The sequence below is a fragment of the Pezoporus occidentalis genome, unplaced genomic scaffold, assembly GCF_034315485.1.
Source record: "Pezoporus occidentalis ecotype Australia unplaced genomic scaffold, CSIRO_AGI_Poc_V1 ctg345, whole genome shotgun sequence".
NCBI classification, from domain to species: domain Eukaryota; kingdom Metazoa; phylum Chordata; class Aves; order Psittaciformes; family Psittacidae; genus Pezoporus; species Pezoporus occidentalis.
The window spans coordinates 16,893-85,233 of NW_026915429.1; the positions used below are offsets into that span (position 1 = coordinate 16,893).

The following is a 68,341-nucleotide window of genomic DNA, read 5'->3' on the forward strand; positions in this document are numbered from 1 at the left end:
TGGGGATGCAGCTGCATGGGGATTCACCTATATGGGGATGCACCTATGTGGGGATGCACCTATGTGGGGATGCTCCTACATGGGGATGCAGCTACATGGGGATGCAGATGTATGGGGATGCAGATGTACGGGGATGCAGATGTATGGGGATGCACCTACGTGGGGATGCACTTACAAGGGGATGCACCTATATGGGGCTTCACCTCCATGGGGATGAGTCCCATCCTTCCCCACTCTGTTCCATGGGCTGGGGGTTACTGCACCCTATGGAAGACCCTTCCCACCACCTCCTCACAACACCTCCATGCACCCCCTGGGCCTTACACGCATCACACGCAGAGGTGGCTGTGTGGTACCCCCCTCCCCTGCCCACACACCCAGGTCAATGTGACCCCCTAGTGATGCTCGGGGCGCAGTGGGACAAGGACAGCGGCTGCTGCCCGCTGGTGCTGGGGCTCCAGCTGTGTCCTGGCCCTTCTCCTCCTTGGTCGGTGGCCAAGCCCTGCTCGGTGCCAGCTCCCCGGGGCCCATGTGTGTGCCCAACAGCCAGGAATTGGCTCTTCCAGCAGCTCCAGCCCGTGCCAAGAGAGCCAGGAGGCACAGCTGGCGAGGGAATACCCCTGTGTGAGTGCGGCGGGGCCGGCAGCAGCTCCACGTGGACGAAATCCCACATGGATCCGCAGGACACGGAGCCTGGAGCCGCGGGGATGGGCTGAGGACCGGGATGCTCCGTGCACACCGGGATCAGGTTGGAAAAGAGCTTCCAGCTCTGCAAATCCAGGCGTGCCCCAGCAATGCCAAGGGCACCACTGAGCCATGGCACTGAGGGGTCCAGACCAGGGCAAAGAGTGGGATTGGGGGAGAAGGATGAAGTGCTGCAAGTAGCATCCTGCAAACAGAGCCCGTGGTCCTTCCTCACCTGTATATATAGGGCCTGTATATGTGCTGCCCAGGACTGCGATGGGGCAGGTCCATCTTCCACCCCACACCAGCTAGGGAGAGGTTGGGATAGGTCCCATGCCAAGGAGGGAATGGGACTGGGAATGTCTGGATGTTGGGAAGGGCAAGGCTGCTTCTCGTGAGGACCCACATTGAGCTATGGATGGATGAGCAAACGGCCTTCAGGTGGGGTCCGTTATGTAGCCCTAATGAGCAATTAACATGCCCTTGTTAAAACCTGCCCCTTCCCACACCATGAGATTGGAGGATGCTCTTCCTATTGGGAGAAGGGGCCAAGGAAGCTGGAGCTGGAGCTCCTCCATCATCTCCAATGGCTGCGTGAGCCCTGATTTGGGATGCAGAGATGGCTCCAGATGCACCTTGGGCTGTTAAAGCTTTGCTTTAACTCCATCCTGTGGGTCCATGTGGAGGCCAGAGCCGGCAGCAGAGCCAGCCCCATCCCTGGGGAGCTGCCCAAAGCCCAGGATCCCTCTTTTAGGGACAGAAGAAGGAAGAAGCCATTGGGGACCACGCAAGGAGAAGGGCAACCATCAGAGCTGAAAGGGCCAACTGAGAGCAACCTCCTGCATGCTCCTCCCTGTGCAGGTGTGGAAGACCCCAAGAGAGGGATGCTCCATCCCATGCAAAGCATCCCCATGATAGAGGTTTGGGCTTGGTCAACGGCGCTGGCGTCCATGGAAGACCTCGCATGGGGCAAGCCACAGTTGGGAGCAGCTCTTCCCTGTGCGTGGGTCCTGCCTCCAAGCTGTCCTGGTTTCCAGAGCAGGGAGGGGGTGTCCGGAGCTTGGGAATTGCTGAGCCTGGGGAAAGCTTGGATTTAGAGCTGTAATTCTGCTCTTGGGGGTAAGCTCATAACCCCGAGAGCCGCTGAGCTCCGCAACGTGCCCAGCTCGGGAACCCTCCAGCCTTTTCCCACTAAGCCGCAGTGTCCGGCTGTTCATTCCCCACTTAATCGTCTTTGTCCCCTTGGGAACATCAGATTTGGGCAATGAGCTTCCTGGGCCCATAGGAGTGGGGTCCCAATGGGATCAATGTGGTGGCACCGTGCTTGATGCGCCAGGATGCAGCTTGTCTGCAGCAGGGCTTAAACTGGGCTTGGCCAAAGCCCTTGGGGCAACCAAGCCATCACCTGCACGTCTGCACCTTCAGGATCAGCCTCTTCTTTCCATGATTCCAAACTCCTGGACACGGATGCGTGAGCGGGTAACTCCTATGGATGGGGCATCCCCATCCCTGCAGCATCCCGCATCTTCCAGTGCATCCAACCAGCATGCCACCAAACAATGCTGCAGCACAGGGCATGGATCCTAAAGGCGTGCAGGACCATGGGCTCCGTTCGGAGGATGCCACCCGCAGCCCTTCCTCCTTTGTCCCCCAATCCCACTCTTTGTCCTGCTCTGGAAGCCTCAAGGATCACGTTTGGCTCGTGCGGGATGCTCCCGTGACGTCCCTTTGGATGGATTCTGGTGCTCCAGCAGGAAGGGATTGGGAAATCCCGGGCCAACAGCAGAGCCTGTGGGGATGGAGCTGCTCATCCTGGAGCGATGGGCAGGGGCAGGCACCGGGAACACCATCACCCCCTTCCCTGGGAGACACGGGAGAGGGCGGCAGTGATTGAGCACCCCAGCCCCACACACACACAGAGCTCGGGAGGGGGGGTGTGTATAGGGGGTGTATAGGGGGGGATTTATCTCTCCTAATACAAGTTCAGCTTAATCCCCAGCAGATAAACCAACAGCGGGGAGATTTGGAGCTATTGACGGAGCCTTGCTGCCGGGGTGAGATTAGAGCTGGGCTTAACGGCGCGGCCGGAGGGCTCCAGGGTGCTTTAATCGGAATTTGAACAGGAATAATCCCATCTTTAAACTCATCCCGTGGCCAATCCTTTCCCCCCCCCCCCCCGGCCCTAAGAAAGAGGAGGAAGAGCTCCTCCCAGGGTGGTTTCCAGCCCAAATGGTCCAGGAGATGGGAGTCAAGGGCTGGATTGGGCCGTGCGCCCATGGGATGCTCAAGGCAGCAGCGGTGCTGTGGGTACCTGGATGATGGGGGGCACTGGGACGTCACCGAGAGGCAGGGATGGGCACTGGAAAGGGCACTGTGGGGCCAGGAGCAGCCCAGCCCTGAGGACCGGCCCCACTTAGGAGCAATTCCGTCCCCAAAAGGGGGATCCAGCTTGGAACAGGCTTCCCAAGGGGAGTGATGGAGTCAGCATCCCTGGAAGGGGTCCCAAAGCGTGTAGCTGAGGCCCTCAGGGCCATGGGATCCCAAGGGCAGCACTGGGATGTGGGCAGGATGGAGCCCAGCACTGGGTTGTGGGCAGGATGGAGCCCAACAGCAGCACTGGGCTGTGGGCAGGATGGAGCCCAATGGCAGCACTGGGCTGTGAGCAGGATGGAGCCCAGCACTTGGCTGTGGGCAGGATGGAGCCCAACAGCAGCACTGGGATGTGGGCAGGATGGAGCCCAGCACTGGGCTGTGGGCAGGATGGAGCCCAGCACTGGGCTGTGGGCAGGATGGAGCCCGACAGCAGCACTGGGCTGTGGGCAGGATGGAGCCCAGCACTGAGCTGTGGGCAGGATGGAGCCCAGCACCGGGCTGTGGACAGGATGGAGCCCAGCACCGGGCTGTGGGCAGGATGGAGCCCAGCACTGAGCTGTGGGCAGGATGGAGCCCAGCACCGCGCTGTGGGCAGGATGGAGCCCAGCACCGGGCTGTGGGCAGGATGGAGCCCAGCACTGAGCTGTGGGCAGGATGGAGCCCAGCACCGCGCTGTGGGCAGGATGGAGCCCAACAGCAGCACCGCGCTGTGGGCAGGATGGAGCCCAGCACTTGGCTATGGGCAGGATGGAGCCCAACAGCAGCACTGGGATTTGGGCAGGATGGAGCCCAGCACTGAGCTATGGGCAGGATGGAGCCCAGCACCGCGCTGTGGGCAGGATGGAGCCCAGCCGCAACCCCACGTGAACCCCAGACCCAAACCACCCCAGGCCTGACCCCCGGGAGCGTCGCTGGCAGCTGGGCTGGGATCCAGCCTGGAGCAGGGGTTAATGAGGCAGCGGGGCCGGGAGCCGCCGCGGCAGCGGCCGTTATTCCATATGGACACGGTGCCGGGGGGGGATCGGCACGTGCCGGCGTCCTGCCTCGTGTCGGGGGGTCCTGAGCCCCCTCTCCAGTTGCCACAAGTAACACAAGATGCAGGGTGAGGTCATTGGTGCCCCAGTCTGGAGCTGGTCCCTCCCTGCATCCCTCTTGCATCCCTTCAGCATCTCTCCCCACATCCCTCTTGCACCCCTCTTGCATCCCCCCTTTATCCCCCCCAACATCCCTCCTGCATCCCTTCAGCATCTCTCCCCACATCCCTCTTGCACCCCTCTTGCATCCCCCCTTTATCCCCCCCAACATCCCTCCTGCATCCCTTCAGCATCTCTCCCCACATCCCTCTTGCACCCCTCTTGCATCCCCCCTTTATCCCCCCCAACATCCCTCCTGCATCCCTTCAGCATCTCTCCCCACATCCCTCTTGCACCCTTTTTGCATCCCTCCCCTTAACCCTCCTGCATCCATCCTTCATCCCCCCCCATCCCTCCCTCATCCCCCTTCCATCCCTTCAGAATCCCCCCCCATCAGTCTTGCACCCCTCTTTCATCCCTTCCTTTACTTCTCCTGCATCCCTCCTGCATCCCTCTTGCATCCCTTCAGCATCCCTCCCCACATCCCCTTGCACCCCTTTTGCATCCCTCCCATTACCCCTCCTGCATCCCTCCGCTTACCCCTCCTGCATCCATCCCACATCCCTCCCATTACCCCTCCTGCATCCATCCCGCATCCCTCCCACATCCCCTTAGCATCCTTTCAGCATTCCTCCCATTACCCCTTAGCATCCCTCCCGCATCCCCTTAGCATCCTTTCAGCATCCCTCCCGCACCCCAGACATGCCCTCGTACCACCAACCCAACACCACTGGGGTAACCCAGGACCCCATCTTGTCACTTAGGGGGCCCAAGCACCCCTCAACGCTGTGCCCATGGCGTGGGGCTGGGGCTGGACCGCAGCTGGGTCCGGCCGTTGAGCCGAGGTGACGGCCGTTTGCTCCCGAGCTCCGGGGGACGGCCGGGAAGCCGCTGGGCCCCTTCCCCGCCTCCCTGTGCTGCCCATGGGGCCGCGGAGCAGCCAACTGCTCCCGGCGAGGCTGGCGCAGGCTGATCCCATCCATCAGGGGGGTAATGAGCTATGAAAGTGGGGATTCAATTAAGGGGGATTGCGACGGAGGCAAGAGCCAGACGGAGAAAGGAGCCGGGCTTCCCTCTGAAAGGGTCCATCTGTGCCGCCGGCTCCCCCTTTGTGCTGCCTCAAAGAGCCCGAGCAGCACAAAAGAGGCTGCATCCCGCTGCGTGATGCGCTGGGAAGGGAGGAGGAGGAGGAGGAGGAGGAGGAGGAGGGGGGAAACTGAGGCAGGGAGTGATGCTCAGAGCACCCATGGCAGGGTTTGGGCTTGGGGCCCGCGGGGCTGGCTGCAGAGCTCGGGTGCCGGTGTAATCCCGATGGAGTGAGGGTGGGAAAGACCTTTAGGGTCATCAAAAGAGGCCATTAAAGCGTCCCGGATGTGGGATCACGGTGGATAAAGGAGGGTTTGTGGCATCTTCCCCTCTGCATCCTCATCCTCTTAGCAAAGGCAGAGCTGGGTTTCTCCTACCAGATGTGGCCAGAGTCCCATCGGGGTAGTTAGGGCCGTATCGCTTACGGAGGGGATTAGAGCCACGCTCCCCGAGGCCTCTGGGATTAGGATCTAATGCAGCAGGCTCTGCCTTCCGGGGCCTCGGATGGAGCTGTGACCTCCTCATCCTCCCTCTGCAGAGGTTCTGATGGTGGTGGTGGTACCCAGGGCCTGGGCTGTGCCAGGGGGAAATCCTGGAGGGATCCCTTCAGAAACCCCAGCTACTTCCAAGGGTGAGACCCAGTGGGTGAGCTGGGGTAAAGAGCTGCATCCTGCCTGCATCCCTCCAGCATCCCTCACACATCCCTCTTGTACCTCTCCTGCATCCCTGTTGCATCCTTCCTTCACCCCACTTGCATCCCTCCTGCATCCCTTCAGCATCCCTCACACATCCCTGTTGCATCCTTCCTGCATCCCACCAGCATCCCTCACACATCCCTGTTGCATCCTTCCTGCATCCCACTTGCATCCCTCCTGCATCCCTTCAGCATCCCTCCCACATCCCACTTGCATCCCTCCTGCATCCCTTCAGCATCCCTCCCACATCCCTGTTGCGCTCCTCCTGCATCCCTCCCGCATCCCTCTTGCATCCCTCCTGCATCCCTTCAGCATCCACAGGCCACAAAGATGCTGTGAGGGCTGGAGCAGCTCTGCTCTGGAGCCAGGCTGAGAGAGCTGGGCTGGGTCAGCCTGGAGAAGAGAAGGCTCCTGAAGGGGAGCCCTTGGAGCAGCTCCAGTGCCTCAAGGGGCTGCAGGAAACCTGGAGAGGGTCTTGGGACAAGGGCCTGTAGGGATGGGACAAGGGGAATGGCTTGAACCTGCCTGAGGGGAGCTGGGACACTGGCACACACCAGGGGGGACACAAGGGAACCCATTGCACCCATCCTGGGGCCAGCTCAGGGCATGCCCCAACCTCCCCTCCACCCAAAGAGTGTGGGGCAGCATCCCTATGACCCCCCCCCATAGCTCAGCTGTGACAGAGACCCCCAGGCAGCCCCATGGAGGGAGGACCAGGGCTGAGCACGGGGATGCGCTCAGGTGGGGGATGCGCTGGCACAACGTGTCCCTGTGTGTGTGTGTGTGTGTGTCCCCCTCGAGATCCAGCCTTGTCCCCATCAGACACGGAGCTGGGGGGCCCCGGGGGCCCCGCGCTGGCAGCAGATGGCTGGAGGCAGCTTGCTGACACCTGCCCCTCCCCTCCACCCCTCTCCTTGCCCTTCCCTTTCTTCTCCGTTTGTTTTGTTCCCATTCCCGATGCTCCGGGTGGAAGCCGAGGGTCCCAAAGCGCTGCTCCCTTTGGCCAAAGGGAGCCTGTCCCCGGGAGTGGGAGGCCAGGATCCGGAGGGATGCGCTGGCCCCAGGGAGGAGCAGGAGGCGCTTGGGATGAGGGGGATGCTGTGGAGGATGCTGCAGTGTCTCTGATAGGAGGGGTTGGGGTCTTTGGGGTACAGGGAGCCCCATTGATGGTGATTCCTCTGCTCTGCTCTTGCCGGATGACCGGGAGCATCCTGACATCAGGAGGCTGCTCCCTCGTATCCGAACTGATGCAGGGAGAAGTCCCATTGGAGCAGCAGCAATGGGTCCCCCTCTGTCCTCCTTGCTCCCAAGGGGTTCCTTTGGGATGCAAAGTGCAGGGCAGCTCCCCAGCATCACCTGAGCATTCCCAGCACTAAACCCACCTCTGTGAGGTTTTATCCCCATTCATCCCAGGAATGGGAGCTGGGAAAGCATCTTCCCAACGGGCATCGACTGTTGGGAGCCGCGGGCATCACTTGGGGACACCGGAGTCCTCCAGCGCAGGGGGGGTTTGGTACCAAGGATGCTGGGAGCGATGCGGGCAGGAATGGGAATGGGCTGAGGGATGCAGGGCCAGGAGGAGGACGCGGGTCCTGTGCCAGGGCAGCCCCGCAGGCAGCAGCAGCCACCCGCTGCCTCTGGTGCTGTTGGGCTGCAGCGAGGATGAAGGCGCCTGGAGCATCCTCATCCCAGCACCCCATAGCACCCACAGCGGCACGAGCCCCACGGCTCCTGGGCATGGCAGAGGAGCGATGCTCCCGCTGTGGGACGGGACCATCCCAGCTCCCCCCAATCCCCCTCTTCCCCCTTTTTCCCATTGAGTTTCCATAAATCAAGCTCTGGCATCCCCCCCCCCCCCCCCCCCCCGCCTTTTCCTTCCCCTGCGGCGGGTTTGGGGGTCACCGGTGACCCCTGGCAGATGGCGGGGGATCTCCCACCCCTTCCCAAGGAACTCTTGGAGCCGACCATCTGTCAGGGGCTCAGAGCTCCCCAGCTCCTGCTTTGGGAGCCTCCGCGCAGCATCCGCACCTTGGGACCCGGCTGCTGGCAGCGCAGGCAGGAGGGGATGAGGTGGGGGGGGAAGAAAAGAGTGTGGGGGGGTGCAATGCATTCTGCCCCCTCCCAAATCCATGGGGTGAGGAGGTGACGTGGAGGGATTATAGGGAGAATCCCAATGCTTTCAATGGGGATGGAAGGGATCTTGTCCCACTCACGGAGCATCCTTCCCCTGGACCAGCCTGGGGGCAGCGGATGGGGTTGGGGCATCCTGGGGGTGTCCCCACCACAGTGGCCCTCCCCCTGTCCCCAAGGGGGTTTTGGGTTTGTCCTCAAGAGCACGGTGCTGAGGCAAGCAGCTGAGCTCCGGTTGTGGGGCTGGGGGCCTCTGGGGACCCACGGACCCCAGGGAGGGCACATCTGGGTGAGGATGGAGGAGGCACCCACCACAGACCCTCATCTCCTTGTGATGAGCCCCAGGGAGAGGCCACCTCCGGGGTGGAGACCTGGGGGACCCAATATGGTCCCCGAGTGGGGCAAAGCAATGGGGCAGGACCCATAAGCAGCTCCCAAGGCTCAGAGACCGCAGGGAGCATCCCGACCAAGCGGGAGCAGGGCTCCTGGCTGGCAGGAGCTTGCTTTTCCCAGTGTCCTCATCCCCGCATCCCATGGCAATGAGGGGCTGCTCCCGGGTGATAACTGAGGGTTTATTTCACTCCTGGATCCCACTTTGCATCCCAAATCCCTCCTGCTCCTCCGCTGCACCCAAGGGATGCGGCCCTCGATGGGAGCAGGGGTTGTCTCCATCCTCCTGCTCAGCCACCACCGCCGCCCTGCCCAGCAGCACCAGCACCGGTCCTGCCCCTGTCCCAGCGCTGCCCAGTGCCATGGAGCCTGGTGTGGGGCAGCCCCTGGCCCCGCAGTGGGGCTGCAGCCGTCCCGTCCCCACAGCTTCAAGGGGAGACCACGTACGCGGTGGCGATGTACTTGCGGCCATTGCCATAGGTGGACTTGGTCCAGGGGTAGGTCTGGATGCTGAGGCTGTGGCCACCCAGGCTCAGGTGACATCTGTGGGGACATGGCTTGAGTTATAGCTCTGACCCCATCCTGAGCCCCACAACCTCATCCCAAGATGCTCTCAGTGTCCCCACACCATCCCTGAGCCCCACAACCGCATCCCCAGGATGCTCTCGGTGTCCCCACACCATCTCTGAGCCCCACAACCTCATCCCAAGATGCTCTCAGTGTCCCCACACCACCCCTGAGCCCCACAGCCGCATCCCCAGGATGCTCTTGGTGACCCCACACCACTCCTGAGCCCCACAGCCACATCTCCAGGATGCTCTCAGTGTCCCCACACCACCCCTGAGCCCCACAACCACATCTCCAGGATGCTCTTGATGCCCCCACACCATCCCTGAGCCCCATAGTCACATCCTCAGGATGCTGTTGGTGACCCCACAATATCCCTGGTCCCCACAACCACATCTCCAGGATGCTCTTGGTGACCCCACAATATCCCTGGTCCCCACAACCACATCTCCAGGATGCTCTTGGTGTCCCCACACCATCCCTGAGCCCCACAACCACATCCCCAGGATGCTCTTGATGCCCCCACACCATCCCTGAGCCCCATAATCACATCCCAGGATGCTCTTGGTGACCCCACATCACCCCTGAGCCCCATGATCACATCCCAGGATGCTCTTGGTGTCCCCACACCATCCCTGAGCCCCACTGACAACCCCAGGATGCTCTCGGGGTCCCCACACCATCCCCCTGAGCCCCACAACCACATCTCCAGGATGCTCTTGATGCCCCCACACCACCCCTGAGCCCCATAATCACATCCCAGGATGCTCTCAGTGTCCCCACACCACCCCTGAGCCCCACAACCGCATCCCCAGGATGCTCTCAGTGTCCCCACACTACCCCTGAGCCCCACAACCACATCCCCAGGATGCTCTCAGTGTCCCCACACCACCCCTGAGCCCCATAATCACATCCCAGGATGCTCTTGGTGACCCCACAATACCCCTGAGCCCCATAATCACATCCCAGGATGCTCTTGGTGACCCCACACCATCCCTGAGCCCCATAATCACATCCTCAGGATGCTCTTGGTGACCCCACAATATCCCTGCTCCCCACAGCCGCATCCTCAGGATGCTCCCGGTTCCGGATGTGGGTCCGCACGGATGCCCGTGGTACTCACTCCCTCCCTGGCCTCGCGATGAAGCACAACGTGTAGAGGCCAAGCTCGAACTCGGGGCTGCAGCCGACGAAGGCAGCTCCCACCTCCTTGTAGAAGCCGTCCCAGCTGAACTGCAGCCCCAGCACGTCCGGGTACGTGTCCCACTGGGGGAAAAAGGGGGTCCAGGGCTCAGAGCCGCAAAGCCCCAAGCGCCCCCCACAGCAGCTTCCCACTGGCGTGAGGGCAGAGCCCCCAACCTCAACCTCTCCCTTATGTTGCGCTGTCATTCCATGCCCTTCCCACCCTCCTGCCCTCCATCCCACGGGAGCAGAGGGGATGCTGCCGGTTTGGGATGCTGCCCCGCATCCCGCGGGATCACTCACGGGCCCGTCGAAGTTGTGGCTGAAGTAGTTGACCATTCCCTGCTTTTCCAGCAGGTAAAAACGAATCCAGTTGTGGAATCCGGACACTTTCCCCTTCTTCACCTCCCCTGGGACACGGGAGCATGGGGTGAGCCCCAGCCCGGCGCTGCCCATCCCGCCCCGTCCCAGCGGTGCTGGTGCTACCTGAGAAGACGTGCTCGAAGCCGCTGGAATCCTGCTCCCCGTCGCCGCGGGAGTAGAGCCCGAACCACATCTCCTGCAGATCCGCAAGGAATTCCCGCTCCGAGCCATAGCGGTCTGGGAGGGATGGTGGGAGCGGTGATTGCGGGTGGGAGCCGGGGGAGAAGCATCCTGACCCAGGGCTCCTCTTGATCCATCAGCCCTGACCCAGTCCTATCCCTGATCCATCATCCCTGACCTTCCCTTCATCTATTCCTGTCCCAGTCCTATCCCTGATCCATCCCTGTCCCAATCCTCTCCCTCATCCATCCCTGTCCCAATCCTCTCCCTGATCCATCCCTTTCCCAATCCTCTCCATCATCCATCCCTTTCCCAGTCCTATCCCTGATCCGTCATCCCTGACCTTCCCTTCATCTATTCCTGTCCCAGTCCTATCCCTGATCCATCTCTGTCCCAATCCTCTCCCTCATCCATCCCTGTCCCAATCCTCTCCATCATCCATCCCTTTCCCAGTCCTATCCCTGATCCATCCCTGTCCCAGTCCTCTCCCTGCCCAAATCCTCTCCCTCATCCATCCCTGTTCCAATCCTCTCCCTCATCCATCCCTTTCCCAATCCTCTCCATCATCCATCCCTTTCCCAGTCCTCTCCCTGACCCATTCCTGTCCCAAACCTCTCCCTGATCCATCCCTGTCCCAATCCTCTCCCTCAATCCATCCCTTTCCCAATCCTCTCCCTGATCCATCCCTTTCCCAATCCTCTCCCTCGTCCACCCCTTTCCCAGTCCTCTCCCTGACCCATTCCTGTCCCAAACCTCTCCATCATCCATCCCTTTCCCAATCCTCTCCCTCATCCATCCCTTTCCCAAACCTCTCCATCATCCATCCCTTTCCCAAACCTCTCCATCATCCATCCCTTTCCCAATCCTCTCCCTGATCCATCCCTTTCTCAAACCTCTCCATCATCCATCCCTTTCCCAGTCCTATCCCTGATCCATCCCTGTCCCAATCCTCTCCCTGCCCAAATCCTCTCCCTCATCCATCCCTTTCCCAATCCTCTCCCTCATCCATCCCTGTCCCAAACCTCTCCCTCATCCATCCCTGTCCCAATCCTCTCCCTCAATCCATCCCTGTCCCAATCCTCTCCCTGATCCATCCCTTTCCCAATCCTCTCCCTCATCCATCCCTTTCCCAATCCTCTCCCTGATCCATCCCTTTCCCAGTCCTCTCCCTCATCCATCCCTTTCCCAATCCTCTCCCTCATCCATCCCTTTCCCAAACCTCTCCCTGATCCATCCCTGTCCCAATCCTCTCCCTGATCCATCCCTTTCCCAGTCCTCTCCCTCATCCATCCCTTTCCCAATCCTCTCCCTCATCCATCCCTTTCCCAAATCCCTCTCCCATCCTCTCCCTGATCCATCCCTTTCCCAAACCTCTCCATCATCCATCCCTTTCCCAGTCCTATCCCTGATCCATCCCTGTCCCAATCCTCTCCCTGCCCAAATCCTCTCCCTCATCCATCCCTTTCCCAATCCTCTCCCTCATCCATCCCTGTCCCAAACCTCTCCCTCATCCATCCCTGTCCCAATCCTCTCCCTCAATCCATCCCTGTCCCAATCCTCTCCCTGATCCATCCCTTTCCCAATCCTCTCCCTCATCCATCCCTTTCCCAATCCTCTCCCTGATCCATCCCTTTCCCAGTCCTCTCCCTGATCCATCCCTTTCCCAATCCTCTCCCTCATCCATCCCTTTCCCAATCCTCTCCCTGATCCATTCCTGTCCCAAACCTCTCCCTGATCCATCCCTTTCCCAATCCTCTCCCTGATCCATCCCTTTCCCAATCCTCTCCCTCATCCATCCCTTTCCCAATCCTCTCCCTCATCCATCCCTTTCCCAATCCTCTCCCTCATCCATCCCTGTCCCAGTCCTCTCCCTGACCCATTCCTGTGCCAATCCTCTCCCTGTCCCAGTCCTTTTCTTGATCCATCCCTTTCCCAATCTTCCCCCTGACCCATCCCCTTCCCAATCCTCTCCCTGATCCGTCCCTGTCCCAGTCCTCTCCCTGATCCATCCCTGTCCCAGTCCTCTCCCTGATCCACCATCCCTGACCTCTCCCTTTCCCATCCCTTTCCCAATCCTCTCCCTGTCCCACTTCCCTTAGGAACCCCGCTCCATTCCCCCCATCCCGCTGTCCCTGCGATCCCACTCTGTGCTCCTCCATCCCAACCCTCCCAGCCCACCTCCCACCAACAGGACCTTTCCTTTGGGACCCCCAACCCCCGGAACCCCCGTTCCCCTGCTCCCCACTCACTTTTGCTCTGGAGGAAGGCGAAGAGTTTCTTCATGAGCTCCGTCTTCATCACTTCCCGAAGGAAGTTTTCCTGCTCCCTCAGCTCCTCCTCCGTCACCTCCTCCTCCTTCCCGGTGGCCCTCCGGTAATTATCCAGCAGCTTAATGAAGCTGGAATAGGTGGGCTTGGAGAAGAGCTCCTCATTGACGTACCTATAGAGCCTAGGAGACAGCAGAGGGGTTCAAACCAACCCCGAGCCCTCTTTGGTCTCTGGCTGGCCAATGCTCGCCCCATGAGGACCACTCACGGCTGCGGGGACCGGTCCTCCTGGTCCCCGGTCTCCTCGGGGGATGCTCGGTGCTGGGGGTTGATGGCGATGTCGCTGGGTCGGGCTTTGTTGTGGTCGGCCCCATAGAGCTGCTCTGAGATGTGCAGGAGGTCCTGGTCCGTGATGGAATCCCGGCTCCTGGAGAAACCCTCTGGAAGAGAGGTGGAAGCGCTTGGGATGCGGGGTCGCTGCTGCCTCCATCCCAGGACACTGAGATTGAGGTTGAGGGGTGTAGGAGGGTCCCAATCCCACCCTTTGGGGCTAAAAGGAACCCTTTGTGGAGCACTGGGTGAACTGGGAAGCATCAGCTCCATCCCCTTGCTCCTTGGGGCTCATTCCAGCCCCATCTCCCATGGTTTAGGTTCATGGTGACCAGAGGATGGGAAGACCCTGCCTCTGCTTCACCCAGCTCTGGGGAAGGGCCATGGTGGTGCTGGTGAGCAGGCAGGAGGTGCTGGGACACATGGGGTGACCCCACGGAGGTGGTTGGATCCCTCGCTACTCACCACGGGGGTGAGCTGCCTCCTCGGCCCATTCTCCACCTGCACGGAGCCAAAGGAAAGGATGCTCAGGGTGATGGAGATGCGGGACCACATCAATAGGACACATGGTGCTAACCAGCCCCTCTGCACCCCATGGCCCCCGGACCCCCGTGTCCACCCCATGTCCATCCCATATGGATGCTCACCGGGCTGGCAGTGCCTGTAGTAATCCCCACAGCAGCTGTGGTCCCTCTCGCATTCGGGGCTGCAGTGGCACTCGTCCTCCTCGTTGTAGGGCTCCTCACAGCGCCCATAGCAGGAGTCAGGGGCTGTGTACAGGGCTTTTGGGGGACAGAAACACCGGTGTGGTCCTCAGCACGGACCAAGCACCCTGCCCCATCCTGCCCATGGCCTGGAGCATCCTTCCTTCCCCTCCTAGGAGAGCCTGAAGCTCCTCTCTGGGGCTATTTAGGATGCTCTGCCAGCCCCAAGGGGTGGTGTTGCGATGGGGTGAGTCCTCAGGAGGCACATTCCCCATGGACACTCCTCTTTGGACGTGGATTTCCAGCACGCCAAGGCCACTTCACACCAGGAAACTCGTTCTTGACGCCCCACCGTTCATTCCTCCTTCTGATTCACCCTTTGAAGGCCAGGATGAGCAGCAATGCCCCAGGTGCCACCACTTCCAGGCAGGAAGAGTGCCACATTCCAGGCACCTTTACGTGCGACCTTCATCGCCCTTGGGAAACCTGGGATCTCCTTCCTGAGCTCTTGATGGGATGAATGTGTCACTGAGCATCTGCTGCATTGCACAGGGGGGGCTTTGGATATGGGATGCCCTGTCGTGTGGCCATCATCGGCGGCGTGAGGGACACTTGGCATCAAGCAAAGAGGGGCTGTAGGAGACCAGGAGGTTGGGTTTGGGCTAAGAGACAGCCCAGAGAAGGTGTGTTTAGGGAAGGTGCTTTATCCTCTGTGCTGCCCATCAGCTCCTGAGGGCAGGAATGGCAGCCCGAGCGTGGCTTTCTTGGCATCCCTATGCTCCAGCCAGGAAGGTGAGCGGAGAACCATAGAACCATGGACTGGTTTGGGTTGGAAAAGACCTTACAGCTCATCCAGTTCCAACCCCTTCCCATAGGCAGGGATGTCTCACGCTAGCCCATGCTACCCAATGCCTTGTTTGACCTCGCCTCCCATCTCCAACCCCATGAGAGATCCCAAGCAAGCTGCAAAGGGCTCCCTGGAGGAAAGGGTGCTGCTTTCCCTTTGCCAACCTGCAACCAGGCCACAGCTCCAGCACCTCTGGCTCACCTGCCTTGAACTGCAGGAGGTGAAGGATGCCCTAAGGGCAAACCCTGACGCAAGGACCACGGCCACGTCATGCGGATTGGCTTCAGTCCTGCTCTGGATCGCACCCAAGGCCTTTCAGAGCCCCATCACCGAGGCCCCACACGTGATGATGGGAGAGGAAGAACTTCTTGGCCCCATTGGGCAACCCAGCCCAGGCTGACTGTGCTGCAAGTACTCACAGCTGACTCCTTGGCTTCTCGCCACCATATCCCTGCCTCCAAAGCCACTCTATAGCAAAGGGAGTGGTAGGGAGGAAGGGGTTGCTTGGGATGCTCCTGGAGACCATCTCCCCTTGGTGATGCTGGAATGGGTTGGGTTGGAAGGGAGCTTGAAGCCCATCCAATTCCCTCCCATCCCAACCGGTTCCATCAGGATTCGATGACCCCCATCCCCAGGACATCATCCCTCTCGCTCCCGACACGTCACTCGGGATAATTCAGCCTGAATCACCCATCCAGGCTCGTTTTCCAGCAGCAATCCCAGAGGGATTGTGCAAGGCAGGAACTGCCCACACCTAAATCACTGCTGAGACATTGCTGGCGCTGGGGCACGTGCTGCCGGAGCGGCAGTGACGCAGTGGGGCAGGAGCCCCATGGAGCCCATGGAGGACCGAGCTCAGCATCACCCCATGGGTCACTTGTGGGTGCTGAGGCTTCACAGGGCAATGGGTGCTGCAGGGGGACCTCCCCTCCTCCTCACACATGGACACAGAGAGCATCCGGCCACCCGTGATGGTTGAGTTTAATGGAGCTGATGGAGCTTCCTGGGAGCTGCAGCCAAGGGATGGGGCTGGAGCAGGAGGACGTGGAATCATGGAATGGGTTGGGTTGGAAGGGACCTTAAAGCTCATTCAGTTCTATGGGCAGGGACACCTTCCACCAGAGCAGGGTGCCCCAAGCCCCTGTGTCCAACCCGGCCTTGATGGGATGGAGCATCCAAACCTTCTCCATTGAACCCATCCCAGTGTCCCAGCACCCTCACAGGGAAGAACTTCCTTATCTCCAAGCTGAACTCCCCCTGTTCCAGTCTGAACCCATCACCCCTTGTCCCATCGCTCCAGTCCCTGATGCAGGTCCCTCTCCAGCATCCTTGCATCCCCTTTCAGAAGCTGCTCTTCTCCAGCCCCACTGTTCCCAGCCTGGCTCCTATGGGAGCTGCTCCAGCCCCTGAGCATCCTCATGGCCTCCTCTGGACCAACTCCAGGTCCTCCTTGTGCTGAGGACACCGGAGCTGGATGCAGTTTCCAAGCGGGGTCCCAGCAGAGCAGCGCAGACGTGGCTCAGTCCAGCACATCCACACTCAGCCCTTGCCTGGTCCAGCCTGTTTTTCCAGCTCCAGGAAGCCAGGCCACCATTCCCATCTCATTTGCAGGTCCAGCCCTCCCCAGAGCAGCTTTTGGGACCAAAGCAAACTCCTTTTCCTTTCCTCCATATAGGATTTGGCAGGGGAACAGGGGCTGTTTCCATGCACCAGCATCCCAGTGCCTCCCAGTTTGGCTTCGGTGCACGGGGATGGGTTATGGACCGTGTCCTATCAGCACCTTGCTGCAAACACAGCCCAAGGCCCCATTTGAAGGACAAATAAACTTGCAAGCAAGGAGCTATGGATGCTCTGAGCTGCCCAGGTACTTAATGACATCCTCCACTCACCGCCCTATGGATGAGGTACCAGGATACAGCTCCCTCCCTCTTCCCCACGCTGGAGGATGCAGGAGGCAGAGGTTTGCAGGGCAAAAGCACCCCAGGCTGCACCAGGAATTAAGGGATGGCCAAGGGGAATCCCTTGGGGAAGTCCCAACCCATCCTCATCACCACGGAGCTGGAGCAGGAAACCATCCCTCACCCTGTCCCTTGTGAAGCTCCGATGGATCCAACCCCATCAGGAGCTCCTGGTTTCTGGCAGCACCCCCCTGCTTCCAGCCCGTCCCCATGCTTCCCATGGGATGCTCCGGCTGCTTTCACCCCTCTGCCGGAGCCCAGCTCCATTACTCACTGCCAGCCACGCAGCCCAGGGCTATTCCTGCCCCGACCAGGAGGATCCAGGTCTTCATTACCCCGTCGACACCGGGCTGGATGCTTGGGAGCGTCCCGGAGAGCAGGTTGGGAATGACGGTGCTCCCCGGCGCTCCCTGCTATATGTGGGTCCCCTGGGGGCACGGAGGGGAAGGAGGAGCTTGATGCCTTCACCCAAAACCCATTACGTGCATGGCTCAATCACAGCCTTCCCACAGCGGGAGCAGGGCTGGATAATCCGGTATCCCGGTATTGCTCCATCCTGGGCTGCATGAACCCAATGGCTTTCCTCGGATGCTGCTTCTGGAGGTTGGGAATTCCTCATGGAGGCCTCCCGCAGCACCGGGACACAGCATCAAGGAGCAGGTTTTGTGGTGATCCCGTTGTGGTCTCATCCAGGGGACAAGCCCAGAGGCGGTCCCTGCCCTGCAAGGGGTTGCTATTCCCTAGGGAGCATCCCTAGGGAGCACCAACGGGAAGCTCAGCCCCTGCTTGGTGTGGTCACCAGCCTCTCCCCTGCCCACAGCAGGCTCAGTTCCGAGCATCCCAATGGGAGATGGTCCCAGATGATGGGGGTTTTGGTACATCCACAAGGAAGGACAATTCCCATTGCGGAGCACATCCTGTGTGCCCCCCAAAGGGGCCTATATTGGACCAGCTCAGCGCCCATCCTGCCTCCGAGAGCATCTCCAAGCTGCCCTTGGCCCATTGCACAAGCTCCCTGTTTGCAAAGGGGCAGGCCTGGCTCCAGCCCCATGGCCTCCTCTGGACCCATTTAAGGGACAGGGAGCACTGCTGGGACCACGCATGGGGATGGGGTTGGAAACCTCCTGCCCCATTGAGCACAACCACCCCAGCCAAAGCTTTGCATTGGGCTGGGAGCTGCAAGGAACCCACCTCCCACCCCATAAGTGGCTGCTTGGAACCTCCTTTAGGTGTGATAGGACCTTTATTGTCATCAACCCATCGACGTGCACAGCTTGAAGGGCAACCAATGCTCTGGTCCTTGTAGCCCTTGGGGCAAGGCTGGTGAGGGTTTGGCTTGCGGTGTCCTGGCCATGGCACACAGCACCCATGGTGGTGGGTCCCTTTATGGGCTCTGATGTCCCCTGAGCCCCACAGCTTCATCCAGGCCTGCTCGAGGTCGTTGTCAAAGCGCTCCACGTGCATCAAGACGCTCGGAGGGTCCTGGCCCCTGGGGTCCATCAACTGCTTCCTCCAAAGGCATCACCCCCTAAGCCCTGCTTGTGGCCGTGGGTTGGGAATGGCTGGAGCAGGTCCCCGTCTCCATCAGGAGGCCCCCCCACGGCTTCCTTCCCTCCAGGCCTGATGCTGTCCCATGGCTGGACATGGCTAATCCTGCCCCACATCCATGTGGGGAAACTGAGGCACGGAGGAGGCTGCTTTAACCCCCAACAGTTCTGGGAGGGGGGGGATCAAGGTATTTCCCCCATGGTTCTGGGATCACGCAGCTCCCATGGGATGGGAGCCAGCATCTCCCATGGGACACACCAGAGGGAAGGGCAGACCCCCTGTGATCCATGGGGCAGCAGGAGGCAGACCCTCATGGAGACAGACTCATGGTCCCTGCTCATAGGGGATGCTCCGGCTTGAGGTCCTCCATAGGGAAGCGGCATCTCCCAGCCTGGTACCCACGGGATGGGCGGCAATGGGGGCATCCAGGCTCCTTCCTCCTTCCCGGCTGGAGCAGGGAAGCGAATCCAAGGCTGCTGCACGGAGAGGAAAGGGGAATGCAGCACCTCCAGTGCTCGCCCCAGTGCCCACGGGCCAATTCTGCCTCTTAGGCCAAGCAGGAGCAGCTCTTGGCTGGCTCCAGCCCAGCCCCGTGCCCGGTGCTCCTGGGAGCAGAGCTATGGGGCAGCCCCAGTGCCACATCCCTGCTCCGGGCTGGGTCAGGGTTCCAGGTCTCTGGAAAGCCGCAGCAGCTCCTTCTGGCTGTCGATGGCTCTCAGGTGCTGCAGATAGGCCCAGGTAGAGACGGGGCTGCGCACGCTGAGCGACTGCTCCGAGCCTGGGGCAGACAATGGGGTCAGGAATGGGGTCCCCCCCCAGTCCCCATCCATCACCTCTGGATCAGCCCTCCCCAGGGACCCACATCCCATGGACCCCTCCACTGCCGCGCCCTTGCGCATCCCGTAGGGATGGTGGGTGTCCCAGCACAGGGGTGGATAGATGGATGGATGGATGGATGGATGGATGGATGATGGATGGATGATGGATGGATGGATGGATGGGTGATGGATGGATGGATGGATGGATGGATGGATGGATGGATGGATGGATGATTGATGATGGAAGGATGGATGGATGGATGATAGATTGGGGATGGATGGATGATGGATGGATGGATGGATGGATGGATGGATGGATGGATGGATGATGGATGGATGGATGGATGATAGACTGGTGATGGATGGATGGATGGATGGATGATGGATGGATGGATGGATGGATGGATGGATGGATGGATGGATGATGGATGGATGATGGATGATAGATGATGGATGGATGATGGATGGATGGATGGATGATGGATGATGGATGGATGGATGGATGGATGGATGGATGGATGGATGGATGATGGATGGATGATGGATGATAGATGATGGATGGATGATGGATGGATGGATGGATGATGGATGATGGATGATGGATGATGGATGGATGGATGGATGGATGGATGGATGGATGGATGGATGGATGATGGATGATGGATGGATGGATGGATGATGGATGATGGATGATGGATGGATGATGGATGGATGGATGGATGGATGGATGATGGATGGATGGATGATGGATGGATGGATGGATGGATGGATGGATGGATGGATGGATTAATGGATTATGAATGATGGATGGATGATGGATGGGTGGATGGATGGATGGATGGATGGATGGATGGTGGATGGATGATGGATGGATGGATGGATGGATGGATGGATGGATGATGGATGGGGGGGATGGGATGGATGGGATGGATGGATGGATGATGGATGGATGGATGGATGGATGGATGGATGGATGGATGATGGATGGATGATGGATGGATGGATGGATGATGGATGGATGGATGGATGGATGGATGGATGGATGGATGGATGGATGGATGATGGATGGATGGATGGATGATGGATGATGGATGATGGATGGATGGATGGATGGATGGATAGATGATGGATGATGGATGATGGATGATGGATGGATGATGGATGGATGGATGGATGATGGATGATGGATGGATGATGGATGGATGGATGGATGGATGGATGGATGGATGGATGGATGGATGGATGATGGGTAATGGATGATGGATGGATGGATGGATGGATGGATGGATGGATGGATGGATGGATGGATGATGGGTAATGGATGATGGATGGATGGATGGATGGATGGATGGATGATGGATGGATGGATGATGGATGGATGATGGATGATAGATGATGGATGGATGATGGATGGATGATGGATGGATGATGGATGGATGATGGATGATAGATGATGGATGGATGATGGATGGATGATGGATGGATGATGGATGGATGATGGATGGATGATGGATGGATGCAGCCAGGCTTACATGTGGACATCCGGACAGCCGTGGGGTCCTCGGGCCGGTGCTGAGAGCGGGTTCGCAGCGGAGAGAGTGGAGCTGGATGAGGGCAGAGGGCAGGGGCTCAGCCCCGTTCCCACTGGAGCTCAGCCCCATCCAGCAGGATCCCAGCCCCATTCCCACAGGATCCCAGACCCATTCCCACAGGATCCCAGATCCCAGCCCCATTCCCACAGGATCTCAGCCCCATTCCTAGCCCCATTCACGCAGGATCCCAGCCCCATTCCCACAGGATCCCAGCCCCCTTCCCACAGGATCCCAGCCCCATTCCCAGCCCCATTCCCACAGGATCCCAGCCCCATTCCCAGCCCCATTCCCATAGGATCCCAGCCCCATTCCCACAGGATCCCAGCCCCATTCCCAGCCGCATTCCCAGCCCCATTCCCATGGGATCTCAGCCCCATTCCTGCAGGATCCCAGAACCATTCCCACAGGATCCCAGCCCCATTCCCAGCCCCATTCCCACAGGATCCCAGCCCAATTCCTGCAGGATCCCAGCCCCATTCCCACAGGATCCCAGCCCCATTCCCATAGGAGCTCAGCCCCATTTCCAGCCCCATTCCCGCAGGATCCCAGCCCCATTCCCAGCCCCATTCCCACAGGATCCCAGCCCCATTCCCAGCCCCATTCCCAGCCCCATTCCCGCAGGATCCCAGCCCCATTCCCACAGGATCCCAGCCCCTTTCCCACAGGATCCCAGCCCCATTCCCACAGGATCCCAGCCCCATTCCCATAGGAGCTCAGCCCCATTTCCAGCCCCATTCCCGCAGGATCCCAGCCCCATTCCCAGCCCCATTCCCATAGGATCCCAGCCCCATTCCCACAGGATCCCAGCCCCATTCCCAGCCCCATTCCCACAGGATCCCAGACCCATTCCCACAGGATCCCAGACCCATTCCCACAGGATCTCAGCCCCATTCCCAGCCCCATTCCCAGCCCCATTCCCGCAGGATCCCAGCCCCATTCCCACAGGAGCTCACCGTGCGCCTGGCCGCGGCAGCGCTGCAGGACACGCAGGCTCTTGGCCATCATGTGCTGCGGGCAACGCATGAGCATCACTTGCTGCCAGCCCGGCTCCCCCTTCATCCCCTCCATCCCCGGCGGGGCCTGCCCCATATCCCACCCATAGGGACGGCCGGGGAGGCCCTGGATCCCCATCCCAAGGGATAGGGCCCCACTCACCATCTTCTCAAAGTTGATGAGGTTCTCGGCCAGCGTGTGGTTGCCCTCGTGGATGAACGTCATGTCTGCAAGGGACCGGGGGGGATTGAGGGGTTCAGCACTGCCTTCCTGACCCATGGATGCATCCATAGGGATCCCCAGCACCCGTCCCAAGCCCAGGTACCAACCTTTGAGGAGAAGGGGCACAAAGGGGATGATGGGGGGGCTCAGCTTGGCGACGGCCAGGCGATAGACCCTGTGGTTCCAGGATGGGTCCTGGGGATGGAGCGGGGCATCAGTGCAGGGCACAGGGACCAGGGGAGGAAGAGGAGGGCAGAACCTTCATGGCACCCCCGGGGCCTTGTGCTCATTGGGAAACAGGGATAAAGCCTGCTGGGAAAGGGGAATATGGGGTGGGAAGCGGGGGTATGGGGAGGGAAGGGGGATGCGGGGTGGGAAGGGGGATATGGGATGAGAAGGGGGACACAGGGAAGGGGGATATAGGGTGGGAAGGGGGATATGGGATGAGAAGGGGGATACAGGGAAGGGGGATATAGGGTGGGAAGGGGGATATGGGATGAGAAGGGGGACACAGGGAAGGGGGATATAGGGTGGGAAGGGGGATATGGGATGAGAAGGGGGACACAGGGAAGGGGGATATAGGGTGGGAAGGGGGATATGGGATGAGAAGGGGGATACAGGGAAGGGGGATATAGGGTGGGAAGGGGGATATGGGATGGGAAGGGGGACACAGGGAAGGGGGATACAGGGAAGGGGGATATAGGGTGGGAAGGGGGATATGGAATGGCAAGGAGGATATGGGATGGAAAGGGGGATATAGGATGCAAAGGGGGATACAGGGGGTGAAGAGGGGTATAGGGTGGGAAGGGGGATATGGGATAGGAAGGGGGATATTGGGTAGGAAGGGGGATACAGGATGTGAAGGGGGATACAGGGAAGGGGGATATAGGGAGGGAAGGGGAATATGGGATGAGGAGAGGGATACAGGATGGGAAGGGGCATACAGGATGAGAAGGGGGATACAGGGTTGGAAGGGGGATATGAAGTGGCAAGAAGGATATGGGATGGAAAGGGGGATATAGGATGTGAAGGGGGATATAGGGTGCAAAGTGGGATATGGGGTGGGAAAGGGGATACAGGGAAGGGGGATATGGACTCACCAGCATCCGCTCCAGCACCGAGTGCAGCTTCCGGATCTTATGGGGCAGCCTCTGTGCAGGGAGAAGGTCCTGGGCACCAGCACCCACAATTCCCAGCCCTGGAGACCCCCCCCAGCACCTCCTGCACCCCACATCCACCCCACAGCATCGCCGCGGGCCCTCCAAGCAATAGGTTTGGAGCCCGCTGTCCCCCCGGTGCAGGGGGTTTGGTACCCAGATGGGTCTATGGGGCCGGAGAGCTGGAGATGGAGAAGGTCCCACCTTGGAGCAGCTCCAGTGCCTAAAGGGGCTGCAGGACACCGGGAGAGGGGCTTGGGATAAGGGATGAAGGGATGGGATAAGGGGGAACGGAGCTGGAGGAGCTTTAAGGGTCCCTTTGAGCCAACCCATTCCATGATCCCGTTATCCCGGCCCTTGGCTCAGAGCCCATGGGTGCCGGTGGGGTGCTCCGGGTGCCCCTCACCTCCCAGGTCCTGGCCAGGCGGCTGACGGCCGTGTTGCTCACACCAAACATGACGGCGAAGAAGGAGTTGAGGTTCTTCTGCTCCTTGAGGCTGCGGGAGGGGATGGGGGTCAGGAATGGAGGTGCCTGTGGGATCTGTGGGGATGGGATCTGTGGGGATGGGATCTGTGGGGATGGGATCCGTGGGGATGGGATCCATAGGGATGGAATCTATGGGGATTGGATCTGTGGGGATGGGATCCATGGGGATGGGATCCATTGGGATGGGCTCCATGGGGCTCCATAGGGAAGGGCTCCATGGGGATGTGATTGGGACAGGATCCATAGGGATGGGCTCCATGGGGATGGGCTCCATGGGGATCCATGGGGATGGGCTCCATAGGGATCCATAGGGATGGGATCCATGGGGATGGGATCCATGGGGATGGGCTCCGTGGGGATCCATAGGGATGAGATCCATGGGGATCCATAGGGACGGGCTCCATGGGGATGGGATCCATGGGGATCCATAGGGATGGGATCCATGGGGATGGGCTCCGTGGGGATCCATAGGGATGAGATCCGTGGGGATCCATAGGGACAGACTCCATGGGGATGGGCTCCATGGGGCTCCATTGGGATAGGCTCCATAGGGATCCATAGGGATGGGATCCATAGGGATGGGCTCCATGGGGATGTGATGGGGATGGGCTCCATGGGGCTCCATGGGGATAGGCTCCATAGGGATCCATAGGGATGGGATCCATAGGGATGGGATCCATAGGGATGGGCTCCATGGGGATGTGATGGGGATGGGCTCCATGGGGCTCCATAGGGATGGGCTCCATAGGGACGGGCTCCATGGGGCTCCATAGGGACGGGCTCCATAGGGATGTAATGGGGACGGGCTCCATGGGGCTCCATAGGGACGGGCTCCATGGGGCTCCATAGGGATGGGCTCCATGGGGATGTGATGGGGACGGGCTCCATAGGGATGGGCTCCATAGGGATGGGCTCCATGGGGCTCCATGGGGCTCCATGGGGACAGGCTCCATAGGGATGTGATGGGGACGGGCTCTATGGGGCTCCATAGGGACGGGCTCCATGGGGCTCCATAGGGACGGGCTCCATGGGGCATCATAGGGATGCGCTCCATAGGGACGGGCTCCATGGGGCTCCATGGGGACAGGCTCCATAGGGATGTGATGGGGACGGGCTCCATGGGGCTCCATAGGGACGGGCACTCACTGCGCCGCCAGCTTGATGAACTTGCGGAGGAGCTGCGCCCTCCGGGCCACGTCGGCGCAGAGGCAGAGCTCGGTGGCCACCCAGAACTGCAGCTCGTTGAAGCGCCGCATCACCCGCGCCAGGTTGGCCGTGGTGACGGCGTGGAACCGGGGCGGCCGCGTGACGAAGTGCAGCATCTCCACCTGCAAAGGGCCACGATGGGGGGGGGGCCCTCAATGCACCCCAATGGGGGGGTTTTCCTCCATAGACTCCCCTCCATTGGTGGCCCTACCTGATGGATGCTCTTGAAGAGGCTCCAGTCGTAGTCGGTGAGGTGGCTGGCGAGGTCCTTGGAGCTGATGAGGTCCAGGGTGTCTGAGGAGCCAACCTGGGGGCCCAACTGCTCCGGATGCGGGGTCTATGCACAGGAGATGATGCTCGAGCCCTCCTGCCGTCGGTACCGCAGCACGAAGGGGTGGACACCCCGACACGGAGATGCTCTGGGGGGGGCAGCACAGCCCCAGAGCCCCCTTGGCTGGTGCTGCCCATGCCAGGACCCCCATCCTGTGCTCACCAAGCTGCTGAGCTCCTCCACGCTCACAGCAAAGAGCCTCTCGTTGAGCCCCAGCGCTGTGAAGACCCCGACAGCATCCAGCTGCAGCCCCACTTTGTCTATGGGAGAGAGGAGGGAGAAGGGGTCCAGTTCCCGGCTGGGTACGGGATAACCCCTTTGCCATAAGGGAATGCAGGGAGCATCCCGCTCACCTCCAGCCGAGTTCACCTTGACCAGGACGTGCTCCCCATCACGGCCCAGCCGTGGGGCCAGGGACCGCAGCACATCCCGCACCGAGGCGTTGATGGGCAGCACCGTGACCAGGCAGGAGTGGTCGGCTCGGTAGATCTCATAGGGCACTATGGGATGGAGGGGAGGGGGAAAGGGGTTTCAGCGTTGTCCCTCCCCCCCGGGAGGGGACAGACCCCTCAGTGGGGCACTACCTTTGTCCTGGGCTCTCAAGGCACAAGTGCTGCTCACAATCGCCTCCTCCTGGCTCCCCAACCAGGTCACCGAGCCCTGAGCCTATGGCCGAGGTGGGGAGGATGCTTCAGCCCATCAGACACCCCACAGGGTACCCAAAGGGCCCCAAAGTGCCCCCCCCAGGGCTTCCCCTACCTTGGGCTGGGGTGAAACACTCCCATCTCCATTCTCCAGCCTGTAGAGAGGGGGTAAAGGGGGGGTTAGAGCCCTAAAGCCTGCACTAGGGATAACCAGGTCCTGCAGCCCCAGGTCCCCACCAATCCCCATGAGCATCCCCATAAGGACAACCAGGTCCTGCAGCCCCCTGGGTCCAGGTCACAACCAATTCCCACGAGCATCCCCATAAGGATAACCAGGTCCTGCAGCCCCAGGTCCCCACCAAGCCCCATGAGCATCCCTATAAGGATAACCAGGTCCTGCAGCCCCCTGGATCCAGGTCACAACCAAGCCCCATGAGCATCCCCATAAGGATAACCAGGTCCTGCAGGCCCAGGTCCCCACCAAACCCCATGAGCATCCCCATAAGGACAACCAGGTCCTGCAGCCCTCAAGATCCAGGTCCCCACCAAACCCCATGAGTATCCCCATAAGGACAACCAGGTCCTGCAGCCCCAGGATCCAGGTCCCCACCAAGCCCTATGAGCATCCCCATAAGGATAACCAGGTCCTGCAGCCCCAGGTCCCCACCAAGCCCCATGAGCATCCCCATAAGGATAACCAGGTCCTGCAGCCCTCAAGATCCAGGTCCCCACCAAACCCCATGAGCATCCCCATAAGGACAACCAGGTCCTGCAGCCCTCAAGATCCAGGTCCCCACCAAACCCCATGAGTATCCCCATAAGGACAACCAGGTCCTGCAGCCCTCAAGATCCAGGTCCCCACCAAACCCTATGAGCATCCCCACAAGGATAACCAGGTCCTGCAGCCCCAAGTCCCCACCAAGCCCCGTGAGCATCCCCATAAGGACAACCAGATCTTGCAGCCCCAGCATCCAGGTCCCCACCAAGCCCTATGAGCATCTCCATAAGGACAACCAGGTCCTGCAGCCCAGGATCCCCACCAAACCCCATGAGCATCCCTATGGGACACCCTCCCTATAAGTGGGAAACCCCAAACCTATAGCTATGACGACCCGAGAGCCGCTGGCATCCCCCCAATCCACACAGCCATTGCTTTGCCAGCCATTCCCATGGGATGCCCAGTACTGCAGGCACAAGGGGTGCAGCCCCAGGACCAGGGGCACCAGCGGTGGCACTGGGGGGCAGAGCCCCAAGTGGCCCTAAGCTCTAAGTCCCTTCCATCCCTAATGACTCCGGATGCTGTTACTCCCATGGGACTCACGCTCGGGGCCGCCGCCGCTCCGGCGCTGCCTCCTGGCCCATGGCACCCAGGCGGGGGTCCTGGCTCGCCAGGTCCGCCAGGTTCTGCAGGAGGGAGATGCTCGTGGTCCATAGGGGGGATGTCCCAGGCAGACCCCACTGGGGACACCCCCATGTCCCATCCCATCCCATCCCATCGCCATCCCCGGTGGTGCTGGTACCTGCAGCAGGGCCGTGGTGCTGCGGTCGCCCTGCAGCAGCCGCCCGTAGAGCAGCACCCACTGGCTCACCAGGCGCAGGATCTTGCGGCGCTTGTGCAGGGAATAGGTGGCCTTATCCTGCTCCGAGCCCTCCATGGGCTCCGCACGGAAACTGGGACCAGTCAAGGGGTGGTGGGGAGCAGGCAGGGAGTTCCCTTAATGTGGGGAGGGAGATGGGGATGTGCCCCCTGCCCAAGGGCATGGGGGGATGCTGGAGCAGAGGAGCTGCATGGAGAGCTCAGAGCAGCTTCCAGTGGCTGAAGGGGGCTACAGGGATGCTGGAGAGGGACCTGCATCAGGGGCTGGAGCGATGGGACAAGGGGTGATGGGTTCAGACTGGAACAGGGGGAGTTCAGCTCGGAGATAAGGAAGTTCTTCCCTTTGAGGGTGCTGGGACACTGGGATGGGTTGAACGGAGAAGGTTCGGATGCTCCATCCCATCAAGGCCAGGTTGGACACAGGGGCTTGGAGCACCCTGCTCCGGTGGAAGGGGTCCCTGCCCGTGGGGACTGGATGAGCTTTAAGGTCCCGTCCAACCCAACCCATTCCATGATCGAGGGTCGCCTGGGCAACCCCTGCGGTGCCGCTGGGTGAAGCAGGATGGGGCCCAGCTCCAGCACAGAAGGATACTGGTGCAGCAGAGCCCTGCAGAGCTGCGAGGTCGGCATGAACACGGTGTAGGTGAGCAGGAAATCCCCCAGCAGCGTGTCTGGAAGAGACCAGACCATCATTGCCCATCCTTCCCTGCGCCCAAAGCCCAAGTTCAGCTCCTAAAGGGCATGGAATGGGTTGGGGGCTGCAGGATGTGGGGAGGGAAGAGGCTGGAGCCAAAGAGCAGCATCCATGGAGTGTCCCGGCTCCAGCTCCATCTTTTGCCCACTGGGGACATCTCCTGGTTCCCTCCTGGACCGGTTTTGCTCCTCTCCAAAGGCAGGGGGAGATGCAGGGATGCTCTCGGGCCAGATGCTGCCTCCTTTTCCCAGCTCATGGGAGGGGTTAGGGTGGGAGGAGCAGATTTTGGGGTGGAACCCCAGGAATAAGGTGCTCCTGCTCCGTCTGGTCCCCCTCCAGCCCCATGCCCATCAAGGTGGCTTTGGGAGGTGAGACATGGACCCCCCCCCCAACCTACCCACAGGGTCATAGAGCGTGGCATCGAGCCTCATGAACTCCAGGAGATGCTCCAGGATCTTCTCCGGTGTCCCAGCCATCACCAAGTACCTGGAGGAAAGAGCCAGGGCACATCAGGGAAGGATGGGGCACCCTCAGGGCCTCCTGATCCCAGGCAGAGGGACAAGAAGGGGATGCAGAGGGAAAAGGAGAGGAGGCAGAGGGACAAGCAGGGGATGCAGAGGGACAAGCAGAGGATGCACAGGGACAAGCAGGGGATGCAGAGGGACAAGCAGAGGATGCAGAGGGACAAGCAGAGGATGCAGAGGGACAAGGAGAGGATGCAGAGGGACAAGCAGGGGATGCAGAGGGACAAGGAGAGGATGCACAGGGACAAGCAGAGGATGCACAGGGCCAAGCAGAGGATGCAGAGGGCCAAGCAGGGGATGCAGAGGGACAAGGAGAGGATGCAGAGGGAAAAGGAGAGGAGGCAGAGGGACAAGCAGGGGATGCAGAGGGACAAGCAGAGGATGCAGAGGGACAAGGAGAGGATGCAGAGGGACAAGGAGAGGATGCAGAGGGACAAGCAGAGGATGCAGAGGGACAAGGAGAGGATGCAGAGGGACAAGGAGAGGATGCAGAGGGACAAGCAGGGGATGCACAGGGCCAAGCAGGGGATGCACAGGGACAAGCAGGGGATGCAGAGGGACAAGCAGGGGATGGAGAGGGTCAAGGAGAGGATGCAGAGGGACAAGCAGGGGATGCAGAGGGACAAGCAGGGGATGCAGAGGGACAAGCAGGGGATGCAGAGGGAAAAGGAGAGGATGCAGAGGGACAAGCAGGGGATGCAGAGGGAAAAGGAGAGGAGGCAGAGGGACAAGCAGGGGAGGCAGAGGGACAAGGAGAGGATGCAGAGGGACAAGCAGGGGATGCAGAGGGAAAAGGAGAGGAGGCAGAGGGACAAGCAGGGGAGGCAGAGGGACAAGCAGAGGATGCAGAGGGACAAGCAGGGGATGCAGAGGGACAAGCAGGGGATGCAGAGGGACAAGCAGGGGATGCAGAGGGACAAGCAGGGTTTGCACGGGGACAAGTGGCATGGCGGTGGCCACAAGGAGGGCTGGACCCGAGCCATCACCTGCTGCTCCGCGCCGTGGCTGGCTGGTTGCTGCCCCCCTGCAGGTTCTTCTGCAGGACCAGCACCACCTTCCCGTGCTCCTTCAGGCGCATGGTGTTGGCCTCCACGTCCTGCAGGGAGGACCCAGCAGCTCTGCCCCTTCAGGGCTGCCCGCTTGCCCCCCCCCCCCCAAAAAAAGAACCCCTTAGGGGCCCCCCGGAGCCCTGCCCACCTTGAGGATGCGGTTGAAGTCCTGCTTGTCCACACGCAGGAAGTGGCAGTTGTCCTCTCGCAGGATGATGGTGGCCGCACGGGGAGCATCGTTCACCAGAGCCAGCTGCCCAAAGTCGTCCCCCTCGTGCAGGGTGGTCACCAAGCCCTTTTGGGGGGCGGACGGGACATGCAGGGTGAAGGGCAATACTGGGGGGGGGGGGGGGAGAAGGGACATGGGGGGGGGCTGGATGGGGCAGGACTGACCTTGCCGTGGGTGACCACGTTCACTGAGCCCTTCCAGATGATGTACCACGAGGTGCCTTTGTCTCCTTGGCTGAACACTGCGGGTCAAGGACAGCATCCAGAGGTTGAGGAAGGGGAGATCCAAAGCATCCTTCCTCCTCCTCCCCATCCCGAGCCCCCAAGCATCCTTCAGCATCCTCCTCATGCCAAGCCCCCAAGCATCCCTCAGCATCCTCCTCATCCTGAGCCCCCAAGCATCCCTCAGCATCTTCCTCATCCAGTGCCCCCAAGCATCCTTTAGCATCCTCCTCATCCTGTGCCCCCAAGCATCCTTCAGCATCCTCCTCATGCCTGAGCCCCCAAGCATCCTTCAGCATCCTCCTCATCCTGTGCCCCCAAGCATCCTTCAGCATCCTCCTCATGCCAAGCCACCAAGCATCCTTCAGCATCCTCCTCATCCCGAGCTCCCAAGCATCCTTCAGCATCCTCCTCATCCTGAGCCCCCAAGCATCCCTCATCATCCCCCTCATCCCAAGCATCCCTCAACATCCTCTTCGTCTCAAGCCCCCAAGCATCCCTCATCATCCCCCCCATCCTAAGCATCCCTCATCATCGTCCCCATCCTGCCCCCATGCAATGATTTCTCTGGTCCCCTCCATCCCTGGTCCACAAAGAGACATCAGGAGCACCCATGCTGATGCCCAAGGCTCCAGATGTGTCATGTCCCCCTCCCCAGGCTGGGGACCCTTCCTTTGGGCTGTCCCATGGGACACACGGTACTTACACACGGTGCCTGCTCTCTGGTGCGACTCGAACATCAGCACGGCCGCCAGCTCCCTCTTCACCTGCAGCAAGAGGCCCTTCCATTGGGATCATCCCAGCCTGGAGCTCGGGGAGGGTGGGACACCCACGGGCTCGGGGAAAGGCTGCTCAGAGAGGGCCAGGAGAGGATGCTCGGCTGGGAAGCGGTGGGATGCAGGAGGATGCGGGGATGCACACACCGGGCACTCACCGAGCGCGAGAGATGAGCCACGGCTTTGATGTGGAGCAGCTCCTCGAATATGAGCTCCAGCTCATCCTCCGTGCGCTGAGCAGGCCTGGGAGGGGGAGCAGGGGGTGAGCAGCACCCATAGGCCCTCTCCAGCCACAATCCCTTCCCATGCAAGGAAGGAACCCCAAGCCGTTGAAAGGATGCTCGGGTCCTCCCCTCATCCACAGGAGCCCCTTTGGTCCCCCATGGGATGAACCCCGTCACCCTCCACATCCCTCTACATCCCCTCGCCCACTCACGGCTTGCGCAGGGCCATGGTGAGCAGCGCATCGGCACCCAGCTGAGCCAGGAATGCCAAAGCCTCCAGCAGCTCCTCCGCATCCCGGAGCCCAGCGCCGGGATCGGGGCTCAGCTCCAGCTCGGCAAAGCGATAGAACTGGGTGTCCTTGTCCTGGAAATGCCACTCCTGCTTCACTGCATGGGGAACAGCGCCCATCAGCACACCCAGGCACCCACGGGGCACCCAATGGGTGCCGTGGGCACCTCTGGGAGCCGTGCAGGAGCCTCACCGTGCGTCAGGACGCCTCCATCCACCAGGACCTGGCAGATGCCGATGGCTTGGCTGCGGGTCTGCAGGGCCAGCCCGGTGCTGAGCAGCCAATCCACCAGCTCCCGGCCGGAGCAGCACCGCCTGCAGGGGTACAAAGGGTAGATCCAGCCTGGAATGGGGCTGCCCCATAGGGAAGCCTGCATGGGATGGGGCAGGAGGAGCGGAGCAGCCTGGGGAGCACTGGGGGGTGTTGGACAATGAGAAGCTCAGAACACTCCCACCACCACCTCCATCTGCTTCCCCCCCTGAGCAAGAAGCAGCTCAGGGAGGGGGATCCTGCCCCTCTGCTCTGCTCTGGGCAGACCCCACTTGGATGCTGCAACTGGTTGTGGTGGCCTCAAGGACGTGGAGCTGCTGGGGCTGGTCCAGAGGAGGCCATGAGGATGCTCAGGGGCTGGAGCAGCTCCCATAGGAGCCAGGCTGGGAACATTGGGGCTGGAGGAGAGAAGCTTCCAGTGGCTGAAGGGGGCTACAAGGATGCTGGAGAGGGACCTGCATCAGGGACTGGAGTGATGGGACAAGGGGTGATGGATTCAGACTGGAACAGGGGGAGTTCAGCTTGGAGATAAGGGAGAAGAGGGTGCTGGGACACTGGGATGGGCTCAATGGAGAAGGTTTGGATGCCCCATCCCTGGCACTGTTCAAAGCCATCTCCAGTGGAAGGGGTCCCTGTCCATGGCCTTGGGGTCGGACCTGGATGAGCTTTAAGGTCCCTTCCAACCCAACGCATTCCATGATCCTATGTTGGGGTCCCCATCCTCGCCTGGTTCCCCCCCAGTACAGCGGGTACCGATGCTCCTACCTGTGGTGCCGCAGGTGATGCTTGTGGTCCCGGATGAGGCCCGGCCGGGTGCTGGTGAGGTGGATGTAAAGGAGCTTCCCTGCTCGCCAGATCCTATCCGGGGATGCCTGAAGGGATCATACATGGGAAGCAGGATACGGGTGGTGAATCCTCGCTGTGCTGACACCTCCATGTCCCGTCCCCCCCACCCCAGCACCCCGGGATCTCCATCTCCCACCCCCAGGAACGGCTGATCCCAAGGGATTGACCAACCCGAAGGCAGGCTGAGGACCCCACAACTCACATCCCCGTGGGTTTTCCCACCTGCGTGAGGCTGTGTCCATAGTCCAGGCTGGATTCCGTGTCCAAGAGCGGGGTCTGGAAGTCCAAAGGGAAGGGGGTTGGTGGCTGTGTGGGCTCTGCCATGTCCCCCCTCCACCCTATAGCACCCATAGGGGTCCTGCATCCCACAGTGGTCCCCATCCCAGCACGCGATGGGGCTGGATCTGTATCCCTGCTGTCCGGGATGCTGAGCGCCAACTGCCCATCCGGAGCCAGGCTCAGCTCCCCCGGGAATGGGGCTGGATCACGCTTGAGTCCTCATCTTCTATCCCCATCAGCGGGGGCTTTTGAATCCTCGCGTTCATTTCTCTCCCAGCTTTCCCCTTCCGAGAGTGGATCCTGGAATCCTGGAAGGGTTTGGCCTGGAAAGGACCTGGAAGCTCATCCCTATTCCCAGTGCTGCCCAGCGGGATGAGGGCTCCCGGCTTCCCGCATGGCCACAGCCTTGAATAAACACCTCTGCCTCGGTGCTGGTGCACCGGGCTCGTCAGACCTGTTCTGCTTGTGCTGCCCTGGCCAAGGCAGCTCCTGCACCCCGAGCGTTAACCCCAGGGCAAGGTGAGGACCATCCCTCCCTCCCTCCTCGGGTGGCTTCATCTTCATGGGGGCACCTTAAGGGGAAGGGTTTGTGGTTCCCCCCTCTTTAATTCAGGCTCTAAAGGCTCTTGAGGTGGTGGGGGTTTGGAAAGCAGCATCTTCAGGCCCGCATCCCCCCTTGGATCTGCTGGGTGGGGAGGAAGGAGCAAGCTCAAAGAGGGATGGGTGGAAGCCTCAGTTAAGGAAGTCAGGAGCAATTGGGTGCAGAAGCTGAACCCAAGCACAAACCCATCCACCAGGAGCTAAGGGGAAACCACGGGGTCCTCCTGGCCACTTCCGATGGGTGCTGGGATGGGTGCTGGGATGGATGCTCTGCCCTGTGCCGCCTCCCTGCCCATCCCAACCCCTTCCAGCTCACACCCTGCCCGACTCCAGCAGCTCCCTCACTTCCTCCAGCCCTTTCCATACCCCCCAGGCTTCCCCATCCTCCTTTGGAGCAGCCACCAGCCGTGCTGCAACCGGCCTAGGAGAGATGCAGGGAGCCGATGGGGCAGCGGCTCCATGGGGCAGCGGCTCCATGGGGCCGCCCCGATGCTGTCCCCGAGCCTGGCACACGGTGACTTATTCCCTCTGCAAACGTTCCGGAGCCTCGTGACCCTCCCATGGGGCAGGAAACGTGCCGGAGATTGCAGAGCAAATGTTTGCTCCTATTGAAGAGCATGGAGCTGCCTCCCCTGGCACCCCCTCCGGGCCCCATCCATCACCCCCTAAGTGAGGCCTTGTCCTTGAGGCACGGAGCCAGGGGCACGGAAGGGTTTGGGTTGGAAAGGGCCTTAAATCATCTGCTTCCAACCCGCACTACGGGTCGTGATCCTGCTCACAAGGACACCAGAGGAGACTTGTGCAACCCAGGGATGAGGGCTCCCTCCTGGCCTTTTCCTGCTGCTCCCATGCAGGCTCTCCCAGCTGGTCCCCCCCCCCCCCTTCCAATCCCCCTTCCCAAAGCATCCCAGAGCCACAGGATGCTCTCCCCCCACCCTCACCCCCTGCCTCGTTCCAAAGAGCTTCCTAAGGAGTCGCCTCTTCCCATCTTCCTGCTCCGGGCGCTGGGATCCTGCCTGTCTCCAGAAATCCGGCAGCGGAGGGCAGCCGGCCAAGGCTCCTGGGCTGCTTTTGTTTGGGATCCCAAGGAAAACAACGGGAGTTATTTCAGGCTTTACGGCTCCGGAGAAAGTCCTCGCCCATCCGCAGGCTCAAAGGGCACGGCAGCCAGCCAGGGCCTTGAGGATCCCTTGGGATCCTCCTTGGGAATGGGGCTGGGGGACTCATTGCCCCCACTGTCCCTCCAGGGATGCAGCGCTTGGATGCTGGCAGTGAAGGATGGAGCTGCTTGGGGATTCCGGGCTGTGATGTCCTGCTGATGCCAGGGAATGGGAGCCTCGCAGCACGGAGGGATTTTGCCCTGGGATCAGGGAAGCAGGTTCCCAGGAGGGACGAGACGGAGCCAGGATGCGAGGAGGAGTTGCCAGGAGATGGGGACAAGGGACAATGGTGCTGCTCCAAGGCACGGCCAGCTCATTCCCTGCCCTTCCCCTCTCCCATACCTGTAGGAAGTGGGGAGAAATCCCCTTTCCGTGCACAGAGCGATCCCAGAGCCAGGAGCCATCCCTGCCACACTGGTGCCACCACACAGCGATGCACCCGCCTGCTCCTGCTCCCACATCCCTGCCTTCAGCCACTCCAAACCCCTCCCGAAATGAAGTTCCTCAAAGTCCCAAGGAGGAAAAAAACCAAAATCAGGGAAAACCAGAGGGAAAATGCCTCATTTGCTGCACAGGAATGCTGACGGGGGGGCTGCTTCCTTAAAGGAATTTCACTTTCTGCCTTAAACCCCTCTGTCTCGGGTCAAGCATGAGGGAAGGTGAAGGTTGTGATGGGGTCGCATCCCAGCCCAAAGGGGACAAAAGCCCAAGGGTAGGGACCTTCAAGGCCGGGTTGGATGGGGCTTGGAGCCCCCTGCTCCAGTGGAAGGGGTCCCTGCCCGCGGCAGGGGTTGGAGCTGGGGCAGCTTTAACCCATCAACCCAAACCAGGCTGGGGTTCTAAGACCTGGTGCGTTTTGCACCCCAGGGACCCCCAGCACCCCTAGGACGCGATGCTGAGCATCCTCCTGCTGCCACGGAATGAATCCCTCCCATAGGAACAGCCTGAGCTGGTCCAGGCCGGGATGTGCTGCACTCGCAGGGAGCACACCGGGGCCGGGGGGTGCTGCCGGTCACCGTGTACCGGAGCACAATGAGGACCACAACGGCCCCGTGTCGAGCCCGGCTGCGGGCTCCTTGACCTCGCAGCGAGCGCTCCCGAAGGGGGAGCAGCGCTCGGGTCACCGATCCCATCCCAAGCCGAGCTCAATGTGGTGGTGGTGGTGGGGGGGTGTTTGGACCCCAAACCGCAGCGCTGGGAGTGATGCTGAGAGCGGGGTCCCCATGCAGCGCGCACTCACCCAGCGGATGCCCTGGATGCGGGGCAGGCTGCCCCCCTCGCCCTCCAGCCGGATCTCGTAGCTGGAGCTCCGGAACAAGTGCATCTTCAACCGGTAAGAGCCCGCTTCAACCGCTCCAGCGCCGGTACCGGGCGCGCTGCCGGCTCCGGGGCTCCCCCCCCCCTCCCTGCCCCGACCCCGGGCCCCCTCCGCTCCGCTTCCAGCCCGGCCCCGGTAACCTTCAAGCGGCGGCGGCGGAGGGGGGGGACGGAGCCATCGTGGCCGTGGCTCCGAGGCGCTGCTCGGGACGGGCCGGGATCGGCTCCGCCGCCGCCGCCGCCGAGCCGGGATGGGAGCGCCCCGCCCCCGGGAGGGCTGGGACCGGGAACGGGAGCGGAGAGGGAACGGGGCTGGGAACGGAACGGACCGGAACGGGAACGGGAACGGGGCTGGGAACGGGACCAGGGCCGGGAACGGGAGCGGAGCGGGAACGGGGCTGGGAACGGAACGGACCGGAACGGGAACGGGACTGGGAACGGGACCAGGGCCGGGAACGGGAGCGGAGAGGGAACGGGGCTGGGAACGGACCGGAACGGGAACGGGAACGGGGCTGGGAACGGGACCAGGGCCGGGAACGGGAGCGGAGAGGGAACGGGGCTGGGAACGGAACGGACCGGAACGGGAACGGGAACGGGGCTGGGAACGGGACCAGGGCCGGGAACGGGAGCGGAGAGGGAACGGGGCTGGGAACGGAACGGACCGGAACGGGAACGGGAGCGGGAACGGGACCAGGGCCGGGAACGGGAGGGGAGAGGGAACGGGGCTGGGAACGGAACGGACCGGAACGGGAGCGGGGCTGGGAACGGGACCAGGGCCGGGAACAGGAACGGAGAGGGAACGGGGCTGGGAACGGAACGGACCGGAACGGGAACGGGAACGGGGCTGGGAACGGGACCAGGGCCGGGAACGGGAGCGGAGAGGGAACGGGGCTGGGAACGGAACGGACCGGAACGGGAACGGGAAAGGGAACGGGAACGGGGCTGGGACCGGGACCGGATCCGGGAACGGGGGAGGAACCGGGACCAGGAACGGGACCGGGAACGGAACAGGGACCGGGACCAGGGCCGGGAGCCCTCAGCCCCTCCCCGACCCCCACCCTCCGCGCCGGGACATCCCCCCCCCACCCCATCCGGGCCTTTTGGGGACCCCCCCAGCGCTAGGGATGGTGTAGGGGGGAGGACCCAGCGTGGATTCCCACCTGCGGAGCCCCCCATCCAGCCTGAGTCCCGTGCATCCCCCTGGGACCCCGGTTCTTGGTGTTGGGGTGACTCCAGGAGCCCCTGCGGACCCCACTGAGACCCCAGGGATGGGGGAACCGCAGGGCCCCCCCTGCCCTTCTCCATCCCGAAGGGTCCAGCCTGATGGGGTGAGGGGAAGAGGGCCCCTTGGTGCTGGGAAGTGGGGGGTGATTTGTACTGGGGAGGTGGCCCCAGTGGAGGAGCAGAGCTGGAGCACGGCCCAGCAGACCTGGCAGTGCTTGTGCTGGGGCTTCTGGCTGCAGAGAGGGGGGGTTCCTGCCAAAAAGAAGCTTTTCCTTTGGAAATAAACCCTGGATTTTACTAAAAAAGCCAGATTTAAACCGATTTTTTAAAGCGGCCCCCACCCCAACGTGCCTGCACACGAGCAGCTCTACTGGAGCATCCTCGATGCTCTCCTGCTTCCTGCCTTGCTCAGGCACCCACGTCCCAGCGTGGCCTTGGGTGAATCCTTGGGCAGGAAGAGGAGGATGAGGAGATGCTTCCTCCCATCGCCTGCTGCCAGACCTTGAGGCTGCGCTTGCGGGCGAGCCCGGGATCACAACAACCTCCCACATGGAATTCCAGTGCTGAGGAGTCTCACGCTGAGGTCTGACAGCGTGCCTGGAACCCATTTGTGTGTGTGGTTGGTTGCTCGGGGTCCCCAAGCCAAAGCAGGGAGCTGCTGCACAACCCCTCCTTAGGGGCAAATCCCTTCCAGGATCTCGCTAAAGGATTCCCAGTGGCATTCCCAGCGGGATTCGCAGCCGGGCAGGGGCTGGATGAGGCTGAGCACTTCAATGAGCAGTGTTTGAAAGACCCTGGAGCAGTTCCCCATCCCCTTCCCAGCTGAGGCCCCATGGCCAAGGCAGATGTGGGTGGGTTGATGGAGGCGGCCTGACCTGGGCACTCGGGCCCTTAGAAACGGGCACAAAAGCTCCCATTTGATCATTCTGCTGCAGAAGATGCAATTGGCACCGTGGGGAGGGGGCACAGACCCTGCCCTGGGGGGGGGGGAGTGCAGGATCCTCCTGCTCCTTTAATGGAGCGAGTTCTGTGTTTGCAGCAGCCAAGGATGCTACTGCAGGGAGGGACCTTTGGAATGTTCTCTGCATGCACCACCCCATCCCAGCCATCCCATCCCAGCCATCCCATCCCATCCCACCCCATCCCATCCCATCCCATCCCATCCCACTCATCCCACCCCATCCCATCCCACCCCATCCCACCCCATCCCTTTCCATCCCATCCCACTCATCCCACCCCATGCCACCCCATCTCATCCCACCCACCCATCCCATCCCACCCATCCCATTCCACCCATCCCATCCCACCTAACCCACCCCATCCCACCCCATCCCATCCCACCCATCCCATGCATCCCATCCCATCCCATCCCATGCATCCCATCCCATCCCATGCATCCCATCCCATCCCATCCCATCCCATCCCATCCCACTTAATCCATCCCATCCCATTACATTCCATCTGATCCATCCCATCCCATCCCATTCCACCCATCCCACACCCATCCCATCCCATCCCATCCCATCCATCCCATCCTATTCATCCCATCCTATTCATCCCATCCCATCCCATTCATCCCATCCTATTCATCCCATCCCATCCCATCTCATTCCATTCATCCTATCCTGTCCTGCCTGGTGTTTACCTGGAAGCATGACCAGGAGTGATGGAGAAGAGAAGGCTCCTGAAGGGGAGACCTTAGAGCAGCTCCAGTGCCTCAAGGGGCTGCAGGAAACCAGGAGAGGGGCTTGGGACAAAGGCCTGTAGGGAGAGGCCAAGGGGAATGGCTTTAACCATGGGATGGTTTGCGTTGGAAAGGACCTTAAGCTCACCCCATTCCAACCCCTGCCATGGAATGCCGGAGCATTGCTCCGGGGCGGCATCGTGCCGGGTCACCGGCTCCGGCCACAGGGCCCTGTTTCCAGCCGGCTGCACCAGCAGGTTGAGCTCCTGCAATGCAAACAGAGCAGCTCGGCTCTATCTGGCTCCTTATCTCGGTGTTTAACCGGCTCCTTCCATCAGCACTTGGGTAATGATTAATCTCCCGGGGCAGGCTCCGGCTCCCTGGAATCCTGGCTTCCCATAGGATCTGCTGGAGGCTTGGCTGGGGGGGGGGGGTCATGGTGCTCCCGGATGTCCCATAGGGAAACTGGTGCCAACAGCTCTTTGACCCCTCACATCCCATCAGTGGATGCGCTGGGAGCCATGGACATCCCTTCCCAAAGCCTCCAGGTTTGGTGTTTCCGGATGGGACCGTTCACATTAATGGCTGTTACCCCCCAAGTCTGGGGAGAAATGGGGTGAAACTCCCATTTCCATGGGCAGCTCAGGGCCCAAATGGTGCATTTATCACCTCCCGTGGTCCCTCAGCCCATGCAACCCCATTGCCTCCCTGATGGGCATCACACACATCACTAATTACAGGCCTGCTCTATCACACCCCCATCTCCTCCATCACCATGGTGGAACCTACCAGGAGCTGAGTCTCCAGCAGGATGTGCCTGTTCCCTGGGAAATGGGAAGCTCCCATTGCTCTGGGATGCTCCCACTCCGTATCCATCCATCAACTGCTTCCTGACCCCTTCCCAGGGCTGCAAATCACAGCAGGGCTTGCAAGGGTGATGCTGGTGTTTGCTGCTCAGGGGTCACCACAGCCCTGGGTCCCCATCGACAGCAAAGCTGCGTCCTGCAGTGGTGGGGCCGCAGTGGGGCTGGGGGCAGTGTCTGTGTTTTCATGGAATCATGGAATGGGTTGGGTTGGAAGGGACCTTAAAGCTCATCCAGTTCTATGGGGCAGGGACACCTTCCACTAGAGCAGGTTGATCCAAGCCCCGTCCAGCCTGGCCTTGATGGGATGGAGCATCCAAACCTCCTCTATTCAACCCATCCCAGTGTCCCAGCACCCTCACAGGGAAGAACTTCCTTATCTCCAAGCTGAACTCCCCCTGTTCCAGTCTGAACCCATCACCCCTTGTCCCATCGCTCCAGTCCCTGATGCAGGTCCCTCTCCAGCATCCTTGCATCCCCTTTCAGAAGCTGCTCTTCTCCAGCCCCACTGTTCCCAGCCTGGCTCCTATGGGAGCTGCTCCAGCCCCTGAGCATCCTCGTGGCCTCCTCTGGACCAGCTCCAGCAGCTCCAGGTCCAATCATTTTGTGGTCATTTCCCTGGCTGTGGGACTCGGCATTCCCAGTGTGAGTGCCCAGACGTCGCCTCCAGCTCGGAGCTTTAAATAGCTGAGCACAAATCAAGGTGGCAGCAGAGACAGTCTCTATCCTGGGGTGATGCTGAGGCCTGGGTGAAAGCAATGGGTAAAGGGGCAGGGGAAAGCAGGGGGTGCTGCTGTGGGGCTGGGTGCTTCTGTGGGGACCCCAAAAACCTCACCACCTGTTTCCTACGGTGTTTTCCCACCTTTTCCCTTATGCCTATAAGAGCTACGAGGCCAATTTCAAGCCCCCTCCATCCCCAGGCTCCTCTTGGGCCTTTCCATAAATCAAAGTGGGGCTAAAGCAGCATTCCAGGGAGGCAGGGGCCAGCTTTCTGTGGGAAAAGCAGCCAAGGTTGAACGTCAGCACCGAATAAAGCTCCTGAGATGCAGGATAAATCCCTTGATAGCTCCAGGGCTGGCCTTTCCCAGCGAGGAGCTGTGCTTCCCAGGGGATAAAGCCCCATGTGCCACGGGCGTTCATGGCAGCAGGGTGATGGGTTTGCATGTGCGGGTGGGTTTGGGTTGGGGATCATCCAGTTCCAACCCCAGGGTGCCCAGAGAGGCAGTGGCTGCCCCATCCCTACCAGTGCTCGAGGCCAAGCCAAGCCAAACCCCGATATTCCCATTAAATGGGATACCTCTTTTGCCTCCATTGGCTGGAAAGCAGTGGTGTGTTTGCACAGGAGCACCTTGCGGTGCTGATGGATGCGTTTGCCAGCAGATGGTTGGAGAAACCCAGTCTCTTCATCATCTCTTTGGCTTCCTGGGGCGAGATAACAAATCAGGCTTGCAAATAAGGATGCTGGGGGAAAGGGCTTTAAATCACGGCACTCCAATCCCGGTGCTTTATCCCTTACCGCGGCTACTTTATGCATTTCTTTCCCTCCAACTATATATATTCCCACTTTATTGGCCGAGCCTTTCCTAATTTATACTGGCATTACTTTGATTAATGCTGCTTTCCCCCTGACATTATTATTCCAGCACAGCTTTGCAAGTGTCTCCCTCGGTGTTAAATAACCTTCGCGTTCAGGCTGCGGGATTGAATAAGCGGCTCTGCTCCTAAGGGCACAGAAGGAGCATCTCTTCTACCATTAACACCCTTATGTGTGTTGAGGGGAAGGAAACAGCTCCAGCCATCACTTTAGCCGTAACGGGAGCCGTTTGGGAGCGTGGATTGGGTAGGAGCAGGAAGCTGGTGCCGTGGAAGTGGTGCTGCTTTATGAGGAAGGAAGGTTTCAGTCTCTCGAGCAGTTGCATTTATACTCCTTTCATTATCATAGAGGGGAGCGTGATGCGTCTTGTTCTCCTGGTATTTCCATACCCTGCTTGCTCCTTCCAGTTCTTCCTGGAGCGTGATGCCTGGATTCCAGAGGTGGGAGCTGCTCAGATCTGAAGCCAGGGATGGTTTATCAGCAGCCCTCCAAGGAAACGATGCTTTCACCTCCCTCTGCAGACCGGGTATCTCTAAATCTACCCATCCCCACCCCTAAACCTGAGGCCAAGCCTAACCCAGTCCATCACAAGCGGATGTCAGCATCACTGCACCAGGACGGTCCCAGGCATGGATGTGAACCAACCTAAGGAGGAAAGCCAGCCTCCAAGGCCAGTTTGCCTCACTGCAAACACCGTTCCGCCCCCCCTCAGCCCCTCCATGGCTGCAATCCCTTGGGAATGCTGAACTTAAGAGGCTTTTCCTTACAAAGTGCTTTAGATCCATGGAGGAGACGCCAAGACAGAGACACTGAGAGACCAAATCACCCCCAGGACAGACACCAAGTGACCGGGAGACAGGGAGATGCTGAAGTACACGGCAGCATCTCATGGAGCGCATCCCTGAGAGCCAGCACCCCCAAAGGGAATCACACCAGAGTCCATTGGGAGCCCATGAGGAGCTGGCAGGCTTGAGTTAAGGAAGGATTAATGGGAGAAGAAGGCAAAACAAGGGCTTTGTGCCAAGGGACCATGAAACCCTCCCTCGAAGCATCCTTTCCTTCACTTTTCCTTCTTTCTTTTGTCTCTGAGGCTTTAACATTCATGGGGTCTACATCCTTCTGTTTTCCTGTTATTCCCATATCCCAAACGGTTCCTTCAAGGAGACAAAACAAAGCCCCGAGGACAAATCCCTCCCTCTCCAGGAGGGAATGGGATGGTTCCAGGAGGAATCACCAGCCTGTTCCCAGCTCGCTGAAAACAACCCAGGCTCCCCCCCCATCTCGAGTGGTTTTCCTGCTTTTGTTCCCAGATCCAGGCAGGATCCAGCTTTCCCACCTACATCATGCAGGGCGGAGGGAGGAGGAGGAGGAGGAGGAGGAAGGCGATCCCGCATCCGGTCGATCCGGCTCTTTCCCAGCTCTGGCTGTGCTTGGAGCAGGAGCAAGAGGCAGGAGGAAGACTCTGCTCTGGGCAACCGGCTCAGTGGGTGCTGGTGGTGGAGCAAAGCGAGGATGCTATCCGGGGTTTCCCACTGTTGTGGCAGTGCCAAGGAGCTGGGAAGCCCAGTTTGGGTTGGGAAGTGGAAAATATTGGGATGAGAAACATCCAAGCTGTGGGACAGGAGTGTCTGTTCCCAGCTGAAGTGGTTCCTCCTCCTTTCCCTACTGCTCATTTCCATCGCCTGCCAGAGGTTTCCACCCCTTGGAGCAGGACCACGCTTGGCTGCTTGGGATGGGGATGTCCCAGGGTGGGGATGCTCTGGTATGGAGATGTTCTAGGATGGAGATGTCCTGGGGTGGGGATGCTCTGGGATGGGGATGCTCTGGGATGGGGATGTCCCAGGGTGGGGATGCTCTGGGATGGAGATGTTCTAGGATGGAGATGCCCTGGGGTGGGGATGCTCTGGGATGGGGATGTCCTGAGGTGGGGATGTTCTGAGATAGGAATGTCCCGGGGTGAGGATGCTTTGGGATAGGGATATCCTGGGGTGGGGATGCTCTGGGATGGGGATGTCCTGGGGTGGGGATGCTCTGGGATGGGGATGTTCTGGGATGGGGATGTTCTAAGATGGGGATGTTCTGGGATGGGGATGCTCTGGAATGGGGATGCTCTGGGATGGGGATGTTCTAGGATGGGGATGTTCTAGGATGGGGATGTTCTGGGATGAGGATGTTCTAGGATGGGGATGCTTTGGGATGGGGATGTCCTGGGGTGGGGATGTTCTGGGATGAGGATGTTCTAGGATGGGGATGCTCTGTGATGGGGATGCTTTGGGATGGGGATGTCCTGGGGTGGGGATGCTCTGGGATGGAGATGTTCTAGGATGGGGATGTTCTGGGATGGGGATGCTCTGGAATGGGGATGTTCTGGGATGGGGATGCTCTGGGATGCGGATGCTCTGGGATGGGGATGTTCTGGGATGGGGATGCTTTGGGATAGGGATGCTCTGGGATGGGGATGTTCCCACTGTTGTGGGCTCCTGCTAACGTGGAGCATCTGTAAACTTCTTGGAGAAGGTCTCTGCTGGCTGCCAAGGGGCTGGCATCCATCCCTGGCTCCAGCTCTCCCTGCGGTCAGCCGGGACACAGAGCTGGGTTTATCTCAGCCTCAGGCTGCTGGCAAGGCCAAGTGAGCTGCTCTGCAGCCAAAACAACATCAAAACACCCTTGTCCAGGGCTCTCATCCTGTCCCCGTGTGCCTGGAGGACACGGCTCCCTCCCTGTCCCATGGGAGCAGGGGTTTCCTTGTGTTCTGGTGTGAATCTTGCCCTGAGACATGGCCCATGGGGAGCTGCTCCATCTCACTGTGTCTGCTCATGGCACTGCTGGATAAGGGTGATGCAGGGCTCAGGGAATGGTGGAAACCGCATCTTCTTTAGCTGAGCATCCCCAAAAAGCTGCTCCTTTGGGGATGATGTTTTCCATTCCCATTGGATTCCTTTTTCCCTCCTTCCACAGTGAAGGGTTCTTGTCCAGTGATTGCATGTCTCCTGGGCAAAGAAGGACATATAGACTGAACACCTCGCATTGCTTCTTGGATGGATGGAGACAATCCCCATTTGCTGAAGGAGGGATGCTGATCTGGGTAGCACTGCCTTTCCACCTGGGGATCACTGTGACACCAAACTGATCCTATGGAGCCAGGTGGAGAGTGCTGGGGTGGTTCAGCCTGGAGAAGAGAAGGCTCCTTAAGGGAAGACCTTAGAGCAGCTCCACTGCCTAAAGGGGCTCTAGGAAACCAGGAGAGGAGCTTGGGGCAAGGGATGCGGGGATGGGATGAGGAGTTTTGTGCTTCCAGCTGGAAGAGGGAAGAGTCAGATGGGATATTGGGAAGTTCTTCCCCATGAGGGTGTTGGGATGCTGGAATGGAGAAGCTGTGGCTGCCCCATCCCTGGCAGTGCTCAAGGTCAGGTTGGACACAAGGGCTTGGAGCAAGCTGCTCCAGCGGAAGGGGGCAGGAACCGGATGAGCTTTAGGCTCCTTCCCAACCCGAACCATCCCAAGTGCTCCACGTCAAAGCCGGGCGCTGCCCCCAAGCAGGCACTGCAAGGGCTCGAAGGCGCAGTCTCTTCTCGGGTGCCGTTCTCCAGCGCTGCCGGAGCTCCTCCCTTGGGATGCGGTGACTCAATGCCCTGCAGCTCCCGTTGCTCCCAGCGCCGGCTGCCCGGGCACGTCTGCGCTGCAGCGGGTACCGAGGGCGATGCCAACCCCTCTGGGTGCCTGCCGCAATCTCAGCGCCGCTCTCACCCCACTGCTGCCCGAGGGATGCGGGCGCTGCTCGCTTCGGCACCTCGCTTGGTGTCAGCCTCAGCCCAGCTTCCCCTGTCCCGTATGGAGCCAGGCTGAGGAAGTTGGGGCTGTTCAGGCTGGAGAAGAGAAGCTGCGTGGAGACCTCAGAGCAGCTTCCAGTATCTGAAGGGGGGCTGTAGGGATGCTGGGGAGGGACTCTTCATTAGGGACTGTAGTGACAGGACAAGAGGTAACGGGTTAAAACTGAAACAGGGGAAGTTTAGATTGGATCTAAGGAGGAAATTCTTTGCTGTGAGGGTGCTGAGGCACTGGAATGGGTTGCCCAGGGAGGTTGGGAATGCTCCATCCCTGGCAGTGTTCAAGACCAGGTTGGACAAAGCCTTGGGTGACCTGGTTTAGTGTGAGGTGTCCCTGCCCATGGCAGGGGCTGGAACTGGATGAGCTTCAGGTCCTTTCCAACCCTATTCTATGAGTCTATGATTAGGGTCTCATGTCCTGTCACATAACCAAGCCAAGCACCCTGGAGCTGAGCTCCTCAGCAGACCCACACATGGGGGACCCAGTGGCTGATCTCCGCCACCCCCAGCTCCCAAGCCCCATCTGATGGATGGTTTCTAATGCAGGGGAGCTGCTTCCTCCCAGCCAGCAAAGGAACACAACGGGGGATGTTTAGAATTCATGGGGAGCATCTCCTCACCCAACACCCCCAAGTCCTTCTCCTCAGGCCTCCTCCATCCATTCTCCACCCCACGGATTGCCCCATCCACGTGCAGGACCTCGCGCTTGGCTCTGTTGAGCTCCATGGAGTTGGCATTGGCACCTCTCCAGCTCATCCCTCTGGATCCCACCCCTTCCTTCCAGCTCCCATCACCTCCTGCAGGAATTCCGTGCTGCCTGCACGTACCCAGCAGCAAGAAGCGGCGTCAGCAAGCGCCAGTCAGCGATTCTCTGCCGGCACTGGTAGAAGAGAAGCAGCTCCGGCTCCATTCCCTCCACCCAGGCTCTTCTCAAGCCCGACCTCCTGCCAATTGCCCAGCAGGAATTTGGAGGCGACTTCCATGGAGTCATCGCAGCTCTGCTGAGTCTGCCCGAACGTGTGGGGCTGAGACCAAAAGGGTTTGTGGGGCTGAGACCAAAAGGGTTTGTGGGGCAGACTTGGAGGTAGAAACCTCCCTGATGTGCTTGGAACAAGCAAGTCTGTCCTTTGGTAGAAGAGCAAGGTCTAAAGGGAGGAGGAAGTCATCCAGAAGGATTTGGGGACTGAGAATAAGGATTTGGGGACATAGAATAAGGATTTGGGGACATAGAATAAGGATTTAGGGACACAGAATAAGGATCTGGGGACATAGAATAAGGATCTGAGGACATAGAATAAGGATCTGGGGACATAGAATAAGGATTTGGAGACATAGAATAAGGATTTGGGGACCAAGAATAAGGATTTGGGGACATAGAATAAGGATCTGAGGACATAGAATAAGGATCTGGGGACATAGAATAAGGATCTGGGGACATAGAGTAAGGATTTGGGGACCAAGAATAAGGATTTGGGGACATAGAATAAGGATCTGGGGACATAGAGTAAGGATTTGGGGACCAAGAATAAGGATTTGGGGACATAGAATAAGGATCTGGGGACATAGAATAAGGATCTGGGGAGCAGGTCGAACCCTGAGACCAATATCGGAGGCGGGCAGTGGGTCTGTTCAAAGGATGCAAGAGGGGTCTGGAGGTGGGTAAGAGCTTCTCTCCAGGCTGGCTGATGGAGACCTTGGGCTGACAACAGGGCATCAACGTGGGGAAACCCTGGGGAAGAGTGAATGCTGCTTTGGGAAGTGGAATAAAGTGGCCTCATGGATGTCACGTCCAGAGGGGTCGGAGGTGGATGTGATTTAAGGTCACTTCCAAGCCAAACGGTTCCATGAGCGTGGATCTTTGCAGCATCCATCCCAAGGCCCTTCGAGTGTTTTATTGCTGTCTCTGAGGGATGAGTCAGGCTGAGACTCGGCGTTGCTGAACCCAGACAAGCTCCAAGAGGATGTTTTCCCTAGGGACCGTGAGCGATGCGCGTTCAGCATCTCAGGAGCGAGGTGCGCATGGAATAACGCGGCAAGATCCAAGGAATGCTGCTTCTCCTCTTGGGAATTCAGCCAAGAACGTGATGAGGCTTCATGGGTCACATCCCATGAGCTGTCCTTGAGCCGGAGGAGCTGAATCCTCAGCCCCATTGCTCAACCCCAATGAAGGTCAATGCATGTGGACCTCATCATCGTGTCCAGCCCAAAACGAGGATGCTCTGCATCATCCCTGTGATCTCCGATGGTTCCTCACTCGTTCCCCTCCACTCAGCACTCGTTGCACCACACCTGGATGCTGTGTCTGGGTTTGGGCAACCCATACGAGATAAGACATCAAGGAGCTTGGAGCAACCTGCTCTACTGGAAGGTGGGTTGGAACTGGATAAGCTTTAAAGTCCCTTCAACCCAAACCATTCCATGATTCCAGAAGTGAATTCCACGGAGAGCCACCAAGACGGTTGGAGCCTGGAGCATGGTTGGAAGCTGGAACTTCTCCATAAGGAGAAACTGAGGAAACGGGGCTTGTTCAACCTAAAGAGAAGCCTTGGTGTCCCCTAACAGCACCTTGAGGTTACTGGGGAGACGGAGCCAGGTTCTCCATGGGGGTTCAGTGGAATCAGAGGGATTCACATGGGATACAGGGAGCAGCTCCATCCCTGCTGGTTTCCAAGTGAGGGAGGGAAGGGGAGGTGGTGTTTTAGGGATGCCTCAGGCTGGAGGGGAAGGAGGCTGCTGCCATCTAGAGCAGAGACTCCTCGGTGTGAGCTCACAGCAGTCAGGATGCGCTTCCCCAGCGCTGGAAAGAGCCGAAAAGTGGGAAGTTAAGGGAAAGCCATTAGGAGCTGGACCGGAGCAAGCCCCGCATTCCAGGCTCACATGGGTGCAGCGAACGGACTCAAAAGAGGTTGGAAAAGCCCGTTCCTGCCTCCATCCCGCGGCACATTCCCGCTGCCTGCGTTCGCTGCAGCCAAACCTGCCCGCGAGCTTGGACACGGGAGAAACAGGGAAAAGGGAACGGGAAAGGGAACGGGAAAGCCGCCCGTAAAGAGGTGGCCCCGAACCACAGCCCTGGGAGTTGTCCCGACGTCCCCATGTCCTTCGGATCCAACCATGTTTCCCTATGTCTCCCCATGTCCCATTGTCCCCTAAGTCCCCAACCCCAGTCTCGCCATGTCCCCCCATACCCCCTCTGTGTCCCCGTGTCCCCCATATTCTCCATGTCCCCCCATGTCTCCAAGTCCCCCATGTCCCCCCATGTCCAATTGTCCCCTATGTCCCCCATGTCCCCCTGTGTGCCCATGTCCCCATATCCCATGTCCCACATGTTCTCCATGTCCCCCCATGTCCCACTGTTCCCCATGTCCCCCCACATCCCCCCATGTCCTCCCTGTGTCCCCATGTCCCATTGTCCCTCATGTCCCCAAGTCATTCCCGTATCCCCCTGTCCCCCCATTTCTTATTGTCCCCCATATCCCCATGTCCCATTGTCCCCTATATCCCCATGTCCCCCATGTCCCATTGTCCCCTATATCCCCATATCCCCCCATGTCCCATTGTCCCCTATATCCCCATATGCCTCCATTTCCCATTGTCCCCTATATCCCCATATCCCCCATATCCCCCCATGTCCCATTTTCCCCCATAACCCCATGTCCCCCCATTTCCCATTGTCCCCTATATCCCCATATCCCCCCATTTCCCATTGTCCCCTATATCCCCATATCCCCCCATGTCCCATTGTCCCCTATATCCCCATATCCCTCCATTTCCCATTGTCCCCTATATCCCCATATCCCTCCATTTCCCATTGTCCCCTATATCCCCATATCCCCCCATGTCCCATTGTCCCCTATATCCCCCCATGTCCCCCATGTCCCATTGTCCCCTATATCCCCCTGTCCCCCCATGTCCCATTGTCCCCTATATCCCCATATCCCCCCATGCCCCATTGTCCCCTATATCCCCATATCCCCCCATATCCCCCCATTTCCCATTGTCCCCTATATCCCCCCATTTCCCATTGTCCCCTATATCCCCCCATTTCCCATTGTCCCCTATATCCCCCCATGTCCCCCCATTTCCCATTGTCCCCTATATCCCACCATTTCCCGTTGTCCCCTATATCCCCATATCCCCGTGTCCCCGCTCCCTCTCCGTCCCCCCCTCTCCCCCTCCCCTTTGTCCTCCCTCCCGCCAGGGGGCGCCGTGCCTGGGGGGCGTGGCCTGCTCCAGCAGCGCTCCGATGGCGGTGAGCCGGGCTCTCGGCCTCCGCTTGGCCTACGCGGCTGCCGGGGCCCTCACGGGGCTCTCGGTGTTCCTGAGCTGGAGCCTGGCTCCGGGCCTGCGGCAGCCCGCAACGGCGGCGGCCGGGGGGCTCTCGGGTACGAGCGGTGACCACGGGGCCGAGGGGCTGGGAGGAGGGGGGGAGCCCCCCCACACCCGGGGCCTGCTGGGCCGCTGGGTAAAGGGAGCACCGGGAGGCCTGAGGGCAATGGGGGGGGGACGGGGACCCCATTGTTCCCTATGGGGGATGAGGAGGGTGAAGGGGGAGAGCTCTGCATGGCCCCAAGGCCGCGCTGGACACGGGGGGGCTTGGAGCAGGGTGGGCTTTGAGGTCGCTGCGTCCCAAAGCAGGGTTGGGATTTGGGGGGGGGGGGGGGTCAGCGGTGCTGTGTTTTAGGGGGGCTGTTGTGGTCCATGAGGGGTTCTCTTGTGTCTGTGAGGGGTAAGTGGTATTGGGAGGCTCTGGGAGGTGTTAGCTCGGGTATTGGGGTCTGCTTATGGGACACGTGGAGGTTGGGGTGCGCATCTCGCTGGGGGAACAGGGGAATGGGGGTCGTGGAGCGGGGAGGCTCGCTGCTGGCGAGGCAGGGCTTCTCCTTGCTGCCAAGGAGGTGGCTTCCGAAGGAAGATCTAAGGGGGAAAACGCCAGTGTGGAGGAGGTTTGTGTGCGGGGGTACGTCACTGTTGGAGTGGGGTACTGCACTGTTAGACTGGGGTAATGCAGTGTTGGAGTGGGGTACTGCACTGTTGGACTGGGGTAATGCAGTGTTGGACTGGGGTACTGCACTGTTAGACTGGGGTACATCACTGTTGGAGTGGGGTACTGCACTGTTGGACTGGGGTAATGCAGTGTTGGAGTGGGGTACTGCACTGTTGGACTGGGGTAATGCAGTGTTGGAGTGGGGTACTGCACTGTTGGAGTGGGGTAATGCAGTGTTGGACTGGGGTACTGCACTGTTAGACTGGGGTACTGCACTGTTGGACTGGGGTACTGCAGTGTTGGACTGGGGTACTGCACTGTTGGACTGGGATAGTGCACTCTTAGACTGGGGTACTGCAGTGTTAGACTGGGGTATTGCACTGTTGGAATGGGGTACTGCAGTGTTAGACTGGGATAGGGCACTGTTGGAGTGGGATACTGCAGTGTTACACTGGGATACTTCCCTGTTATACTGGGATACTTCCCTGTTATACTGAGACACTAGACTGTTATACTGGGATGCTACGCTGTTATACTGGGATGCTACGCTGTTATACTGGGGTACTGCACTGTTATACCTGGGTACTTCCCTGCTATACTGGGATACTTCCCTGCTATACTGGGATACTTCCCTGTTATACTGGGATACTTCCCTGTTATACTGGGATGCTTCCCTGTTATACTGGAATGCTACACTGTTATACTGGGACACTTCCCTGTTATACTGGGACACTTCCCTGTTATACTGGGATACTACACTGTTATACTGGGATACTTCCCTGCTATACTGGGATACTTCCCTGTTATACTGGGATACTACACTGTTATACTGGGATACTTCCCTGCTATACTGGGATACTTCCCTGCTATACTGGGATACTACACTGGATTCTTCCGGTTCAGGTAAAAAGGGTGTTCATTTGCTTTGTGTCTGGCAGAATTCATTGAACCAACAGGTTCTCCCTGGTGCCCTGCTGCCCAGGGCTTGTTCTCCAGGCAGGGAAGGGCAGGAAAGGAAGCTGCTGACCTGAAATCTTCCCCTGTGCAGCCCCTGCAAAGTTCATTACCAGGCACTGCTTTGGGCCTTGTAATCTGCTCCGAAACCTCTTGGCAACTCCCTTTGTGCATTATGTGATGCTGTACGAGACAAAGACCTTCTTCCACCCCAGTACATGTGATGTGGCTCAAGTGTGCAGCTCCTGGTGGGAAACCAAACCCCTGTGCTGGGTGCATTCGGTGTCTTTAGCACGAAGAGGGGGTTATTTTGGCTCCTGTGTTGCCTTTTGTATGCAGAAGCTTCCAAAAGTGACCTGAGAGTCTTGCAGGTCGAGGGCAGAAGAGTGCTTGGGCTGGTGAATTAGGCACCTGTGTTCCCTGTTATCGTGTCTCTGATGATGCCAGCCTCCTCTGTGAGTGTTCACCTCATTGGAAGGCTCTTTCTGCTTTACCCATCACCTCCTGGGTGCTGGGAGGGGTTGCAGCTCTGGTTGCTGTGCCTTTAGGTTGCCAGGGATGTGTGTTTCAGGGTGTTTGTTCACCCTATTTCCCCTCTGTTAGGGGACTCCTGTTGGTGTTAGGAGGCTGTGTCTTTGTTATCAGTTCCATCTCTTGCTTATCTTCTAGAGAACCCTTCCTGCCATGGCTTGCATTGGGATCTGCCCTCCTCTGCTGCTTGCACTGACTTTCCCTTGCTCTGACACCTTTCCTGGCCTTTAAAGTAAGGATTTAGCTTAAGGATTAAAGGGGAAACTGCCACACAAAGGAGCCTGGAACTGGAACCCTCAGTCATGAACCCAGAAGCCTGTGATTTAAGGTGCTGAGCAAGCTCCCTTTCCAGTCTTTCAGGTTGGCTCATCCTAAACCCTCCACACAATGCTTAGGAAAAGCCACTTGCTAATCCTCATGCCTCTGGCCATGCAGACTTGGGAAGGTGGGGATCACCTGCAAGCACACACACACCCTGGGTCTGCTCCCTTCTTTGGAGCAGAACCACTCAGCCCAGTGCTTCTGATGACCTGAGGGGCTCCAGGGCCTAATCCCAAGCTGGGAAAGGCATTCCTGGGAGGAACAGCAGCTGCTTTGGTGGCTTCCCAGTCCGTTTGGAGCTGGTCATTGCTGTTTGTGTCTTCGACCTTCTCCCCTCGCTGCCTCAAATGAGCTGGTTCTCCTAAGCCAGCCACGCATCTCTAAGCAGCTCCCATGGCTGCACTCTGCCAGAGGCACTTTCAAAGGGAAGAAAGCAATTGTGTGTTTTCAGGATGCATCCAGCCCTTTCCTGAGTGCTTTTTAATGGCCTGGTGGAGCCAGCTCCTCCTTTTCCAATGGAATAGCAAGAGAGGGGTTGGTTTTCCGCTCTGCAGAGACTTCCCTGGCCTTTTCCAAGCCGTTTCTGGCAAGATACAGAGCTTGTGCTCCGTGAATGTGACGTGGAGCAGGCGTTACAGCAGCTGCAGAGGAGATGAGCCACAAAACGTGCCTTTCAGACCCTTGAAATACCTGGTAAGGGAAGGCAAAAGCAGCTTCTTTGTGCTGCAGGCAGAGGTTCTCTGAAGGCTGGTAACTCCGTGCAGTAGATCTATTGATGCTAATGGGTTTGTTGCCCATCCAGGCTGGAATACCACAGCCAAAAGCATTGCAGTTGGGGATGAAAGCAGTTAAAAGTGGTAGGATTTGCATAGGGAGTAGTGCACGTTGTTTGCTGAAGGTTTGGCCCCTGTTGTAGTCCATGGTTAAGGAGGGAGGGAAAACTCCGGTGGGAGTGCAGGAAAAGCTGCTCTTGGCTTGTGCTTAACGGTGATTTCATGGGAGGAGAGGATGAGTCCTGCTGAAGGGCTGGAAAATGTGATGCTGGATCCATCTGGGCTATGGAGCAGCTCAAGCCTGACCCCTCGTGTCCTGCCTCTGAGGTGTCCCAACAGCAACCTCCTCCTCACACATGTGCATCCCGATGGGTGTCCCACCAAACCCAAAACCATAGAATAGTCAGGGCTGGAAAGGACCTGAAGCTCATCCAGTTCCAACCCCCTGCCATGGGCAGGGACACCTCACACTAAACCAGGTCACCCAAGGCTTCATCCAGCCTGGCCTTGAACACTGCCAGGGATGGAGCATTCCCAACCTCCCTGGGCAACCCATTCCAGTGCCTCAGCACCCTCACAGGAAAGAATTTCCTCCTTAGATCCACTCTAAACTTCCCCTGTTTCAGTTTGAACCCGTTACCCCTTGTCCTGTCACTGCAGTCCCCAATGAAGAGTCCCTCCCCAGCATCCCTATAGGCCCCCTTCAGACACTGGAAGCTGCTCTGAGGTCTCCACGCAGCTTCTCTTCTCCAGGCTGAACAGCCCCAACTTCCTCAGCCTCTCTCCATACAGGAGCTGCTCCAGTCCCTGCTCATCCTCGTGGCCTCCTCTGGACTTGTTCCAACAGTTCCATGTCCTTTTTGTGTTGAGGACACCAGAACTGCACACAATGCTGCAGGTGAGGTCTCACAAGAGCAGAGCAGAGGGGCAGGATCACCTCCTGGGACCTGCTGCTCACGTTCCTTGTGATGCAGCCCAGGACACGGTTGGTTTCTGGGCTGTGAGCTCACACTGCAGGCAGCTCATGTTCATTTTCTCATCAACCAACACCCCCAAGTCCTCCTCTTCAGGGCTGCTCTGAATCTCTTCTCTGCCCAACCTGTCGCTGTGCCTGGGATTGCTCCAACCCAAGTACAGGACCTTGCCCTTGGCATGGGGTTGGCATCAGCCCACCTCACAAGCGTTTCGAGGTCCCTCTGGATCCCGTTCCTTCCCTGCAGCCTATCAACCGACCCACACACAGCTTGGGGTCATCGAGTGCTCTCAACCCCACTGCCCACATCAGCAGCAAAGATGTTGAACAAGAGCGGTCCCAACCCCATCCCTGATGGGCACCACTCGTTACTGGTCTCCAACTGGCCCTTGAGCCATCGATTCCTCTCCTTCCCAGAGCTGGTTTCCTAAAACACTCCCCTGTTGCTCTTTGGGCAGCAGAGCTCTTGAAGAAGAGCTGGTTTTAAGCTCTAAGTTGGGGCTCAGCTTGGCTTTAGCTCCCACATGGAAGCGTTTTACCCTTTGGGAGCATCCACCGGGCAAAGGAACAGCGATGTGGGGCTTCTGGAGTGGGTCTTTGTGATGCTCCCGCTGGAGCAAGGGAGGGTGGGAAAGGCTCTTTAGATGGGAGAAGTCCCTAGGGACCTCTTTTCCATCCTCCTTCGTGGTTTCCATCCTCCTCTGGCATCGCCCAGCAGCTCCAGCGTTGTTTATGGGCTGCTTTTTGGCCTCTCTTCCTACACACAATGTCCTGAGCTCTGAGCAATGCGATGCAGCTGGGGGCTGAGCAACCCCGTTGTGTTTGCCATGGGGTTGATGTTTGGAGAAGGGGGGAGGTTTGGCTTTCAAAGGGGGCTTAGGGCAATATTTAGATAGGAGGGGTTTTTCCTTCCCACGTTTGAGCTTTTGAACGTGCAGGGTTTGTTTCAAGTGGATCCAAGTGTGCTGTAAGCTTGCTGCTTTTCTGGGGGGGGTTCAATAGGAATTCATCATGTCCAAGTACCTGTGTGCTTGGAGCTCACAACCCCCCTGCTCCCTCGCTGTTGTTTCAGATGGCCTTGGGGCTGTTTCCTTTTCCTGGAGCTCTGTGTTCTTGGGATAAGCAGGCTTGGCTTTAAAGGCAGCTTTCCCGTTGCTCCCAGTCGGAAATCCCTTGATTGTGTCTTATTTGAGGCTCATTCCAGCCCTGACGTGGAAGGGGGGGGGTGATGTGAGGTTTGGGATGTTGTTTGAAGCAGGAATGTCACCGGAGCAGAGGAGCAGGTTCTGGCTTTGCTGTTGGGTGTGAATGCAAAGGAGGAGGAGGTTTGGGGGTTGGGGCATAGCCTGAGGTGGGAAAGGAAACCTGAAGCTCCTGCAGTTCATCCTGCCCAGCTTTCAATGGGGCACAAGGTCCATCTGGCCCAGTCAAACCTGCTTTAAACCCTGGGGTTTGGAGCTGTGGAGCTGGAACCTGCCCGTGGCTTTGTGTTAAAGCTTTTGCTCTCCAAAGAGATCTGATGTGGATTGGAGCTCCTGGGGTGGTTTTAATTGCTCCCTGTGGCAAGGCTTTGCTGTAAAACAGGACAGTGAACGTGTTCTGGTGGTCAATAGAGGTGAGCTTTCCTTCCCTGAGTGTTTCAGTTGCATTAAACGGGAATGCAATGCTCCATTCCACCCTTTGCCTTTGGGGTCTGATAGAAATAGTGGGGGTTTTTCCTCCTCCTGAAGGCTCTGCGTGAATAAGGAGTAGCTTCAAGAGGCTTTTTTAGCAAAGGGCTTTCATCTCTCGCAGGGTTTGTTGGTGATAACTTCATTTAGCACTTAGCTTCCATCCCGGTTCCAATAGCTTGGGATGCCCCAGCTCTTCCCATGCATCCAGAGGATGCTTTTACTCCCTTTTGCTGCTCTTCCTTCCTTCTGAGCAGCGCTTGATGGGGTTCAGGTGCCCACTTGAGCATCTCCCACGCTGAGGACGAGCAGGTTAAGCAGTGAAGAAAGCAAGTCCTGCCTTTGTGGCTCCTCCTTGTCCCTGAGGGCTGCAGGAGGCTCCTTTCCCCCTCTGCCAGGGGCTAAGGAAGACGATGGGGCTGAGCTGCCTGGGAAGGGATGCCCTGTGTGAGCCCCGTGTTCTTTCTGCTTCGAGGCAGAATGAACCCAGCCCATCACTTGGCCAAGTCACTTGGTGTCAAGTGCTGAGTCAGGCTTTGGGGGGTCAGGGCAGGAAGATCCATGACCCCCATCTCACATGCTGCCTCTGCTCTCCCAATGGAGAGCTTTGGGAGCGCCAGCAGCAGGTTTTGGGGAGGGAAAGGGCAGCAGCAGCTTGACTCAGCACTCTGCCATCCATTGTGCCAAATCATCTGGGAGGAGAAGCAGGTTCTTTTGCTGACTTCAACCCCACAAGTTCCCCTTTTCCTTCCAAGACGGGGCTCGAACTTCCTCGAGCAGGAGCTGGAAGGTGAAGTGCAGGCGAGGAAGTGGTTCTGAGATGCTGAGGCATCAGCTCCTCTGGTAACCCCCGTGGCAGGGGTTGTGCCAAGGCACTCGTGCATCTGCAGAGCTCCAGAGTATCAGCCACCAGCACTGGGATGTGGAGCAGGGTCTGTACCTGAGGCTCAGAAGGGATGATACTGAGTGCCTGGAGCCAGAAACCACACCGAGACACTGCTTAGCTGAAGCCATGGACTCATTCTGCCTTGTTTGCTGGGTATCAGCACTGTACCCTTGGGCTTTTAGTTCACTCTTGAGTGCTTTTGCTGTTCTGTTGGGGCCTGGGGGCAGGTTTTCCATTCCTGAGCCACCCTTGAGGGTATTTCAGCTTGCTTTGCTCCATCCCAGCACGCTGAAGGGGCAAACCCCATTGCCAGGTTCTCCCATCAAGCCTCCAGTTGACTCTCTGTGTATTCAACTCGATCTGGAGCTGGATGCCAGCTGCAAAGGAGCTGGGGAGCTCAACCCCCAAGTCCAGTGACTCTCCTCTCTCAGCTCCTGTTCTCTGTGTGCTCTGATGCGTTCCATAGGGTATGGAATGCATCAGTGATCACATCCAGTAACAGAGGAGCTTGTGGCTGGCCTTGGTGTTAAACAGGAGTGGGCAAAGCTGCTCTTGCTTCCTTTGGCTCTAACTATAGGTTGAGTTAAGGGCTTCGAGGAGGTTTAGTCACACTGCTACTTCACTTGCTATAATTGGACTCGATGCTGCTTGCACTTGGGGTTGTGTAATGGGGAATGACAGGCAGGCTTGCGCTGGTGGGTTATGAAGGCTTTGACAGGCTGCAAGCGTGTGAACAGACAGTTCTGTGCGTTGGGAGGCTCCTGGAATTGTCTTTGTGAAGTTGGGGGGGGAGGAGGGAGCAGGGTTTAGAGCAAGGGAGGAGAAGGAGAAGGAGGCATCGTTTTCCAGAGGGAAATGGATCTTCAAGGGGGACGTGGAGCTCCCGGAGCGAATCCAGAGGAGGCCACGGGGATGCTGCGAGGGCTGGAGCCAGGCTGAGAGAGCTGGGCTGGGGCAGCCTGGAGGAGAGAAGGCTCCTGAAGGGGAGACCTTGGAGCAGCTCCAGTGCCTCAAGGGGCTGCAGGAAACCTGGAGAGGGGCTTGGGACAAGGGCCTGTAGGGACAGGCCAAGGGGAATGGCTTTAACCTGCCCGAGGGGAGACTGAGATGAGCTCTGAGGCAGAAGCTCTTCCCAGGGAGGGTGCTGAGGCGCTGGCACAGGGTGCCCAGAGAAGCTGTGGCTGCCCCATCCCTGGCAGTGCTCAAGGCCAGGTTGGACACAGGGGCTTGGGGCACCCTGCTCTAGTGGAAGGGGTTGGGGTTGGAGCTGGAGGAGCTTTAAGCTTCAAGCAGGCTGGGATTCCATGAGAAGGATTTAGGTGAAGCTGTAATGAAGACCTGGATCTCAAACCTGTGCCGAGGAAGAGGGATGCTCGTGCAGGCAGGGATTTATTATTCCCCTCTCTTTGGTGGTGGTGGTGGGAGGGGGAATGGCCACGAATCCTTAGCATTCCTTGCTATTCCCAGTGGGATCTATGGGCTGTGTGTGTTGCTGAGGCACCCGGGTGTGTGTGCTGCCCCTACTGACTGCTCTCGCTGTCCGATCGATCAGGTGTTCTGGCGCTCTGGGCCCTGATCACGCATGTGATGTATGTGCAGGATTACTGGAGGACCTGGTTAAAAGGGCTGAGGTTCTTCCTCTTCATCGGGATCCTCTTCTCAGCTCTCTCCGTGGTGGGGTGCTGCACCTTCCTCGCTCTGGCCATCACCAAGCAGCAGTGTGAGTGCTTTGCTCGAGCAGGTAACGGGGCAGAGGGGATGCTGGACCCGGTGATGCTGGGATGGGGCTGGAAGGAACAGAAGAGGCTGCAGAGCAGAGCTGGGGGTGCTGCTGCCATCCCTCTGAGAGGGGTTAAGAGGCTTTTAGAGCAGGGGGGCTGCAAGAATGCCCCTGCATTTCCTTTACCTGCTGTGATATCTCAATGACACAAGACTAATTCTGCTGCCCAACGTGTGCCACTGCCTTAGGGCATCTTCTAACCTATAGGAGCCACCTTGAGAAGCCTGCTCTAAAGGCTGCTGGGAGGCAGGCCTTGTTTTCCAGCTTTATTTCCTATAGGAACTGGTTTTCCAGCTTTATTTCCTATAGGAACAGGGATTTACTTGCTCCTGTGACAAAGGGGATGCTCTTCATGCATAAAGCAGGGGGGGGTGAGGATGCTAAACTCCAAACAGGGGGGGAAATGCCTTCTATGCTCAGTCAGCAGCTAAAGCTGTGTGGCTCTTAAATCCCTTCCCATTATCCAAGGAGGGTTCAAGTTAATTCCCCCCCCCCCCCAGGATTTGCTTGGCCATAGAGCAAAGAGAGCAGGCTCAGGGGTTGTTGGTTTTAGAGCCTGGCTGTTTGTTGCTTGCTGCATTTGGGCTGCGAGCCACCAAGAGCCCTGGTGGTGATGGTCATAACCCACCAAGAGCCCTTGGCTTAGCCTAAATACGCTCCCTGTGGAGGCTGGAGTGCTTCAGCCTTGTGCAAGGGCATGAAAACACTGGTATGGGGCCCTTAGAAATACACAGGGAAAGGGAAAAGCAAATATTTTCCATCACTTTCCTTGGAGACATGAGGAAAAACTCTTCTGGGGGGGGTTAGGGAAATGGAGGTATTTTAGGGAAAACCCTAATTTGAGGGGAAAACATCTGCATTAGGTTGGTTGTGTATGGAATGCTTAGGAGTGGGGCTTGGAATGAGTGGGATTTACTGAGGTTGGGGTATCTTTGGCTCATAGACACACACCACAAAGCTCCTAGGAGCTGGGACGGGGCTGGGGGGGGAGTGAGCTGGGTTCTTCCTGCACGAGGGATGCATGGGGTTTTAACCTGGATCTCTCTCCTTTTCCCTCCTAGCCCTGACTGATGCCAAGAGCTACTACCTGTCCTCTGTGTGGAGTTTCATGGCCTTGAAATGGGCCTTCCTGCTCAGTTTGTACGCCCACCGCTACCGCAACGAGTTTGCAGACATCAGTATCCTCAGTGACTTCTAACACTTGGACTTCCAAACCTTGTCTGAAGGTGCTGGATGCACCCCCCACCCCTTGAGAGGCAGAGGAGGAGCCTCCCCCCCTCCAAGTGCTGCTTGGTTTGTGTGTCTGCAGTAGGGGTTTTTCCCCCAGTTGCTTTTACTCCACCATTGCAAGTGTGGCTGCTGCTGCTGATGTCCGTGCATCTGTAACCTCCCTGGGGCCTGCTGGGGAAGGGAAAGACTCCAACACAGCAGGTCTCCATCCACTCTTTGCACTGCCCTGAAGTTCAGGCCACCCTGAGCCCTCCGGGAGCTGCAGGGTTCATACCTCATGGCTGCAGCACCCAGCACCTTGTCCTCACGGCTGCCTCACCAGCGTGATGCCCCAGCACGCTGCTGTGTGGCTTCCGAGCTCCTTTTGCACTGCTCTGCCCTTCCAAGAGAACGGGAGAGGTGGGGAGGTCCCTTTTGTACCTGCCAGCAGCATCTCCCAGCAGTTTCTTTTCACACCTTGGGGGCAAGGTCAGCTCGTTCCTGTGGTCTGGAGGAGCCCGAAGGGATGGGCCAGCAGCAGAGAAGCACCAGGGCTCTCTCAGAGATGGGCAGGGTTGTTTCTGGCTGCTCTCCAGGATCATTTTAAAAGGGAATATTAAGGGCATATTGAGCACTTGGATGTGGAGCATTTAGAATCAGGTGTTTGGGGGCAAGAGGAGGTGGGCAAAGGCTCACCCCACGCTCTCAGAGGCACGATTGTGCTCAAGAAAGAAAACCTCTGCTTCCTTTGCTTTCCTTTCCTTCGTTGCCCTGTAGCAGGATGGGAGAGGGGAGGATCGTGGTGCTCAGCAGCAAGAAGAGTCTCCAGCAGGCCTCAGCATCGTGCAGCCGTGGATGGATTGCTCTTGTGCAGTGAGTTAGGAGGTGACAGGTTGGAAGGCCCAGGCCATGACTGCTGCATCCCTGCAGCTCAGCCCTGTGTGCCCCTGCCCTGACAGCCTCAACCCCAGTGGCGTTGGGGAACCTCTTTATCCCTGTGGTTTGCTGCCCTGAAGCCTTCAAGCCTTTACATCAAGCTGTGCTAAAGGCTGTGGGCTGCTCCTCTGGCCCATCCAGGCTGGGCTGATGTTGGGGTGATGGTGCTGGAACTGGGAATGGGGGTTTTCAGGGATAATTCTATGGGGGGGGTTGAGGAGAGAGGCAGGAGAAGCCCCTTCCCCAATGGGAGATGACCAAGGTGGGTGCTGGAAGCGCCTCCATGGCAGGGGGTGGGTGATGGGACCTGCTCAGGGCGTTGGGACAAGGGAGAGGTGAGTGGAAAGCCCTGTGTGCTCTCAGCCCAGCTTCCCTGTGCAGGGCTGTTGGCTTGTCCTGTCTGCCTCCTTGTCCTGGTGGTGTGCTCCAGGCGAGGGGTGCTTCAATCCCTCTCCACGCTCCCAGGCTCCATCCTCACCTTCGCTGCTCTCCGTTTGCCTGGGGAAGAGGAGTGGTCCAAGCCCCCCTCGCTTGAGCTCTTGAGGGGATGGATGTTGGAGATGGCAGCAGCGCATCCGGACCGTGTGCTCCTGTCCCTTGGGTAGGAAGATCCTCAAGGAGATGGATTGGGTCGATGGGGGAAGCCAGGCAGAGGCTGGGCTGTGAAGTGATGACTTAGGAGTCAGGCTTTGCAATACTAAAGCCTCCCTGTCCGCTGCAGCCCGGATGCAGAGGGATGGGCACAGGGATGGAGTTGCTCATCCCTCTCCTCTACCCAAAGCTGTGGAGCTGGCAGGTGGGTTTAGTGTTGGTTATGGCAATGAAGCAGCTCTTGCTGCCCCAGCAGCACTGTGGCTGGGCTGAAAACTGGGCTCTGTAAATACATGATCTATTTTTACATGGGTTCTGCTTCCTTTGCACGCTTGCTGCTCCGGTGGGATGCTCTCAGTCACGGTGGGGGGGCTCATGAGTGTGTATCCCAGTGTCTCCTTGTACTAAACCCCACTAGAACTCGTATGAAGAGCAGGAATACAGTCTCTTTTCTCACCAAACCCGGGTTTGGAGTGGTTTTTCCCTGTCAGGGTGTGATATTCCATCTCCATTCTCCCTTGGGTGGAACACTTCATGCAGGCTGCATCCATTGGGATGGGGAGGTATTGTCCATCCCTGGCAGGGTTCAAGGCCAGGTTGGATGGGGCTGCTCTAGTGGAAGGTGTCCCTGCCCGTGGCGGGGGGGGGGGGCTCCTTTCCATCCTAAACCATTCCATGTGTTTGGATGAAGCCATCGGTTTCCCAAAGGATGGGGGGAAAGAGATGCTGTAGCCTATGAGCACCCTCCCTGTGGGATTTTGGGGGCCATTGGGTGCAGTGGGAGCTTGATGCCCACCTGGGAAAGGGCAGGGTCATTCCTCTGCGAGGTGATGGGGCAAGGGTTGGTGGTACCTAAGGGTGGTACCTAAGGTACCAAGGGTGGTACCTAAGGGTGGTACCTAAGGAGCCTTAAACCTGTGGAGCTGATGCGCTGGCTCTTGCCATCTCCAGGTGGGAGTAAGCATTGCCCAGCTTCCTCCTGCACCGTGAGCATCTCCTTGGTGGAGAAATCCACCGTGGAGCAGCAGGTTTGGAGGGGGCCCTGCGTGGAGATGCCCCATCCCGCATGGAGATGCCCCATCCCACATGGAGATGCCCCATCCCGCATGGAGATGCCCCATCCCACATCGATACCCACATCCTGCAGCCCCAGTGCTTGAGCAGCCTCTCCTGGCTTCACAGAGGAGGAGTCAATCCCTGCCTCCACTGGAAGCCAGCACCTCCTCTTCCTCACAGGGCTTCAGGAAGGAGAAGGCAGCTTTGGGGGGCTGAGCAGGGAGGGGAAAGGCAAAGCAATGCTTTAGATTGGAGGTCACTGGGAGCATGGTGGGGAGCCCTCATCCCAACTCTGACTCTGCATTGGGTGAGCCCTTGGGCTGCTCTCCACATCCCAGTCCTGGTAGCACGGATGCCCCAGGGACCAGGACCTTGTGCTGTGCCCCGTGCCGAGGCCCCCGCATCCTCCCCATCATCTGCTTCCCGTAGCGCGGCAATGGGAACATTTGGAATGCATTTGGGAAGTGTTGGGATGGCGTCTCCCTTTGATGCTGCTCCTGCAGGAGGGAGGCTTCCAAGGCCCCGTGCTGTGCTGGGGTGGGGGGCACACGAGCCAGCTCCGGATCCAGCTACAAGTGACCTGAGTTTGCTGCTGGTCTCAGCCACTCAAGCGGCCCCTGACAAGGAAGGGGCTCGCAGCAGCTTCACTGTGAGAGGTCTCCCCCATGGGAGGGATAAGGGGGCACTAAAGGTCCCCCCCCTGCGCCCCAAAGCAGCACCAAGAGAGAGGGATGGGGGGAGATGGGGTTGAGCCCCAAAACCGAAACCGGCTGGGAGCACCCATGGGTGCAGTGCGGGACGTAGCCAGCAGAGGGCGGCAGTGGCTCAGCCGCGGCTGGGGTTGGGAAGGGCTTCTCCAAGGAGCATCATCTTCATCCCCACATCCTCATCACAGGGATGTGGGTCCAGAGGAGGCCACGGAGATGCTGCGAGGGCTGAAGCCCGGCTCCACGTTAAGACGATGGCCTCGGGTCCGTCCTTCTTTACCTGCTGCTCCCCAAAGGCGTGCGGATCCCAGCCCACACCGGGAGTTCCCATCCCCATCCAGCAGCATTTTCTCCACGCAGATGCCCTCTTTTCCCCGTCACCGAGGAGCAGCCACGTTCCTATCGCTGGCACTTGGCAGCATGAGGAAGTCCTCAGGAATCAGGCAGGGTTTGGCACACATGGGGGGGGCTTGCAGAAGACTTTGGAGCCGGAATGGAGCCAAGCCCTGCTCTGTCTGCATCACACCCCAAGTCTTGGACAGGGCTTTGGGTGACAGGCTCTAATGTGGGGTACCCCTGCCCATGGCAAGGCCTTGGGACTGGATGAGCTTTAAGGTCCTTTCCAACCCAAACCATTCCAAGGGCAGGTCTCCAGCAGCTTTGCTGGGCTCTTGGCTCACGTCTGTTGCTTGCCCCCTACCAGTGGCCCTGATCCCCCCTTCCTGCCGGAGGATTTGAATCCACTTGGGTTCAAAGCCCCCTTAAACCGAACACCAGGGTTGGGTTTTTTCTTGCACTGGAGCAAATGTGCTCTCAAGATGTGGGCAGGGAGGAAACGGCCGCTCAAAGGCTTCAGTGCTGCAGCTGGGGCTGCTCAATGCGCACCCTCGGTGCTGGGGTTTGATGCTCGGTGCCTGCTGAGGGGGCCCATTGGGTCCATGGGTCTCTAAGTGGGATCCAGGATGTGCTTGGGGTGCCCAAGAGCTCTAAGCCATGGGGCAAAGAGGCCTTGAGGCATCCTTGGTGTGACCATGGATGGGGCAAGCCCTGGGAGCACAGAGCTTGGAGGGAGCAGGCAGGAAGCTCTGCCCTGTCCCTGTTCCCTTGGGAATGTCCCCCTGCATCCCAATGGGTCTTATCCAGCTGGGAGCAGGAGGGAGCCGCGTGCTCCAATGGATGCAGCCCAGCACCCAGCCCCATTCCTCAGTGTCCAGATGGGGACAGGAAAACCTCCCTGTGAGGAGCATATCCCTGCCCAAGCCCCCTTTGCTGGAGCCCAAAGGTGTCCCCTTGCTCCCCAGTGCTGTATCTCAAGCTGGATGGGTGCTGGCCTCATGGACATGAAGGTCATCACCTTCAGCGCTGCTGCCGTGGTGATGCTCATCCCAAGGGAATTCCTTGGCTCCTCACAGGCCAGCAGGAGAGATGGGCATGGTAAAGAAGGGGGATGAAAGCCCTCCGTGGAGCTGTTGGAGCGTTGGGGTACGGAGCCGGAGCTGGGATGCAGCCGTGGGGTGAGCAGGGGGTTGAGCATCGCACACACGAACAGGGAATGGTTATTTTTAGGGCTGTGTTTCAGCTTGGAGAAGAACCAAGCGAGGGAAACGCTTCAATCTGGTTCCAATATGGAACAAGGAGCCCGAAAGTTGGAAGCGGAGGAGCCGGGAAGAGCCTTTGAGATGAGAGTTTATGGAGGGGGATGATGGGGAGCCAAAAGGAGCCAAAGCAAAGGGGTGAGCGATGGTCCTGACACCTCTGTGGGGGTCCTTTGGAGCTGGTTGGAGGCCTCTGGTCCCTCCCTGGGAGCAGCTTTTCATGGCAGGGCCATTTATCCATCCCTAAGGCAGGGGGGGAAGAGCAGAGACAAGAAGAAAGGGCTACAGAAGGCAAGAGGGGACCGTTGCAGGATAGAACCCGGCTGCAGCCCAAAGACAGGCACTGGAGCTGGTGTCCTTCCACCCCCTGCAAGCACTGGGGTCCCATTCACTCCAAGCTGGATGTGGCTGGGAAGCGCAGCGCCAGGACCTGGTCTCTTGGGCCATGGTTTCTTGGATTTAAAGCCCTTTGGAGGAGGAATCACTTTGGGAATCGTTGGATTTAAAGTCCTGAAGTGAGAGCTCCAAAGGCCTCCAGACACAGAAGTTTCCCTCCCCATTTCCCCAGTGCTGGAGGATGGAGCTGCTTTTGGGATGTGCACAGTTTGGGATGGGCACCCCAAAGCCCACGGTGCTGAGGCACCCTCCTCCTCCTCCTTGTTTTCCCACCCTGGGGAAGATGGGATCAGTGGCTGGGAAGCGGCTTCACCCGGGATGCAGGCTGGGAAACCTGGGATGCCCGCAAGGAGGAGGAGGCTCACCCCATCCATGGGGACACGGGGCTGCAGCTGGACCTCTCCGTGTTGCTCAGGAGCCCATTTGGTACCCACTGGCCCAGCTCAGGGACCCCATCCCAACACATGGGCGCAGCCCAGGGTGTTGGTGGCCCCCAGGCCCCTCTGCTCTGTGGCCCCATAGCCCCGGGTGAGCAGCTTCATCCCTTCCCTTGTGCTCTGCAGCACATCCGCTCCATCAGAAGCCCCTTGAAGTGGTGGCCAGATCCTGCAGCCCCTGCCCTTGCCTTTCCCTCCTTTCAAGCTCACTTTGGATGCATTAAGCCCAATAAAGCCCAACAATTGGAGAGAAACCCAATCCTGCCCCCACCTCCCCCCTTTTTGCAGGAGATCAAACAGGATTTCATCCAAAGAGAATTTCCTTTGGCCAAATGAGTTAAATCTGGTGCTCGCATCCGCCCAGCCCTGGGCTCTGCTTGGAGGTGAACCCCCCCCTTTCTGCTCACCCCCATCCCACCCATGGCTTTGGTACCCCCCTGAGCTGTACCAGGCTCCATTCCCTTTGGAGACAGAGAGGATGCGAGCACCAGCATCAGGTGCTGGAGCATCCGGGCTGCTCCTCCTGCATCCTCCCAAGTGCGGGGAGGATGCTCCAGGATGCTCGCGGAGGCTTGAGCCATCTGCTCTCGTGGCAGCCCCATGGATAGGGAGCAAAGTCCCTCTGGAAATGAAAGCTCGTGCCATGGAGCTCAGGAAATGGGCCCCAACCCCAGCTCCAAAGCACCGGGAACTCATTCCAGGCGCCGAGGGGAGAGTTTCCTTTCATCTCCAGCCAGGAGCTGAACCGGCCCTTTCGTCTCTCCCCAGACAGGGCTTTGAAGGCTTCCAGGGTCCTCCCACATGTGCTGGGAATGGTGTCAGCTCCGGGAGGGAGCAGAGGGTGGAAAACAGCAGCGGGAGAGACGCGTTCTTCCCTTTGGGAGGTGCCCGCATGGGGCGAGCAGAGCAAACCCTCCTCGTGCCGGATGGTCGTGAGGAGCAGGGGACATCCATGGGGCACCCGTCCCATGGGGCTCCCGCTGGCTTGGAGCTCCATAGGCAGCTTAAAGGGGTTTGGAGCTCTTGGGGATGGAGGCAGAGCTGCTGGTCCCTCTTTACCAGGCTTTATGGAGGGGCTTGGCAGGTCTGCTCCCTGCCCCAGGGTGTGCTATGGGGAGAGGGAAGGCTGCAGAGGTGGAGTTTGGTTCTCACCGGCCTCAGAGTGGGATGTGGGGAAGGGTCCAAGCTCTCAACCCCGCTCCACTCACTCAATTCCCCCTTCTCCAAAGCCCTTCCTCCTCTTTCTGTCCCCCTTTCTTGATAACAGCCCCGGGGGGATGGTGCTGGAGGGTGATGCTGAAGGGTCTGGGGGTGACCAAAGGCCCCATCCTGTCCTCTCCCATCCCAGCCAAGTGTTGGTTGCTCCTAACTGGTGTGGAGCTGGTGCGAATGGGATTTACACCCAGGTGCCAGTGCTCGGAGTGGTCCCCTCAGACGAGCGTGGATGCTCACACAGATGGAGACCAATCACGTTGGCTTATCCAAGAGCCCTTCTTCCTGCATCCCTTGGCCCACGGCTGGAAGGGAGGAGATGCAGGGAACTGAAGTCACACACAAAGAGCCCAGTGTGCTCTGGGCCGTGCATCACCATCAGCATCATCGTCTGCTCTGTGCTTCCGTGGCCCAAGGAAGACCGCTAGGAAAGGCGTGTGCTCCATCACATCCCTTTGTGCTTCCCGGGATGGGAGCAGCCTGGCTCTGGGTGCTCCCAGGATAAAACCCCACATTCCCCCCCCTCCCTCCTGTTTTCACTCCCATCCCAGTTCCTGAAGCTGAATCCCTGCTGGGTTTGCTGTGAGCAGGAGCTCAAGGCACCGGGACACTTTGGTACCTCCTCCCATCATGGGAAGATGCTCTCAGACGTGGTCCTTCCAACACCTCCTTGCAGAGACATGAAAGCAAGAGACCAGGTTGAGAGCACCAGAGAGGGGGGGAAAGAGCCAACTTTTGGCTTCCTTGGGATTTCAGGATCATGGAAGGGAAAGGGAAGGGACAACGTGGCAGTGGCATGGTAGCTAGAGGGGAAAGGATGGACGAGGCAGCTGTGGATGTGTGGAAATAGAGCCGCGTTGGTTGGATGCTCTTGCGGATGCGGAGCCACAAGTCGGATGCTGGAAGAGCTGAGCCTGAACCGGAGGGGATGGGCACAGGGTGACGCACAGATGAGACATTCCAAGGGTCAGGAAAAGGCAGGGATGGGTTTGCATGGAGCAGATTGCAAAACCAGAGTGACTGGGTTGCCTCTGGTGAGCTCCGCAAAGGGCTTCTGTGGGCTCCATGGGTGCAGGCGGAGGCCCTGATGCCTCCGCAGGGGCATGGGGCAGCGTTTGCACCTTCAGAGGGGATTGAGCCGTGGAAACCCCTTGGAGCTGGGAGTTTGCTTTCCCTTCCCCACAGCGTGGAGCGGGGCTGCAGCATCTCCCGGCTGGAAGTGACTCAGCCGCTGATGGGGAGACGCTTCCTGCTCATCCAGCCACAGCCATGGGGCTCCTTGCTCCAGCTGACGGTGAGTCACCGACCCCAGGGCCTTGGGAGCACAAGAGAGGGCTCAGGAGGGACCTGATGGCTCCCTACAAGTGCCTGACAGGAGGATGGAGCCAGGAGGGGACTGAGCTCTGCTCCCAAGGGATGGGACAAGAGGAACCGGCCTCAAGCTGCACCAGGGCAGGTTTAGATGGAGCTGAGGAACAATTCCTGCCCCAAAGGGTGCTCAGGCATTGGAACAGGCTGCGAAGGACAGTCCTGGAGCCACTGTCCCTGCAAGTGCTCACACCCCGTGGAGACGAGGCCCCAGTGCCATGGGTCAGTGGTGGCCTTGGCAATGATGGGAATGGTTGGACTTAAAGGCCTTTTCCAGCCTGGATTCTGTGTCACCTCCCCGGGTGGCTTCGTGCCCTACAGGAGCCTTGCAAAGTGCTGGCTCCTTCGGAGGACAAAGCCGGAGCAAAGGGGAAGGGAACTGCTCGTGCTGCTCTTCATGACCAGCAGCAAAGCAGGTCCAGGGATGAGCCCATTCCCATCCCTCCCCGGAGGCTGGGAATTGGGAGGGTTGTGGGGAGGCTCTTGGCAGCGGGACCCACAAGATGGATTTTGCTCCTTTGATGGCCACATGGAAACAGATGGGGAAGGAAAGGAGAGGGGGGGGAGAAACCCCAGTGCAACTTTCACATGGAGGAATTAACTGGAACCGGGTGGGGTGGTGGTTGGCATCTGCAGGCGGCACGTGGGGTGTCCCTTCATCCCTCCCTCTGCCCATCCCTGCATCCCTCCATCACTGTCACTCCGTCTTTGTCCTTCATCTCTTCATTCCTCCCTCCTTCCATTTTTATCTTCCTCATTCCCTTCCTCCCTCCCTGCCTCCATCTCTCCAACCTTCTCTCCCTCTTT

General features: G+C 59.1%; 3 protein-coding genes across 4 annotated transcripts; 1 reads left to right on the forward strand and 2 right to left on the reverse strand.

Annotated features, from left to right (window-relative positions):
* Positions 1-8,662: 8,662 nt before the first annotated feature.
* ENDOU (endonuclease, poly(U) specific) lies at positions 8,663-17,456 on the reverse strand. The gene is made up of 9 exons (XM_062630008.1): positions 17,164-17,456; positions 14,028-14,162; positions 13,846-13,881; positions 13,319-13,490; positions 13,033-13,232; positions 10,727-10,840; positions 10,544-10,650; positions 10,182-10,324; positions 8,663-9,034 (listed from the first exon to the last, which is right to left on the reverse strand). Exons 1-9 carry the CDS (start codon positions 17,219-17,221, stop codon positions 8,920-8,922), a joined length of 1,080 nt encoding a protein of 359 aa, XP_062485992.1. The 5' UTR covers positions 17,222-17,456; the 3' UTR covers positions 8,663-8,919.
* Positions 17,457-18,119: 663 nt separating this feature from the next.
* Positions 18,120-36,053, reverse strand: RAPGEF3 (Rap guanine nucleotide exchange factor 3). Of its 2 annotated transcripts, none has more exons than XM_062630003.1 (27): positions 35,887-36,053; positions 32,830-32,883; positions 32,527-32,633; positions 31,684-31,805; positions 31,414-31,588; positions 31,136-31,220; positions 30,908-30,968; positions 30,145-30,221; positions 29,900-30,046; positions 29,689-29,798; positions 28,576-28,664; positions 28,077-28,155; positions 27,477-27,558; positions 27,209-27,291; positions 26,003-26,042; positions 25,828-25,909; positions 25,597-25,743; positions 25,406-25,503; positions 25,124-25,249; positions 24,853-25,034; positions 23,626-23,716; positions 23,163-23,213; positions 22,170-22,257; positions 22,003-22,067; positions 21,801-21,855; positions 20,788-20,859; positions 18,120-19,215 (listed from the first exon to the last, which is right to left on the reverse strand). In XM_062630003.1, the coding sequence occupies exons 1-27, from the start codon at positions 35,968-35,970 to the stop codon at positions 19,097-19,099; spliced, it is 2,571 nt and encodes an 856-aa protein (XP_062485987.1). In that variant the 5' UTR covers positions 35,971-36,053; the 3' UTR covers positions 18,120-19,096. The 2 variants fall into 2 exon arrangements, with proteins under 2 accessions (XP_062485987.1, XP_062485986.1); XM_062630002.1 differs by having other exon boundaries at positions 27,408-27,558; positions 35,887-36,052.
* Positions 36,054-49,359: 13,306 nt separating this feature from the next.
* SLC48A1 (solute carrier family 48 member 1) lies at positions 49,360-59,258 on the forward strand. Its single transcript, XM_062630023.1, has 3 exons — positions 49,360-49,537; positions 57,800-57,967; positions 59,089-59,258. The coding sequence occupies exons 1-3, from the start codon at positions 49,399-49,401 to the stop codon at positions 59,223-59,225; spliced, it is 444 nt and encodes a 147-aa protein (XP_062486007.1). The 5' UTR covers positions 49,360-49,398; the 3' UTR covers positions 59,226-59,258.
* The last annotated feature ends 9,083 nt before the right edge of the window (positions 59,259-68,341 follow it).

Bases quoted from the DNA above. Each gene is read 5' to 3' on its own strand.
- ENDOU (XM_062630008.1), bottom strand. From the start codon at position 17,221: ATGAAGACCTGGATCCTCCTGGTCGGGGCAGGAATAGCCCTGGGCTGC. The intron at 14,163-17,163 runs GTGAGTAATGGA...GTCCCCCAAAAG, and splicing joins CCTGGGCTGCGTGGCTGGCA to CCCTGTACACAGCCCCTGAC. The intron at 9,035-10,181 runs GTGAGTACCACG...ATGTCCCCACAG, and splicing joins ATCGCGAGGCCAGGGAGGGA to ATGTCACCTGAGCCTGGGTG.
- RAPGEF3 (XM_062630002.1), bottom strand. From the start codon at position 35,970: ATGCACTTGTTCCGGAGCTCCAGCTACGAGATCCGGCTGGAGGGCGAG. The intron at 31,589-31,683 runs GTGAGGCTCCTG...TTCCCCATGCAG, and splicing joins TGGAGGCGTCCTGACGCACG to TGAAGCAGGAGTGGCATTTC. The intron at 19,216-20,787 runs GTAAGCCTGGCT...TGTCTGCCCCAG, and splicing joins GGCTGTCCGGATGTCCACAT to GCTCGGAGCAGTCGCTCAGC.
- SLC48A1 (XM_062630023.1), top strand. From the start codon at position 49,399: ATGGCGGTGAGCCGGGCTCTCGGCCTCCGCTTGGCCTACGCGGCTGCC. The intron at 49,538-57,799 runs GTACGAGCGGTG...CCGATCGATCAG, and splicing joins GGCGGCCGGGGGGCTCTCGG to GTGTTCTGGCGCTCTGGGCC. The intron at 57,968-59,088 runs GTGAGTGCTTTG...TTTCCCTCCTAG, and splicing joins GGCCATCACCAAGCAGCAGT to CCCTGACTGATGCCAAGAGC.